The 72089-nt window shown below is 35.8% G+C and overlaps 1 long non-coding RNA gene across 1 annotated transcript; it reads left to right on the top strand.

Annotated features, from left to right (window-relative positions):
- Nucleotides 1-9690: 9690 nt before the first annotated feature.
- On the top strand, nt 9691-53180 carry LOC147575564 (uncharacterized). The gene is made up of 3 exons (XR_015242515.1): nt 9691-9836; nt 39098-39181; nt 53024-53180. It is a non-coding gene; the product is annotated as an uncharacterized LOC147575564 (long non-coding RNA).
- The last annotated feature ends 18909 nt before the right edge of the window (nt 53181-72089 follow it).

Below are 72089 nucleotides of genomic sequence, written 5' to 3' on the forward strand. Positions count from 1 at the left end.
CGATGTTTATAAGACTGACCCAAGTGAGATATGCAATATGAGTGCCAACTAACTTTCAGACTATGCATTATGAAAAAAAAAAAAACAACAGAAATTACTATATAATATACCTCATAGTAACTGAAGTTATTTTTTTTTTGCAACATCAATAGTTTGTACAATGCTTCAGGAAAAAAAATAGTCTAGCAAAAGCAGAAAGACATTGACTACAAAGGACAGTTGAATCCAGTTGAGCATGCTTGCTAGTGGACAAGAAAAACTGGTGAATTAAAACAAAAAGGAAAATCCTGGGGAAGAGTACTGATGTTAACTGTGGGCATAAGATTCCAGAAAGAGGACTAGGTAACTGAGGACATAGGTTCATGGTGAAGGCTTCACATTGGGCAAGAAACTATTATTCTCATATGTCAGTGAACAAAGAACTGGAAATGAATGTGCAGATACACTGAGTTGAGCAAGTGGATAGGAGTGAATGGTAAATGCTACCCTCTGTCATCTCAAGAAGAATGTTAACAGACACAGTTGAATAACAACTACATGCCAGGCTCCATGATTCAACTGCAAAGGCTGAGCCTTCTGCAAAAGCTGTTATGTGTCGAGAAGACAGTCAAGAATAACCTCAAAATAGAACTGTAGAAGAAATTCTATGTGATCAATAATACATAATCCTCCAATATCCAAAAATATATTGTCAGACTAAAGTAAATGCTTAAGGCATGTTTCTCAGGAAAAGGGAAACATAAAAAGAGATAGTATGTAGTGAGAGGTAATATACTCACACATTTCACAGGAAAACATATCAGAAATGTTTATACTCAAGAAAAGCTTGTGAAACTCGAAGTGTTGGCTACGCCTACCACTGAAAGAGCTTCTTTCCAGACAGTTTGAAATTCTGTGATTCTGCCATACTGCCATGTCCTAGAGATCAGTGCCCTAGCTAAAGGTATTATCTGTCAGCTAAATATGCAGATACCCAATGACCTTTGAGATTATCTGAAGACAGCTGCCCAATAAAAATATACCACATAAAATGATCCAGTTAATTTTCTCTCAAATAATTTGATATCAAGAAATAAAGAGAACCGTGGAATAGCTACAATAGTTGAAACAAAATGTTTAGCCGTGGAGAGACAAAAGAAAAAGAAAAAGAAACAGATCCAGGGATAGGCTGAATCATAAGAAAGCAGTGTCACTAAAAGAAGAGGTCACGTCTTTTAAGCTGAAGATCTAATTCCAAGTCACCTGCCAGACCATGGGAGTAGTTAGCACTGCCATTATTTCCAAAATGACAATCTGTGCCATGAGGTGTGTGGGTGAGTGTAAACAATCACATAAGGAGGTTACCAATACAAAACTCCATCACATGGGATAATCTTCAGTACCTTCAGTGTAACTCGATACTATGGTTTATATCAGGAATCAAGGTCTTGATTGATCACCTGAATTACAAAGTTCAAGATGCCCAAGAAAGGCGAGGTTTGGACCCTATGCAAATTCTGGCTGCAGAGCAATTTCTTGCAACACGAAACTGACTAATAAGTTGTTTATACCTTTTGACCCAGTCCTTCCACATTATCTTATAAGAATATGAACAGGCATTTGAAAACCTACAGTCATTTAAAGTTTATTTATATTGGGGTGCCTGGGTGGCTCAGTTGGTTAAATGTCCAACTTGGGCTCAGGTCATGATCTCACAGTTCATGAGTTCGAGCCCTGCATGAAGCTCTGTGCTGACAGCTCAGAGCCTGGAGCCTGCTTCAGACTCTGTGTCTCCCTCTCTCTCTGCCCCTCTCCCACTCATGCTCTCTCTTTCTCTCTTCCTCTCTCTCTCTCTCAAAAATGAATAAACCTTAAAAAATTTCTAAAAATAAATAAAAAAGAAAGTATATTTATATTAATAAAAATGATAAGTTGATTTTCAACAACTATGGGATGGTTAAATAACAATATAATGAAGTGATAAATTTTCCTAATATGTCAAATCAGGTTTCGGAAGCATACTCATTGAAAACGGTATCATGTTCACAATATAATAGTAGATGAAAATAATGAATATAATTTTATTACAATTTTGTAAATATATAGAGATAATAATAGAAAAACATTAATATTAATTAGTGGCGGCAAGTGCTGGAGTGGATAATAGGCAATTTATTTCTTTATTTCTTATGTGTTTCCTTAACATTCTGAAATGTACAGAACAAATTTGATAATTATGAAGTACTACATAGAGTCACTTGGAACTAAAAATTAAAGTAAGAGAAGATCTTGTTTAACGTACATGTTTCCAATGCTGTGGAAATTATGTTCTCAAGTCCAACAGGAATATTAGTTCCTATCTCTCCTCATCTTAGGATAATGTATCTAAACCAAAGGATTGTTTTAGGATCTCCTCCCCAGTTCTGCTAAGTGAACAGCAGTCCATTCAGGGTAATCTTCATTCTTTCTTATGGAAATTTTTAACCGGTAAACAGAGATTTAACATGTAGGGTGTCAAAATACTCCCAAGGCATTAGTATCCATTAAAGGTCAAAATGTTAGTAGACAAAGCACATTTTAACCACTGTTTCCATCAACATGAAGGGGGTAGCACTGTCTTCCATGTCAGCATCATCCCTTACGTGGTTAGTGCAATAACCTCCTACCTGGCTCCCTGCTTTGACATTTGTCACCTTATTGTCTGTCTCAACATGACAACTAGAGTGATTCTTTTCAATTGTAAGGGTTCATTCACTTCTCTACTCCAAACTCTGTCAACGTGTCCCATTTCACTGTCTCTTGAGCGCACTATGTGAATGCCTACATTGAGACCCTTGCCCTGGCTGTTCTCTCTACTGGGAATTCTCTTTAGCCAGGTATCTGCATGGCTGAGGCCTCATGTGCTTCTAGTTTTCTTTAAATTCTGTCTTCTCAATTAGGCCTTCAGTGATAACTATTTTGTAAATTTTAACCAGCCCCCACATTTCCTATACTCCTGATTCCCATTACCCTAATCCACCTTTCATTTTTCTAGAGTTTAATAAATTTTAATATTCAAAATAACTCAATTATTTAGTATGTCTACTGTTGATGGTTTATCTCTACCTACTAGAATATAAATCCACAAAGGCAGTGATTTTTGTATGTTTTAATCACCAATGTATCCCAAGTATGTCAATGTATGCCTGGCACGTAGTAGCACTTAAGAAATATTTGATAAATGAAAGAGTAAATTTGTAAGTATATCTTTTCTTGATGCTCCAAATAAAAGAAAAAAATGTAAATTTATTCAACTAGAAATAATCAGGTATAGGTTTCTCAACAGTATATTTATACCTTTTTAAAAAATGTGTTACCACTTAGGGGTGTCTGGGTGGCTTGGTTGTTTAAGCATCTGACTCTTGATTCCAGCTCAGGTCATGATCTTTGGTTTCCTGAGTTCCAATCCCACATCAAGCTCTGGGCTGGCAGCGCAAAGTCCTCTTGGGATTCTCTCTCTCTCTCCTTCTCTCTTTGCTTCTCCCCCACTTGCACTGTCTCTGTCTCTCTCAAAACAAATAAATAAACATTATAAAAATGTGTTATCACTTAGCATTCAAGATTATCCTAATTAACCTGGAAATTCCATTCCAACTTTTTGGAAGAAATAATTGCTGTGGCAGAATCATCTGGATAACTCCAAAACCCTGTGCTCTCTTTGGTTATGGCTAAGAAAAAACTGTCCTGCCAGTGAATACATTCCTCTGTCATGTTACTAATACCGGTGGGATTTGAGTGAAAGTAATATGTATCACTTCCAAACTAAGATGGCTAAGTGACTACACTTATTTCCAAACCATCTCTTCACATGTTTGTCAGCTAGGAGTGGAGAACCCCAAGACACTAAAAGATAGTATGTGACAAGATAAAAGGTCCTAGATCCCTGAATCAGAGGAAAGCCACCGGTCATTAATACCTGCATTTGGATATCAGATGAATGAGGAATATATATTTATTGTGATAACTCATTGAAAATTGCAGATTTATTGTATAGTAGATGGCATGAACTTAAATGCAAAAAGAATTTAGTTAGGATGTAGAATGGCCATCACAAATTTGTATATGATTACAACTATAGAATTCTTGCTCTTATAGAACTGTGCAATTTAAGTGCCCAATCAGAAAAAATAAAAAAATCCCAGGATGAACCACTGTTGCTCAGTGATATTGTTAGAGTCAAATGCTTAAAAAAGCTGTTCATAAGAACAGACTTTTATATAGAAAGTCTGATTTTACAACCAAATTTATTTGGAATGTAAATATAAGGGAAAGAAATGTAATACATGACTTAAATGAGTGTGGTTCTTTGGAAGTCTGGGTAAAGGCTTCAGCCATGTTTATTACACATGGAGGATTAGTAAAAGATTATATAAAGAAGTTATGTTATAAAAGAAGCTCTCGTTTATGACTTTGAAGATAGAATAGTACCATGTCACTCACAGTATCAGGAGAAAGTGATATGTCATCTCAAAAGTTAGTGACAGCAAAAAGTGAAAAAGATGTAATTTCAGTAAGAAAGTATGTTTTCAATAGAAATGTTGTAATTATTGAGAAGAGGAGAAACTTCTCTTTATGATGAAATAATTTCAAAAGAGTGAAATTGGTGTGGAATGGCAGAAGTTTGTCACAGTGATAACTAGAAAAAAGAATGTGGATTTCAGTGACTTATTTGAGTGGGAAGAAGCAAAAAAAAAGAAAAAAATAAATGAATGGAAATTTGCCTGTAGAACCAGAAGCAATTAAGGTCTTCTCAGTTTCTTCAGCTTAAGGAAGTTAAAATTAAAGTTTTCATGAGGTAAAATATCTTCCATAGTACCCTTGAATTTTAATGAATATAATAAAATAAGTGTATCTTCACAATATATTTTGTTTTCAATATTTGATCGTATCCCCAATGCACTCTGATTTCCTTAACAAATGGAACCTATTATGTCTTACTGTAATTATAAGCTTACTTATGTCTCTCATTCTGAACTGTGACATCCTTCTGTGAACATAATAGATGCTTAGTTTACATTTTAAAAATAAATTAATAAATGAATAGAAGGTCATATGATGGATGAGCATCTTCCAGAACATGTGCAAAAAGAACTTATGGCAGATATTATTCCCAGACAGATACAAAGAGAATTCATAAACTCATTTTTCAGATTCTAATCGGGGTCCCTTCACTTTCTGAGTTTCAAAGTTTCAAAAGAAAGGACAGAGGTCCCCCCACCTACCAAAAGTATGAACGTTTTTTTCTCGACATTATCTTTCTGCTGAAGAGAAGAAACTCCTAACCTTTTGTAGAGGAATGTACTATAAGCAGAGGGATAAATTTGAATAAAGACTTGGAGATGTCACAACTATTTATAATTTAAGAAGTTGGAAAATAGAAAATTACATAGTAACAAAGTACTGCTTTGGAAACATCTATAGATCAAAAATTAGAAAATGTGAGTTCTAGATCATATTGCACCAGGTAATTACAATGACATTTCACCATTTAGAGCTCATATGTTTTTAAAAAAATGAAAAAAGAACCAGCAACCATTCTGCCATAGTAATTTTCAGATAATTAACCTGATAACAATGATAAGTTTGTTTTATGTTCTAGGTCTCATGAAAAACTCTTTACTCCATTATTTAATCTAGCTCTGAATAGTAACTAAGTTTTATCATACCCACTATTTTATAGCTATGGAAACTGAAGCTAACCAAAATAAGTAACTAGCCGAGGGCAATGTTACTAAGCGCTGCTAGTGCTGGACGAAGTTTTGAACTCAGGTCTCTGACAATCAGACCCTGAGTTCTTAACCACTATACAGCACTGCTTCTTTAATGCTAAATAAAAAACACATGTGAAAATGTTCCTTCTCAATATATATGCCCATGATAGCCACATTCAAATCACCATAGATAATTACATGCTATTTAGATACTCATTTTTCTACTTAAACTGTTTCCATGACCTCCATCTGCAATATCTACCTATATAGACAAATGCTATTAATCATTCAAGGCTTATGGCAAATACAATCTCCTTTATGAAGTCATGTCAGTTCACAAAGCCTAAGAAAAACGTATCTTAAACAGTCACTACTAACACTTTAAAAAATAAACCTCTATGAAAGTAGTGCCTCTTTGGCTAAGAGATTTTAGCCAAATAGATTTCTATCCAGTAAGAATGTGATTGCCTTGGGGCGCCTGGGTGCCGCAGTTGGTTAAGCGTCCGACTTCAGCCAGGTCACGATCTCGCGGTCCGTGAGTTCGAGCCCCGCGTCAGGCTCTGGGCTGATGGCTCAGAGCCTGGAGCCTGTTTCCGATGCTGTGTCTCCCTCTCTCTGTGCCCCTCCCCCGTTCATGCTCTGTCACTCTCTGTTCCAAAAAAAATAAATAAACGTTGAAAAAAAAAATTAAAAAAAAAAAATGTGATTGCCTAGAGGTCAGGAAAGGTGTCATGGGCATCTTTTTCTCTTGTTACAGTTTTATTGAGGTATATATAATTGACAAATTAAAATTATATATATTATATTTACAACATGATGTTTTGATATAGGTATACATTGTGAAATGATTACCACTATCAAGCTACTTAACACATCTGTTACCTTAGTTACATCGTGTGTGTGTGTGTGTGTGTGTGTGTGTGTGTGTGATGAGAACAGATAACATCTACTCTTAGTGAATTTCAAGTATACATTATTAACTATAGTCACCAAGCTGTACATTAGACCACCAGAACTTATTCAATCTACATAACTGGAGATTTGTATGCTTGGACCAACATCTCCCCATTTCCCACTCCTCCCAACCCCTGGCAACCAACCACCATTCTACTCTCTGCTTTTATGGACTTGATTGTTTTAGACTAGACATAATAGTGAAATCATGTAGTATTTGTCTTTCAGCGACTGGATTTTATCACTTAGCAAAATGCTCTTTGAGTTCATCCATGTTGTCACAAATAGTAGGATTTCCTTCTTTTTAAAGGCTGAATAATGTTCCATTATGTGCACATGTGTGTATATATATATATATATATACACACACAATGGAACATACACTGTGTAGGTAATTATGTATATTATTATATACACAATGGAATATATATATGTGTGTATATATATATATATATACACACATATATATATGACACTTTTTAAAAGTGTTATTAGTGATTATTTAGGAAGATAAGTTTTTTAGGCTTTGTGAACCAAAATGGCTTCATAAAGGAGATTGTATTTGCCATAAGTCTTGAATGATTAATACTATATATGTATGTTCATCTGTTCACAATGCTTAGGTTGTTTCCATATCTTACCTATTTTGAATAATACTTCAGTGAACAAAGCAGTGCAGATATAGCTTCAAAATACTGGTTTCACTTCATTTGGATATATACCCAAAAGTGAGTTGCTGGATCATGTGGTAGTTCTATTTGTAATTTTTTGAGGAAACTGCATACTATTTCCATAATGGCTGTACCAATTCCCACCAATACTTTACAAAAGTTCTGAATTATCTTTTTCATTATATGGAACTTTGTTCATAGTACATAGGTGGGCAATACATGATTATGGTATTGAATAATTTTGAAAAATCATAATTCCTGAGTAAACAAAAGATTTTTTCCATAGTCATATGTTTGTTGATGATTTAAACTGTTCCTAGAATTAAGAATTTTAAAAATATATTTTGTGTTTATCCTATAAAATGAAGTATGTGTTATTTCCATTTTGCCATGGTGAAAAAGAAATTCTGATGAAAACTTCCTCAATAAGACCATCAATTTACAATCTAAGTATTAGGACAAAAAAAATCACTGCTCCATATCCTAGTTTAGGGTCAATTAAAAGAAAATTCTTAAATTATTGAAGAATTTTTTTTTTAATGCCCAGTCTGCTAAAGCTAGGAAAATTGACTTCACAGCTGGCTGGTTCATTCGGCGAGAAATCGGTCAATTTTCAAAGACCTGAAAAAATACATTTATACAGCGCCAAGAATCATAAAATTGCTTAGCCAACTGGGAGTTAAGGAACGCAGGCAATTAGAGTAACTTGGAGAAACAAGAACAAATCATACCCTCACGGACTCTCTAAACTAATACTATGTTGAACACTTGGACCCATTTTGCTGAATTTTCTATTGTAAACTTTCCTTTTTGTTATAAACATTTAGTCTTAAAACTCTTCATAGTTTATAGCCTTCTCTGCAGTCATCTGTTCTTGATTTCTTTTCCATGTTTTGCCAAGCTAGCTCACCTTTGTGGCATACATGTTTCCTTTGTTTTTTGCCTTCAAGGGAACGGAATGCTTGGTGTTTGTCTAGGATATTATGACTACAATGTAGGATGTGCCTCCAACCAGTTGAGGTGCAACATAAAATGTCTCCTGCTCTGTCTTGCTGAAAAGTTGAGAGGAAGTTTGCCATTTATAGTGTTTAATATATTTCCTGTAAATGTGTAGGAAATGCTTGTTTGAAGTTTTGAAGCAAACTACCTTGATGTTCACAGAGATGAGATAAACTATTTGATGAAAGAAATCATATTCAAGAAAGAATCCTAAGAGAGGAAGGCGGCCTCTTTATTTACATGAAGATCAAAGAAGCTTCACATGAATTGAGACTACATATTTTCCCCCCTGTGTGATTTGGAAAGAATAATGTACGTGGCTGAAAGAAAAAAGTGGTAAGTCTTTAATGACTGTCTTTTGGTTTTATGTATAAAAAAAAATTACTAAGCAAACTAAAGTAGCATACTTGTAAAATTTGGGAGTTTTTCTTCAGAGAATACTCTGTATTTTCCTTACTGATCAGTATTAATTATAAGTTAATTTAATAAACTTAATAAATTAACTAAATTAATTAAATTTAGACAGAGTATGTTAAATAGATTAAAACTATAATTAAATATATTAAAATCACTGATATTATGCTTTTTAGTTTTTATGAAATAACCAACAATTGGGCTTAAATGAACAAAAGAAAGCTATGCTTAACAAATAAATGCTATCAATGATTAAAGACCTTTATAATCAAAGCCAGTAGAGTATGGTGCAGATGCCAGGATAATTTAATACAACAAACAGAATTCCTCTAAATATCCAACACCATAATGATTTGCTGCCTAATATAATATGCTTTTCTCTATAAAAGAATGGATGTTGCCCCCAAATGAGAAACTTAAGAGTGATGTTTCATGTGAGGGAAAACCACACGTTCTTAAATCATTAGCTTTTCCTTCTGTTGTGTAACCTACCTTTTTCTCCCTTATAGGGTTGACTGAGCATTAAAGAATAGGAAGGAAGGCAAAAATGCAATCAACTTCAAAAATCACTTTGGTACAGCACGGCAACGTGCATCCAATTAAAACATAATAATTATGTTTCCTTTAGTGACTTTTCATCAAGGGTTTCAAAGTCAAATTTATAATTCCTCAATTGTACTTTGGACATCTCAAATTCTGATTGCTGGCGAGTCTTTCCTCCTTCCCCCTTCCTAATCTGCACTGAAAGTTCTAACTGAATTTATGGACGATCATTCTGCTTTCAAATCTGTAGGACTTGGGTTCTCCTTCATCTTCTTCTGCCTTTGTTCAGCTAGCTGAGTGACTAAATATGGCTAATTGTGGTTTTATTTCTTGTTGTTTGAGAGACAGAGAGTGCAGGAGATGTGGAGAGAGAGAGAGAGAGAGAGAGAGAGAGAGAGAGAGAGAATCCCAAGCAGGCTCTGCATTGTCAGCATGGAGCTGGATGCGGGACTGGAACTCACAAACTGTGAGATCATGACCTCAGCGGAAATCAAGAGTAAGACACTTAACCAACTGAGTCACCCAGGTACGTCTCTGGGTAGTTTGTAAGCAGAAGTTGGTCAATTTAAAAATGTTAAAAATTTGAGTTATAGGCATTTAAAAATTAATGAACTTTTATGACTTTCAGGCATAAGCTTAGCTTGAAGTGCACTACCAAAATTTTGCCTTCGCAAGCAAATGGTCATAAGCAAGGAGCATAAGTTAAGCATGCAGATTCGTGCTTTTAGGGCTATTATAAATAGTGGTATCTCTGAATAGATTATCTGTAAATATGTGCCAACCCTTCATAGCTCAAGTATTTCTTCAATGTACTTAAAACAAAAACAAAAACAAAAACAAACATGGATGAGGCACCTGGGTGTCTCAGTCGGGTTAAGCATCCAACTCCGGCTCAGGTCATGATCTCAGGGTTCGTTAGTACGAGCCCTGCATCAGGTTCTGTACTGACAGCTCAGAGACTGGAGCCTTTTTCAGATTCTGTGTCTCCCTCTCTCTCTCTGCCTCTCCCCCACTCACACTCTGTCTCTGTCTCTCAAAAATAAAAATAAAAACGTTGAAAAAAAAAACCCATTGATATATGAAGTTGTATTTGGCATAAGCACTGGACACATTATCAAATTACAAATTAATTTAAGCTAAGAAAATTTTACCGAATAATGTAGCCTTCTTCTGTATTGTGCTACCTATGATCTTTAATTTTTCAACAGGCCTTTTCTGGACTTCCATGACTAAATTTATTGCTCTGTCTTTAAAAAGCAACAATTATTCATATATATATATATTTTCTTCCTTTGAAACAGAATGTTTGCCTACTAATTTTGTTATGCCATTTTATTTGTGAGTCTTGATTTTCAATTCTCTGATACTTCTTTTTTTTTTCTTGAAATTCCTTTACATAATTCAAATATTCGAAAACCTTGCCTTGAACTAAATTAGAATCTTTTAAACCATAGTTGTTTTTTTTTTTTTTTAACGTTTGTTTATTATTGAGAGACAGAGAATGAGCAGGGGAGGGACAGAGAGAGGGGGAGACACAGAATCTGAAACAAGCTCCAGGTTCTGAGCTGTCAGCACAGAGCCCTGCGCGGGGCTCAAACCCACAAACCGCGAGATAATGACCTGGGCCGAAGTCGGACGCTTAACCAATTAGGCCACCCAGGCGCCCCTAAACCATAGTTTGGAAAGAACTAAATGCAAAGCCCAAAATTATCTAAAGTCTAATTCCAAACCTATCATTAACTATCCATATATCATTTAGCAATCCAGGTAAATGTAGTCTTTATTTTTAAAACAAAGTGAATGACCTTAATATGCCTTTAAATATTAAATACCATACAGTTGAAAGTTAAAGCTTAATGTCATGTGTCCTGAAGTTCCTGATATCTCAGTAAACAACAACAGTAGTACAGTACACATTGAAGGCCATGAGTTAATAGGAAGAAAACCAAGAAATGCTCCTTTTATTTATTCTTACATTTGTATAGTTTTTACCTGTCCTTTTCTCTATTATTTGATTGCTTATAACAACTTATGAAATAGGAAGGAAAGCTATTATTAGCCCCATTTAGGAGATAAAGGCAAGAAATTTAAAAGAGATCAAGCATTTGTGAGAAAATTCTAGAGCTAGTGAGAGAGGCAGAATGAAATCTACGGAAGATGTTCCTGTTGTTACATATTGATTAGTGTGCGCTATTCTTGAATGACATTCTTTAGGCCTCTCTTCCTAAACCACATAATACTGTCCCACTGTGAAACAGGCATTACAATTTTGTATTTACTTCTAATGTATCTCAAAGGGAACCTTGTTTAATGATATAACATTTGTAAATCTCTTTGAATAAAGAAATCATTTAAATGCAAAGTACTCCTGAACATTATCCCCTTTACACTCCCACTGGGTACATAAAAATCAAATAGGGCTGACTGTGATCTTTGAGGAACATAAAAGTGTCATAAATTGACTCTTTGCACCTTGCTGCACCACCCGCCGGAGAAACCATGCACCTCAGGCAGTTCTCTAAGTGAGGTTATGATACCCAGGCCACAAGCCCTCCATAGAACGTAGCAGGGGAAATTGACAAGCTGCAAAACTGTTCTTAAACTTGCACTTAGTCTCAAATCAGCAGGCATTGGGAATTAGTTTCTCACACAGCTCAGGCAAACTCACGGACAGAGATCAGACTTGCACAGGAGGGGAAAGCACGGTTCTCGGAATCAAAAATGATGCTGCAAGACTGAGAAAAAGAATTCTGCACAATTACACCCCTCCTGCTGCTACTGGCCATTGTATGCCCTTCCTCTTCCTTTTTTTCCTTTACTTTCTCTTGCCACTTTCAACATAGGCCTTTAATATGGCATTCAAATAATCTAATATTGGTGTCCTAACTTTCTTTCCTTAATAAACTAAATTTCCCCCAATCCAACTCCCATTGATACATTCATTGTCTAGAATGTTCCCCCTTAAGTATCCAGTATAACCCCCAAATTTCAGGTTAGGGGATAAGGACATTCACAAGCAGTGAATGACTTTCCTCTTTCACCCCGGCTGTTGTTTTTATTGCCCTTGGCTTATTAATGTTTCTAATGGATTGCTTATGCTTCCTCCGTATTTATCTCCTCTCTGTCTACATACCAAATCTACAATACCCTGCTTAAACACACCCTTCATAGAATTACGAATCTTTAAATTATCGCTGTAAAATGTATGTGCAGTGAAAGGCACAGGTATTGAAAAGCTCAGTGAGTTTTGAAAAATGTATGTATCCTGTAAACAACCCCCAAATAGGATCCAGAGCATTCCACCAACCCAGAAAGTTCTCATTCACTAAATCCCCAGAACCCCTTCGGTTAACACTATTCTGATTTTTATTTCCACAAATAATTTTTTCCTGATAAACAACTTCATAAAAATGAAGTCACATAGCATGAATTGTTTTCTGTTTTTTTTTTTGTTTTTGTTTTTGTTCCTTTGCAATTCCATATAAATTCTAGATATCATTTATAAGGTTATCAGGTTGAGGAAATTTTCATCTATTTTTGGTTGGTGGAGGGCATTTATCATGACTTCACTTTAAATTTTGTTAAATGTTTTTTCTGTGTCTGTGGAGCTGATGACTTGGTTTCCCTCCATTCTTCTGTTAATTTTTTTATCAATTTTTTTTTAATATTAAACCAATTTCACAATTATGGGGCAAGCCCAATTTTATTTCATTGTATTATCCTTCTTATGTATTGTTGGATTTGATTACCTAAAAGTTTTTAAATTCTTATATAAAATCCATAAATGATCCATGTATTTTTTTCTTGCATCGTCTTTCTCCAGTTTGGTATAATGGTGATGCTAGGCTCCTAAAGTCAGTTGGGAAGTGTCTCTTCTGTCTTCCTCGATTTACTAAAAGAGATTGTGTAAGACTGATATAATTTCTTCCTTAAACATTTGATAGAAATCACCAGCACTGTGTCTTATTGGCTTAGAGTTTTCTTTGCGGGAAGGTTTTTAATTATCACTTAATTTTCTTTAAACAGATATAGGACAATCATATATTATTTATTCTTGAGTCAGTTCTGAAAATTTTTTATTTTCAAAATTGTTATAATTGCATCTAAGCTAGTTAATTTATTAGCATAAAGTTGTTTATCACACACATTCCCTCATATTCATTTTGCTGTCTTTATGAACGCTGGAGGGCTGTCTCTTTAATTTTGATATTGGCAATCTGTTTTGTCTCTTTTTATTGATCACTCTAGCTAGACCTTTAACAATTACATTTTTTTAAAAAAAACCCACAATTTTTGATTTTGCTCATTGTTGTCACTGATTTACCACTCTTACCAATATTGTTTCCTTCATATATAAATTTGGGTTTAATTCACACCTCTTTTTTTAGCTTCCTAAATGGAAACTTAGATCTTGATTTTGAACCTTTCTTCTTATCTCATATAAACATTTAAAGTACAATTTTCTTTCTAAAATGTTTTTAAACTGTAATTCACAGGTTATATATACATAATTTATAACTATATGACAACTATATATTATATATATAATACATATAAAATATATTTTGTATTTAATTTACATAAAGTTCAAAATATTTTAAAGTTTTCCCTGTGAGTTCTCATTAGATCTTATAAATAAAATACTTAGATGGTTTTTAAGTATTTTGATGATGTCTAGTTGATCTATGTTTTCTTTTGTTGCTTGTGTTTTTGGGTGTCTTATCCATAATCCATTGCCAATTCTAAAACAATTGTTTCTATGTTTTAATCGGTGGACTTCAAGTAAAGCAGATTGCCCTTTAGTATGTGGGTGGTATTCATCCAATTAGTTCAATATTTGAATATAACAGAAATTCTGGATGACCTTGAGCAAAAGACAGCTTTCCAGAAGACTGTCTCTGAACTTCATCTGCAACATCAGGTCTTCCTGGTTCTCAGAGCAGCCTCCATCCTTCAGACACAAACAGGAACATTAGCTCTTCTGGGTCTCAGCCTACTGGCCCATCCTACAGATTTTGAATTCTTTTTTCAATGTTTATTTATTTTTGAGAGAGAGACAGAGTGTGAGTGGGGGAGGAGCAGAGAGAGAGGGAGACACAGAATGTGAAGCAGTCTCCAGGCTCCGAGCTGTCAGCACAGAGCCCAATGTGGGGCTCGAACTCACGAACTGTGAGATCATGACCTCCATCCTGTAGATTTTGAATTTGCTAGCCTCCATAATCATGCAAGCCAATTCCTTATAATAAACCTCTATACACACACACACACACACACACACACACACACACACACATCCTATTGGTTCTGTTTCTCTGTAGATCCCTGACTAATACAGGTTTTGGTACAGAGGGTTGTTCTAGAAGAACAGAACTTTAGGGATGAGTTTTCTGAATTCATTCTGGGGCTTCCAGAATGGCTGTCTAATTTGATTAGATGTAAAGATACTAATGACTCTATTTCCAGTAGTAAATAGAGCACTGATAGTCCATGGCATGATTTGGCAAAAGAGATAAGCTTTTGCTTATCACAGCTGGACACTCCTAATCAAACACTTACAAGAAGCAAGGATCTGGGTGACAGTGTATTTGACTTTTGAATATTTTTGTCAACCTAACTAATAAAATGAGACTGGCTGGTTACTCCTAATGTTTCTGGGTAAAGTGGGTAAGGAAAAGGATGCACTCAGGAATTAGAATTCCCAGATCAAGCACCCATAAATGACCTAAAATCTTCCATATGTGGCCTGCGAAAGGACTTATAACCTGTAACCACAGGGCCAAGATTGCTGAAAACCAAATCCAAAGTTTCAACCTATAGGTATCTGAGTTACAACCCAATTTGAATTCTCAGCCTCACAGGGTACCTACTTTTATAAAGTGAGGGCACTGATAGGGAAGGAATGGGGTTGTCAAAGTTGAAATTGGGATGTGTAAAAAGAACCTGATGAAGCTAGGGACATTGAGCCCATAAAATGTCGATGAGTCTTTGCCAGTAGAAGTAGGCTCATTGGAGGGAATTAACACTGCATTGCCTGAGGAAACTGTAATGGCTTCCCGTGAAGCAGTTGCCTTGCAAGAGAATGCTGATTCTCCTTAAAACTCATTTCCACTACCTGTCTTTGCTACTGGACCTACAACTGGATTTGAGTCCCAGCAGGGCCCTAGGTGAAGAACAATGTGTGACCTATGAAGAGGTGTGCTACACTTCAAAATGATAACTTGAATTTTCTAATTCATACAAACATAAATTCAGAGAATATGTCTAGGAATGAATATTAAGGGAGGGCAATAATGTTGGAAGAAAAAATTTCAATCAGGCTCAATTTATGGATATGAGCTCACTAAGCAGGGATTCTTTATTTAATGTTACAGCTCAGGGAATTACAAAAGGCTCTAATTGTTCTATAGGTCTGGCTGAAATATGAAACAAAAGATAGCCCACAGTAAATGAGTTAGAAATGCCAGAACTGCCTTGATTTACTGTCAAGAATGGGATTCAAAGATGCAGGGAGATTGGAAAGTCAGAGTAGATTTGTCACTGAAGACCTACCCACCCACCCTGAGAGGATACAGAAGACACACATTTCACCATGACTATAAAAAACAAATGTTAAACATCCCTACAAGGGCTCTTCCCTGTAGGCCAGATCTCAAATGGCAACTGTGTTCATTGAATTCAGAAACTTAAATGCAATGGAAGTAGTAATTGGATCCCAGGGTAGCAGGGGCCAAGTGGTGGCACTCAACAGGTAATGTCATGGTAGGTGTAGCTACTGTAATGGGATAGCAGAGTCAAAGTAGCAATCAAAATATTATGACTCAGGCAGATTTATCACATTGGCTAGTTGATCAGGTTGTTCCCTGAAGTAAAATAGCGAGGGAATCTATTACATTTTTACTTGATCTGTATAAGTGAAAGAGTTCTAGGTTAAGAGAAGTTTAACACGATTCACAAAAACAGAGTCATGGCCTCATTAATTCATTCCCAGACATGAGCCAATTTACAGATGCAGAACACCTTGAATGAAGTGGGGAGATCAGGTCCCCTTGAGGAAGGTCCCTGGTACATTGACAAAAATTTATCCTGTTAATTCTTCTCCCAGCCTTTCCCAAAACAACCTGTGTCCTTTTACCAGGGTAAATGTGTATTGGAAAAAAAGAAATAATTAGACATTACAGGAACTAGTAGACACTGGCTCCGAACTGATACTAATTCCCTGAGATCCCAAATGTCACTAAGGTTCACCAGGCAGAGACGGGGCTTACAGTGGTCAGATGATCAATGGGGTTTCAGCTCAAGTCTGCTTCACAGTGAACTCAGTGGGTGTCCAGCCATACCCTGTGGTTATTGTCCCTATTCCAAAATAAATAACTGGAATAGACACACTCAACAGTTGGCAGAACCCAAATATTTGTTCCTTGACCTGTGGAGTGAGGACCACTTTGTTGAGAAATACCAAGTGGAAGCCATTAAAACTGCCTTTACTTAGGTTACTAGTAAACTAAAAGCAATACCTCATTCCTGGAGGGATTGCAGACAATAGTGCCACCATTAAGGACTTGAAAGATGAGGGAGTAGTAATTTTAACCACATCCCCATTCAACTTGCCTATCTGATGCATGTAGAATATAGATAAATCTTGGAGAATGACAGTGGATTATCATAAGCATAATTAGTTTGTGACTCCATTTGTAGCTGCTATGCCAGATGTGGTTTTGTTTCTTGAGCAAATTAACACGTCCCCTCGTAACTGATACACAGCTATTGATCTGGCAAATGCTTTTTTCTCCATCCTTGTTAATTGAGACCACCAGAAAGAGTTTGCTATTAGATGGCAAGGTCAAGGATATACCTCCACTCTCCTACCTGAGGAGTAAATCAACTGTACTGGTCTGCTAAAGCTGGCATTAAAATATATGTATCTATCTATATCTATATCATCTATATCTATATCTATATCATCTATATCTATATCTATACCTCAGACTGGGTGGCTTAAACAATGGAAGTGTATTTTCTCATGGTTCTGGGGGGTGGGAGCTAAGTTTCCAGAAGGTTTGGTTGCTCTAAAGAACTATCTCCCTGGCTTGCAAATGGCTGCCACCTCACTATGACCTCACATGGCCCTTCTCCAGTGTTTGTGCATCTCCAGTATCTCTCTCTCCATCTTATAAGAATGCCAGTTCTGTTGGCTAAGAACCTCACCCTTAGGACATTGTTTAATCTTAATAACTTCCTTAAAGGCTGTATCTCCAAACACAATCATGTTGGAGGTTAGAACTTCAACATAGGATTTTAGGGGACAGAATTCAGTCTATAACACCAGTTCTTTAGTCCTATGTCAAAATTTAGTTCAGAGGGGTCTTGAATATCTTTCCCTTCCATAAGATATCACTTCGGTCCATAACATTGGACTTAGTATGGGAGAAGTAGCAACTACTCTAAACTTATTGGAAAGATATTTACTTGTTGAGGGTTGGAGGAAAAAAAAAACTTTGGGGCCTTATAGCTCAGTAAAATATCTAGGAGTCCAGTGGTGTGGGGCATGTGAAGATATATATTTTTAAGGTGAAGAATAATTTATTGTGTCTGACCCCTCCTACAATCAAGAGAGGCATAACATTTAATGAACCTCTTTTGATTTTTGAGGCAACATATTCCTTATATGGGTGCGTTACTCGGCCCTATTTACCTAAGTGGCCCATAAAGCTGCTAGTTTTAAGTGGGGCCCAGAAAAATGGAGGGCTCTGTAATAAGTCCTGACTGCAATGTGTGTAGTTCCACCACTTGGGCCATGTAGTCCAGCTGATCCAATGGTGCTTAAAGAGTCAATGACAGATAAGGATGCTGTTTGAAGCCAGGTCCCTGCACATGAATCAGAGTGAAAACCTTCAGAATTTTGAAGCAAAACCCTGCCACTACCTTCCTTTTGAGATTTAGTGTTTGACTTCCTACTGGGCCTTAGTGGAGACTGAATACTTAACCATGGGCCATCAAGTTGACACATGACCTGAGCTTCCCATCATGAACTTAATGCATCTGACCCGTCAATCCATAAAGTTGGACATGTGCGGCAGCCCTCTGTCATCAAGTGGAAGTGGTATATAGGAGATCAGGCACAAACAGAGTAGATTATAACCAGAGTCCTGGAGATAAAAAGACCTGTTAGGATCAACTATTAGTATTCAACAGCCTAAGAGTAAAGAAAGAGACTGATAACAGTTGAGAGTGAAAAAAAGAGATAAGTGTGAGGGTTATGAGTGTATAAATGGTTGCTGAAAATATATGAGCGGAATCAGATTCTCTACAGATATTTAACAGGTAAAAGAAAAAGTCCCAAGGATAAAACCTGGAGAAAAAACAAAATTATTTATAGAGACATTGGGATATAATGGATGAGGAAAAGGGCATAAAATATACAAGAAACAGTTATATGAATAGGTATTTAAAATCACTGGAGATGAGGGGAAAAAACACATTTAAACAATAAACTACTACTCATTATCTATCAGATTTTCAAAAATTATAAAGTTGAATAAGGAATAGTGATGGTTGCCATACAGAAAATCAGGTGCTGTGCTCTTGTGGGCTGATATTAAAAGTATAGACTTTACGGTGCCTGCATGGCTCAGTCGGTTGAGTCAACTTCAGCTCAGGTACTGATCTCAAGGTTCTTGAGTTTGAGTCCCACGTCAGGCCTGCTTGATCAGCGCAGGGCCTGCTTTGGATCCTCTGTCTCCCTCCCTGCCCCTCCCCCACTTGCACTCTCTCCCTGTCTCTCAAAACTAAACAAACATTAAAAAGAAAAGTATAGACTTTTGTGGCCATTTTGCAGAGCAATTTCCATCTTTACTCAGTTCAAGTATGTGTTTATAATTCAGTAATTCCAACCCTGAGTTTACATTCCAGAGGAATGTTTGCCTGATACTTATGGGACAAGTAGAGGATACTTATCATATTGTTCTTTGTAAAAGTGAGGGGTTAGAAACAAACTAAGAGCTAACATTTGAGGTAATGGATAGCATGGGAAGTGCACAGCATGCGTGGCAGATGTATTACTGTTAAAATACTCACGGTACTCATAAGATCCTTCTCACTGGGCCAATCCTGTGAAAATATTATATTTCCTACCCAATCCTTGTCACACTTAGAAACGTAACTCATGAAGTATGAGTGGAAATGACAAGTACCTCCTCTAAGCAGAAGCTTTAGGCCCAGAGTATGAGTCTTCTGTGTCTCTTTGTATTCTGTCATAAGGATGGCTCTATTGTAGATAGGAGCTCTTCCTTTACCAAGATTCTGGTATGAAGAGGATATAGAACAGAGACACAGACAACATGTAATGCAAATAAGAACTAAAGTTTTGTTTTTATAATTCACTAGAATTCAGGTGATTTTTTTCCTTGTAGTGCAACATCTCAAAAGCTGTTACTTTGTGGAATGCCACATAGTAGTTAGAAGAAACTCATGTTTGGATCAGAAATAATTAGCGGCGTTGAAAGAAAGAAATACAGTGTAAGGTCTCTAACACAATACTAATTAAATAAATTTAAAATATAACAAATGATTCAAGCTAATATTTGAAAAGAATACACACAAATTCAAGGAATCATGAAATATATTAGAACATTTGACTATGGAAGCTAAAGAAAATATGAATGGGGAATAGAGATAAAAATATATAAAATAATAAATGAGTACTAACCTACATTTGAGCATGCTCACATGCATTATAGATAAATCCCTCAAAGGAAACAAAAATATTTTAAACGTGGGTAGTGATAAAAGGAATGTAATTAACTCAGCTCTTTGTACCTAAGGACCGAAAAAAGAAACAAACAAAAATATTAAAGAGAGGGAAAGAAAATTGGGAAAAAAAAACACACAAATTTTAGGGACGTTTATAGGGGAGAATGTTTCACCAAGCAGGCAGAAAATTAACAATACTAAATGCCATAGAATGTCAAAAAAGGTAAGAATTCACAAGCACAACTATACTCAAACAAACAAAAAAGTTCACAAGTGACTATTTGTTTTGCTTGTTACAAAGTCACTAATGCAATTGTACGTTTCTATAATTGTAGGTAGTATGAAAGCATGGGGATGACTTAGAATGGAAATTTGAAAGCAGTTTGTCAGAGAACTGTGTAATTGTATCCATCCCTCTCTCCTAAACTTTTGCACCAAAGAGGATTTGACAGCTTTAATTGTATGGTTAAGCTGGAAAAAAAAAATTTCTTCCCATGGTTTTGTGGTGACGGGACCTTAGAAGTCTTGGCCAAAGTCTCTTTGGCATTCCACAAAAATTGTCGGATGACTTTCTGTCTACTCTTCCAGAAATTATGGTTGTCTCATTCCAGAACACATAATACATACTTATTTAAAACCATTTTTTTTTAGTGTTTATTTATTTTTGAGAGAGAGAGAGAGAGAGAGAGAGAGAGAGAGAATCTGAAATGGGCTCCAGGCTCTGAGGTGTCAGCACAGAGCCTTACATGGGCCTTGAACTCTGAATGGCAAGATCATAACCTGAGCGGAAGCCGGACACTTAACTGACTCATCCACGCAGGCACCTCTATATATAGTTACTTTTAAATAAGCTCTTGTACCCTTGCTGTGATTTTTATTTACTGAGCCCATTGGAATAGTCTTTGTGAGCTCAGTGCAGAAGTAGGTGCTTAACAGGTATGGGCTGTCTTCAACTCCATTGTATTCTGCAGGTGTATACTCTGTCCTTGGCAGAATACTGGAGGACATAAGCCTTTGCACAGCAACGCATGTAGCTTTTCTCAAAAGAATCGAATTTGTGGCAAAATAGGATATTGTTCTGTAGCTTATCCTCGTGATCCAAGTATTTGATGCTTACATTATTCTACGATTTTTATGACCTTAGAGTTTCCTGATATGAAACATACTTTTCTCTCCTTCTCATGCTTATTTTATTGAAAAGATGTTGGGGAGTTTGGGATAAGGCAGTAGAATATTAATTTCTCAAAGAAAGCACTTTTAGTTTTAAATTCCCAGTAAGGAAAATGCATGAGAGTATGGAAAGATAAGAAAATAATACAGAAATTAAAGGAGATAATTATTTTTAAAATCAGAATCAGAAAAATTAAAATTTTAAAAAATAAAAGATATTATTGTATGGGTATAGGTTGAAAGATACAGGCATTTAAGTCTTATCCTCAAATCACTTCCACCTCTAACAAGATTCTCCCAAGATGCATTATATTCTATGTAAATTAGTTTGAGTTCATGATAAAATAAAATCTTCCTAAAGTATGATCCAAAGAACAATAGTCCTAAAAGGTGTCCTTTGAAATAAGAAGGGAAAATTCTGCCTACTATATTATCTTGGAGAGTCCCCAGTCACATTAGTATATTAAAAATGCTAAGACTAAGTTAAAGAAACTTGTTTAACTAGACTTAATACATTTTTTCCAAATTTATTTGAGTCCGTAGTTTTTTCCATAGAACTATTAATATGTCCTAGAACTAAACTTTTTGGATCATGCTTTAGTAAATATGGCAAAGGTATTTGAATGTTAAACACTTTAAATTTGATGAATACAGTGCTCAATAGATAATATTCCTTCAGTAAATATTCATTTAAATTTAAAGGCAATGAATGTACATTATTTTAGTTGATTATCTAAATACTACCTTAAGATAATCAGGATGCATGTTATCATTCCTGGTGAACAGAAGAGAAAATGAAACTTAGTAAGATAAGTAAATTCCCAAAAGTCACACATTTGATTGACTAACCAAATTGGAATTAAGGGAGATTTTTTTCTTTTCAATCATCGTTATTTTGGGGGCATTAGAGTCAGTTTATTTATTTGTTTATTTATTTATTTATTTATTTTTAAAGTTTTAGTTATTTATTTTGAGAGGGGGGTCAGGGGCAGAGAGAGAGGGAGAGAAAGAATCTCAAGCAGGTTCTGAGCTGTCTGCACAGAGCTTGACATGGGGATAAATCCCACCAATCATGAGATCATGACCTGAGCTGATATCAATAGTCTGATGAGTAACCGACTGAGCCATCCAGGCACCCCACATTAGTGTCAATTTATTAGACAAATATTTTATTTATTTAATAGCTATCTCTTACTCTACCATAAAAGTCATCCCCTGGAAGAATTTCAAAAGCAAATATTATGCTATATCAATGTATAATAGTAATCAAAGAGAGTTAACAATCAAATTTTGGTCCAACACCCTAATTTCTAGAGGTGGTATCAGAAAGGATTCACCAGATAAGATTAAGGTAATATTCTAAATTAAGAAAAAGGCAAAATATGTTTTAACTGTTGTTTCCTTTTTAACTTAGACTTTCAAAAGAAGCCAAATACTGTAATCATGCCATTCATCTTTGTATAAGACATAATGAGGCCAGAATATACTATTTTGCTTGAGCGGTAAAAATGGCACTCTGAATTCTTTCAAATATTAATAAATATTATAATATATTCTAAAATTCCCAGCAGCCTAAAATGACCTATACATTGACATAAATTCTATAAAATTCTGCAGTCCTTCTGGTTCCTACACCCTGCAGCGACCACACTTTCTAGAAATGAGCTCTAACTCATAAGATTAGCAAATAGGTCGTGAAAGCAGCGGGAACAATCTTCTCAGACATGCGTTCATGACAGTGCTGACGAGCCAGTGCCCAGGAAAGGCAGCATATCTCGCTTCCTGCAGAAAAGCACATGGGTTGGCCATCGCTTTAGGAATTTTTGATCAGTGTAGACCTATTAACCACAATTTAAATCCGTATCTATCTTCATTAACATATCCCAGAGGACTTCAATATTCTAATAAGCTTCCACCCTCCGTTAGGGTCTTCAGCTCACTGTGGAGAAGAAACAACATTAGCTTAATATTATCCATGGGACATGTCTGAGTTTTTCACTTCATGACTCTTTAATATTAGATTACAACGGGGCAAAAATCGCACTGATTTCTTAATATCAATACTAGAATTTTGCCAAAGAAAGCAAAAGCTACAATCAGTTTATTGCCGTGCCATTTTATAAACTTCAAAGAATCTAGTACAATATACATATACCTAGAAGGCATTTAGTCACTGCATTTCCATTGAATGGTAAATGTGTCAGAATGCTGGACACTGTCTGATATCATTTTTTCCTTTCTTTCACTGAAAGGATTTCATCCTCACTGGCAAAGCCAACCCTGAAAACTATATTTTCCAGTATGTTTTATAACTTTCTATGGTACAAGTTTTGCCAATTTTATCAATGGGATATGAACAGAAGTTATATTTAACAGTCTTCAGTTTTACCCTTAAAAAAATTGGTCTCACACACGTAAATTGGTTACATACTCCTCTGATTCCTTTCTCTATTCCCATGGCTAAGACAAAGGGGAACTTGCATCTGAGATGGAGGCTCCATGTTGAGAATGGCAGATTTGTTTCTACGGCCTGGGCTATGTACTTCTGAGCTGTCACATGAGAGAGAAATAAATTAACCTCTTTAGTCACTGGATTTTGGGATCTCTTGTTACAGCAGCTTAGTGGGTGACATGGAGACATTCACAAAAGTAAGTGACATGGGTCTTTCCCCCAAATACAATACCAATCAAGAGTAGAAGGAAGAATAAAGTAATCATAAAAATTCCATTATTTTATGATATAGAAGATTGTTTTAAGTACTTTAATATTTAGTGTCAAGAAGCATCACCTTTTTTTATTTGCTACTGTGACTGTGCTTGCCATTTAAATACTCTGTGCCTAAGTTTCTACGTTTGTTAACTAAGTACCATACCTTCTCCACAGCATTGCTTTGAGGAATAAATGAATATCTGGAAGGTTGTATTAGGTAGACAAATAGTCCCATTTTGCATAGTAAACATTTAAGATTCAGAGTTACCCTGGGATATCTCAGTAATAATTACACCTAGGCTAGAACTCTAGTCTTTTCTAATATATTGCACTGCCTCTATATGCTATAGGGTCTTAGTTTCCCTCAACCTGGGCTATCTAGAAACCTGGGGGTCCAAGGACATATTCTTAGAATTATGCGATTTTTTTTAAGTTTATTCATTTATTTTGAGAGAGTGAGAGAGAGAAAGAGAGAGAGAGAGAGAATGAGTGGGGGAGGTGTAGAGAGAAAGGAAAAGAAAGAATCCCAAGCAGGCTCCATGCTGTCAATGTGGAGCCCCATGTGGGGCTCAAACTCACAAACCATGAGATCACGACCTGACCTGAAACCAAGAGTTGGAGGCTTAACCAATTGAGCCACCCAGGCACCCCGGAAATATTTGATTTTTCAATAAGTGTTCAATTTGGGGTGCCTGAGTGGCTTGAGCTGGTTGAGCATCTGACTTTGGCCCAGGTCATGATCTCATGGTTCCTGGGTTCCAGCCCCGTGTCAGGCTCTGTGCTGACAGCTCAGAGCCTGGAGCCTGCTTCAAATTCTGTGTCTCCCTCTCTCTCTGCCCCTCCCCCACTCACACTCTCTTTCTCTCTCTCTCTCTCTCTCTCTCAAAAATAAGTAAACATTAAAAAAAAGTTTCAATTATTACTCAAGTTTTAAAAGCTTGTTTATTAAGTAAGATTACCAGATGAAAAGATTATACTTTATTTATCTTTGCATCTACCATTTTATCTAATGTTATGATATGCATATAGTTATATAAATGCCTTCAAATTCATATTGCATTACATACATCACCTTTAGAAGCTATGACAATTAGCTAGTACATTGAATTATTTTACCCTGAGGACACTTTATAGTGTTTTTGAGAAGAGATTTGTTACTTAAAAATATGATTTTAGCATTATTGTCTCATAGGCAACTAATTGAGGCAAATAAATAGTCTTAATAATATTATTCAGATAAACTAACTCTGTCTCCAATAGGTTTGGTTTTGGTTTTGGCATTGTTATTTTATTTTGACATGTGGATAAGTCACTTGGTGACTCAAAGATTCTTTAAGTAAATATTCTAGCTGAAGCATATGGAGTTCAGTTTAAGCTATGGGGCAGAGGATAAAAAGAACACTGTTTTAAAATTTATTGTGATTATATTGAATTTTAATAGTTCATTTAACTCAGTATAATTTGTTTCTTAGATTACTAGATAATGGTTTTGAGGATGAAGCAGTATTTTATTCTTTTTTTGTATTCCATCATTTGCATAATGCCTGGTAAATGGAAGAATGAGTAAGTGAATGAATGGATAAGAGAATTATATGCCATTAAAATATTCTTGTGCCTTGAGTTACTAGGTGCTGCTTCCAAAGCTGTATGTATAATGAAAGCACACTCCCCTCTTTTCCTCACCCCACAATTTTCTAGGAGCTATTGAAATGGAGAACTTGCTTTGCTTCTTAAAAAGTCTTAGATCTACCATGCCTGTGCTATGGTCCAGAGTCAGAGACTGCTAGAGAATGAATACCGGAGTCCCTCCCCCCAAATCTGTATGTTGGATCCTAAACTCCAATATAATGGTAGTTGGAAGTGGGGCTGTCACTTGGGAGGTAATTGGGACATGAGTGTGGAGCTCTCATGAATGGGATTAGTGCCCTCATGATAAATACTCCCAAAGAGCTCCTTCATCTCTTTGCTGTGTGAAGTTCCAGTGAGAAGACAGGTGTTTATGAACCAGAAAGCAGGCCCACAGCTGAGGCTGAATCTGCTGGTGACTTGATCTTGAGCTTGCCAATCTCCAGAACTATGAGCAATAAATTTCTGTTGTATAAGCCACCCAGTGTGTGGTATTCGGTTTGAGCAGCCTGAACTGACTAAGACGGAGATCTTACTTTACTGCTGAGGGGAATATATTCCTTTCTCCCATGCACTTATATGAGCACTGGGAACCTTTCCCTTACTGTAATAATTGGGTATTAATATGAACTTTATTCACTGAATGTTAGTGATGGAGCCTAATTGTTCTTGGAGCAGGAAATCTAACAATGGTGTTTTACTTTCCTTAGTCACAAAGAAAAATCAAAGGAAAACTTGAAATAATAGAGCTATTCTTAAATAAAATATCTAACAATTTAAAACAACTTAAAAATAAATGCTTTTATATATTAGCCTACTGTTTGTTTGTTCGTTTGTTTGTTTTGCATTGTGATTGTTTGCAACCTATCAGAGAAGTAAGGGAATTAACTTTTAACTTTTAATTTCAGTCGGCAACCTATCAGGTGAGGTAATTCCTGTTTTCCAGAAAATTTTCTAAAATTTGCTCCATTTAAATGCATTTTAACCAAAAGTTCAGGAAAAGAAGACTTTTAAAAGTATGGAACCCACATATTTTAAGACTATTTGAGGTAATTGCTTAAAGTATACATTTTCACTAACTGATTGGAAACAAAGGACAATCAGGTCCACAGATATGTGCCCAGAGGCCATTCTTACTTCCCTTTTATAAGGCACAGTCTTTTGGAGCAGCCAACCACATAGAACTCTAAGCCATTTCTCCTGGTATAAAGGATGTGCCAGAGAAGCAAGGGAAGTTGAAATGTTCAGGAAACTAACCAGGACCTTACAGTTGGTAAAATATCAAAATTCAATGGCTAGATGAACTTATTTAAGTTTAAAGACTATCTGAAGCTATCACTTAAAGACTTTGGGCCAAAAACTATTTTAAATCACTGAAGTGCTAATGTTAACCTGAAAACTTGAATGTTTTTGTTCTCAAAGTTTTTTTTTTTAATGTTTATTTATTATTTATTTTTGAGGGGGGTGGGACAGACAGAGAGAGAGGGAGACAGAGAATCCCAAGCAGGCTCTGAGCTGTCAGTGCAGAGCTCCAGGCAGGGCTCAAACCCATGAACCATGAGACCATGACCTGAGCTGAAATCAAGAATCAGAGGCTTAACTGACTGAGCCACCCAGGTACCCCTCTTCTCAAAGTTTTAAGAAAGGTTCCTACTCAGATCCTAGAGAGTATAATAGTTAGAAAAATCTTTAAAACTCATTGAAATAAAATCAGAATTGTGTGCATTTGTTCTTACGTATGCATTGCTTCTATGGTAAGAATCTTGCTCTTTTTAAAAGATTTTTTTGCAGCTTATTGAGATATAATTGATATAACATTGTGTGAGTTTAACATATACAGTGTGATAATTTGAGATACATATGTTTTGCAAAATGATTACCACAATATCTTAGTTAACACATCCTTTGCCTCAAAAAGTTACCATATTTCTGTGTATGTGGTAAGAACTTTTTAAAGATTTATCCCCTTAGCTACTATCACGTTTACAATACAGTATTTTAATTATAGTTACCATGCTATACTTTACATCTCCAGAACTTATTCATCTTATAATTGGAAGTGTATCCACTTTGACTACCTAAATCCATTTCCCCTACTCTACCCCACTCCACTCCTGGCAACCACCAATCTCCTCTCTGTTTCTAGGACTTCAGTTTTGTTAGATGACATGTATGAGTGACATAATATATTTGTCCTTCTATGTCTGACTTATTTCACTTAGCACAATGCCCTCAAGCTTTATCCATGCTGTGGTAAATGAAAGGATTTGCTTTGTTTTCATGACTTAATAATATTTCAGTGTGTGTGTGTGTGTGTGTGTGTGGTGTGTGTGTGTGATTACATTGTATTTTACCCATTTATCTGTTGACAGACATTTAGCCATTCTCATGTCCTGGCTTTTGGAAATAATGCTGCAATAAAATGGGAATGCAGGTATGTCTTTAAGACCCTAATTTCATTTCCTTTGTATATGTACTCAGGAGCGACTTGCCATATCATACAGACAGTTTTATTTATTTATTTATTTATTTATTTATTTTTTTAATTTTTTTTTTTCGACGTTTATTTATTTTTGGGACAGAGAGAGACAGAGCATGAACGGGGGAGGGGCAGAGAGAGAGGGAGACACAGAATCGGAAACAGGCTCCAGGCTCTGAGCCATCAGCCCAGAGCCTGACGCGGGGCTGGAACTCACGGACCGCGAGATCGTGACCTGGCTGAAGTCGGACGCTTAACCGACTGCGCCACCCAGGCGCCCCAGACAGTTTTATTTTTAATTTTTTGGTGAATCTCCACATTTGTTTTCTGTAGTTGCTGCACCACTTTACCAATTGTTGTACAACTATGTACAAAGGTTTCTTTTTCTCTACATTTTAATCAGCATTTGTTATCTCTTATTTTTTGATAACAACCATTCTAACAGCAGTGAGATGATATCTCATTGTGGTTATGATTTGCATTTCCCTAATGATTAGTGATGTTGAGCACTTTTTCATGTACCTATTCACCGTTTGAGTATCTTCTTTGGAAAATATTTATTCAGGTCTTCTGCTGATATTTTAATCAGATGGTTTGTTTTGGTTTGTTTGTTTGTTTTTTTGCTACTGAATCATATGAGTTCCTTGTATATTTTCAATATTAACCTCTTATCAGATATATGGCTTGTACATATTTTCTCCCATAGGGTGCCTTTTGGTTTTCTTTTCTGTGCAGAAGCTTTTTAGTTTGATATAGTCCCACTTATTGTTGCTTTTATAGCTTGTGCTTTTGGTGTCATACACACAAAAAATTATTGCCAAGACCAATATGAAGGAGATTTCCCCTGTGTTTTCTTGGAGGGGTTTTATAGTTTCAGGTCTTGCATTCAAATCTTTAATTCATTTTGAGTTCATTTTAGTGAGTAGTGTAAGATAGGGGTCCAGTTTCATTCTTTTGCATGTGGATATCCAGTTTTACAAGGCCATTTATTGACGAAATTATCTTTTCCATAGTAGGCATTCTTGGCCCCATTGCCAAATTTTAGTTGATCATATACACATGAGTTTATTTGTGGGCTTTCGATTCTGTTCCATTGGTTATCTGTCTGTTTTTATTCTAACACCATACTGTTTTGATTACTATATCTTTGTAATATAGTATGAAACAGGAAATATGATGTTCCAGCTTTGTTCTCTCTCAAGGTTGTTTTGGCAATTCTGTGGTTCCCTGCAAATTTTAGGAACATTTGTTCTATTTCCCTAAAAAAATGCTATTGGAATCTTATATTGAATCTATTGATAGTTTTGGGTAGTATGGACAGTTTAAGATATTAATTCGTCTGATCCATGAACATTTTCATTTATTTGGGTCTTCAATTTCTTTGTAATGTCTCAAAGTTTCAGTTATAGATCTTTCCCCTTCTTGGATAAACTTATACTAAGTATTTTATTGTTTGTAATGCTGTTGTAAATGGAATTGTTTTTATTTCTCTTTCAGAGAGTTTGTTGTTAGTGTATAGAAATCCTGATTTTTGTAGGTTGATTTTGAATCCTGCAACTCTACTGAATTTATTAATTCTAACAGTTCTGTGTGTGTGTGTGTGTGTGTGTGTGTGTGTATGGAGTATTTAGGATGTTTTATATACAAGAACATGTCATCTGCAGAGACCATTTTACCTTTTCCTATTCAATTTGGATTTTATTTATTTACTTACTTTATTTAGTTAGTTAGTTACTTATTGCCTGATTGCTCCAGATAGGACTTCCTATGCTATGTTGAATAGAAGTGGTTGAAGTGTGCATCCTGGTCTTATTCCCAATTTTGAAGGAAAATTTTCCAACCTGTAAAAGTTGGTATGATGTTAGCTATAGGCTTGTGATATATGGTCTTTATTATGCTGTGTTATATTCTTTTATACCCAGTTTGTTGGGCGTTTTTATCATTAATGGATGCTTTTTCTGCATCTATTGAAAGAATTGTTACCTTTTATTCTATTAATGTGATGTATCAAATTTATTGATTTACATATATTGACCTATTCTTGCATCCCAGGGATGAGTCCCATTTGACCATGGTGTATGATCCCTTTAATGTAATGTTGAATTTGGTTTGCTAATATCACCAAGGATATTGACCTGTAGTTTTCTCTTTTTTGCAATGTCCTTAGGCTTTGGCTTCAAGGTAATTTTGGCTTTGCAAACTAAATTTGGAGGTGCTCTCTTCAGTTTTCTGTAAGAGTTTCAGAAAGACTGCCATTAATTCATCTTTAAATGTTTGATAGAACTGACCAGTGAAACAATCTAGTTCTTGAATTTTGTTGTTGTTGTTGTTGTTGTCGGAAGGTGTTTATTACTGATTAAATCTCCTTACTTGCATTTGATCTGCTTAGACTTTCTATTTCTTCATGATGAGTCTTGGTAGGTTTTATGCTCCTAAGAATTTGCCCATTTCTTCTACATTATTCATGTTGTTTGCATATAATTATTTATAGTAGTCTCTTATGATCCTTTATATTCTGTGGTATCAATTATAATGTGTACTCCTACATTTATAATTTTACATACTTGAGTCAGTTTTTTCTTGGTCAGTCTAGCTAAAGTTTAGTCAATTGTGCTAATTTTTTCAAAAGGCCAACTCTTAGTTTTGTTAACTTTTCTATTGTGTTCCTATTCTCTATTTCCTTTATCTCTGCTGTAATCTTTACTATTCCCTTTCTTCTGCTAACTTTTGTCTCAGTTCCTTCTTCTTTTTCTAATTCCTTGAGGTATAATGTTAAGTTGTTCATTTGAGATCCTTCTTTTCTCTTAATGTATAAGTTTATAGCAATAAATTTCCTCTTAGAGCTGCTTTTGATGCATTCCATAAATTTTAGTATGTTGTGTTTCCATCTTCTCTTGTTTGAAGTTAATTTTGCTTTGCCTTTTGATCTACTATTTTTTGAGGAGTGTGTTGTTTAATTAGCATGCAATTTGTAAATTTTCTAGGTTTCCTCCTTTTATTGATACTAGATAAGATACTAGATAAGATTCTAACCTTCTTAAATTGGTTAAGACTTTCTTTGTGGCCCAACAGATGATATACCCTGGACAGTGTTTCTTGTACTCTTGAGAAGAATGTATATTCTGGTGTTGTCAGGTGGAAGGTTCTGTCTATAGATGCGCAGTACTGTGTAGTCTGGCCTCAAAGACTATCCGGAGTCACTGTTCAAGATCCCTAGTTATGCAGGGCCAGAGGCTATACTCAACAGTCAGGCAGGGTTGGTGGCTTAGCTTGCTGTCTAAGCAAGTCCATATAATGGGCTCTATGGCTGCCTGGGTTCTCTGACCAGGCTTCCTGGTCAGGTAGGACTGGAGGCAAGGCTTAGCAGTTTTAGGTAGGGCTGCCAATTTGGCTTCTCTGCCCAGCCTTGCCCATAGAATCAGACCAATGGCCAATATGACCCACTGGCTTGGGGCCCAAATCAGACAGAACTGCCGTCCAAGCTCCCTGGCCAGAAGGGGCTACTGGCTAGGTTCTGCAGATGAGCAGAGCCAGTGGCTAGTATCTCTGTGTAGTCACTACTGCTAATAAGAATGCAGTCTGCCAAGATCTGAGACCCAGTTGCTGTGAGCCCAAACCCATCTCTATTTCTGTCTGATCCCCATTTATCAAGCCCCACAGATTCCCCCACTGATGCCAGTGAAAAGAGACTCAAGTGCACCTCTTGGGAAGCATTTGACAATGTTGGGAAAGCTGAATTCCACTGTGGGCTCTCTTTTCCCACTGGAGAAAACCCCTCTCAGTGTGGGCACTGTACTGGCCTAGTGGAGGGTCAGTTGGTTCAGAGTGAAACCACATCTCTTACCTTTTAATGCACTCCTCAGACTCTGTGCCCAAATGGGGTGTTTCAGCCTCGTTCCTGCGTTTCTCAGAATTTCCCAATAGTGCTTGTCTATGGGTAGTTGTAGTTGGTTTTCTTGTGAGGGATGCTGAAGTCAGGAAAGACCTATGTTGTCATCTTGATGATGTCAGTTCAAGAATCGGATTTGGAAGGTCTTCTGTTCTTGGAGTTATGGAGGCTGGGAAGTCCAAGATCATAGTACCAGCATGGTTGCTTCCTGGTGACAATCTTCTTCCTGGTTTATAGCCAGGAGCTTCTCGTTTCTCATGTGGCGAAAACGTTAAAATCTTAGCCTTAATTGTAAAGGTTTTTAACAATATTAAATTAGTTGCCATAAGAGTAAAACTACTTGTGGGGCGCCTGGGTGGCGCAGTCGGTTAAGCGTCCGACTTCAGCCAGGTCAAGATCTCGCGGTCCGTGAGTTCGAGCCCCGCGTCGGGCTCTGGGCTGATGGCTCGGAGCCTGGAGCCTGTTTCCGATTCTGTGTCTCCCTCTCTCTCTGCCCCTCTCCCGTTCATGCTCTGTCTCTCTCTGTCCCAAAAATAAATAAAAAATGTTGAAAAAAATTTTTTTTAAATAAAAAAAAAAAAGAGTAAAACTACTTGTGTAACAAAAAGGGCTACATTGTTTAGATGTTAGGTAGTATTGACCACACTTAGAGCACTTTTTTGATGAGTCTTAATTTCAAAAATACGGTTTGATTTAAGATTCAAAAGGATGCCTAACATGATTACTATCACTTCTTTTTTAATGATCTCTCTCGAAGGAAACTTAGTAGGGTGATCTGGGCTAATCAAACCAGGTTTCATTCTTTGTTTATAGTAGCGGATATACAAACTACAAACATTCTTCCCAGGAGGAATTAGGAAATTCCCCGTGGAGTATTGGCCTTGCAATTTGAGAACCGAAATAACATGCAAATGTCACAAGCGTTAAAGAAAAAAATCCTTGAAATATTTTATTTCTTCCACTTATAACTTAATTTGTCATTGAAAATATGACAATTATTATTACCTTTTTTTTTTGCAAAATGTGATAATGACTTAATAGAAGAAGAAATATTTATCAGTAGTGGATAATAGTACTACCAGCATGTTTTTAATTGTATTGGCAAAAGTTCCAATGTAATTGGGTCCTAGAGCATGTCTACAAAGTCAAACATGTAGCCAACACCAGTTATACAAAGTTACATCACGAGTTATAAAAAGATTAGATCTTCTGTTTGTCATTTTTCATTCTGTGTTTATATTCCGTGTCTCTGTAAACATATAAAAGAACAAATACATTTTTTGTGTTTTCCCAGATAACTTGGGATGAACTCTATTGGGTTGCTGCGGTCCTGGTTACTGCTTAAGTTTTACAGATTGCTTTGTCATACAGCTAGACTACTATAACTATGTTAGGTCAGTTAGTTTTACAACATAGAAAGGCATTTCATGTTCCTCAGTTATGGTTATAAGAAAGCTTGCAACCTAAGGAAAACAGCTTTTATTTATTAAAAAAAAAAGAGCCAACCTTCTCTTATCAACCAACAACCACGCACTATAATTTTAAACAGCTTTTCAGCAGAGTATTTCCTTTCTGTCCAGTGACTGCTTTAAAGTGTCGCTCAGCTTAGGGACCAAAGCCTCCTGATTAGCTGTGTCAGGTGGGTCCGCTCAGAAACCCAGCATACCTGCAGTTCAAGGCATCCATTTGGACATATCCCGTTAAGGGTTACACACCTGAAGAGGTAATGATGAAGGAGGATAAGGAGGAGGAGAGGAAAATGACTGCAGAAAGTTGAAGAATTTAACAGGGAAATGATAGCTTAATGTGGTGGGTCTAATTTTTTGAAAGGGGGCAATAGTGATGGTATTGGACAGCTATTTCTTCAGTTTGGTTGTTATTTTTAATATACTGTGAACTTTAGCTATTTCAGTGGCTGGGTAGTAGATTCTGCTTATGCCTTTCCAGGTGAGAGTTACAAGTGAAGAAAATTATTATTCTTAAGCTACGTATGTATTCAAGGTTTTCCTTATATAAAGAGAAATTGAATCAGAGGATTAATTATACTAAAGAACTGCTGTTTGGGGAACGTCTTTTGATATCCTGCTCATTGCATGAAAAATTGCACTGTGGCAATTTTGCAAGTGAATATTCTTTTCTACTTCAGCTATGCCTGAGAAGTTTTTATTTTACAATTTCTAATTTTCTTCACCTTTATTTGTAAAACCTATTCTGCTTTTCTTTCTGTTATCCTTCTTCCCTTGCCTACCTCTCTCCTTATCTCCCTGTCACTTCCTTCCTCTTTTTTTTCTATCTTTTTTACTCCTTTTTCCTTTTCTTTTTTCCTTTGCATGAAATTAATATTGAATAAAAAAGGTGATTCTTTTTAGGAACTTAGTCATCATGGCTCATGCGACTATAGCTGAGATAGTTTTATTATTTGAATAATTTTCCTTAGATATTTCCAACTACATACACACAAGATAATATCTTGCAGTTTTATTTGAATTATAGATGGATTCCTCAATGATCAGATGAAAAACAAAATTAAATGCCTAAAGCCGTCTGTGACTTTGACATGGCCTTACTGAATGTCTTGAAAGATTAATCAGAACCTAAAGACAAGTACTACCTACTTGCTGGACATTAAAAGTCCTTAATGATTCGGCATCTGCTTACTTGGTTTCAATTTTTGCAATGCTTCCCCATTCGTATTGAACTAGAACCACATTCCTTAGTTTGCAGAATATCAAACAAAAGAACTTCTTCTAAGACACCATGCCACTTTGCACATTGATATTCTTCTCCTACCCACTTTTCTGTCTGAGAAACTTGTATTTATTTGTAAGACTCCATTAAAGGGGAAATTTCACTTCTTTACCTAGGAAGAATAATTTCTGCCTCAGCCCTGGCAGCCTGTGGCATTTGCCTCTACACTAGGAGTTATCACTACACAAGCTCTCATAGAGCACACGTTTGTTTGTCTTGACCATCTTTTTATTCTTCAGCCTCGAATATTACAGTGTCTTGCATGTGGAAAAGGGTTAATAAAGTGAATCTTGAGTCACTCAAATGATAAATAATAACAATTTTTTCCAAAAATGTATACAACACTTAATTCCAGGATGGCTCAGAGCATTTTAAATATTTTAATTCAATATGTACAATTCTCACAATCACCATATATGTTATTTTTCTTATTTAACAGAAGAGAAAACTGAGAAATTTAACAGAGACAGTTAACATCGCTCCTTGGGTCACGCTGCTAGTGGGAAAGATCTAGCATTTGAAGCCAGATTTGTTAACCTTGTCAACCCATTTCCAGGCTTAGGAATATTCGGTATCTCCCTATATTCTGTAGGATAAATTCCATTCTTATTAACAGAGAAAAAAAAGGGGGGGGGGAAGTCCACTTAATTTTATGGCTTCTGCATAAATTTTTAGATAGTTATTTTTCAGGTTCCCAAAGCTCCTCTCATCTTGAAATACTTGTCATTCTGCCAACACACACTGTTTTATCAAGCCACTATATGTATATGTATTTTTCTCTGCTTGGAATGCTGTCCACCCCAAACCCTTCCTTCATCTGACTGGGAAAATCATGGGTAGCTTGTGAGAATCCACAATCATCACTGTGTCTTTGAAGATCTAGAGAGTTCTTCCCTGAGACTCACATTCCTCAGTGCTAAAGTACATGAAGAAATGTTGGTTCGGCAGAGGCAAATTTTAAGACCCACTGCACTTTATTGTTATATAGAGAGATGGAAATATTAAGAGTACAATTTGGAGAGGCAATGCTGGCACTAAGATTCAGTAAAGCAGAACAGAATAAAGACTTGTTTTGTGCAAAACTGCAAGTTTCAGTTAATTCCTTTTGTTGCCTTCTGGCTTAGTTTATTGGAAATACAAATTTTTGTAACAGGCATATTAGAATAGCAATAAAGATCAAGCTGTCAACATAGGGTTTCCTATCTAGATAGTTTGTGAGATTCATGCATCTGCCTATGGGTTATGCATTGCTAACTCCAGCTCCACAGAAATGAAACGTCACGAGCAGCAATGTGTGCTTTATTACTTAATTTGTGGCCTGTCTTTGGATAGGACAGAGAATCAATGTCCTTCTATTAGTTTCCATATTTTGTTTTATGAGTCCCATTCCTGAATCGTCTAGTCATTGATGAATACTTCATGTTAAATAGCTGGTCATCTGATGAAGAGAGCAGGGCACCAGGGATTAGGGAAGTGATGCCAGTGTGAGGGTAATTGAAGGTGCCATGCAGATATTTTGCAACCCACATAAAGAGGAAAGTAAGATGGTAATGTCATTCTTAATGGCAGGGAAAAGGTCAAATGACATAGAAATAAAACAAGACAAAGTAAGCAAAGAATTAGACAAACATCAACTTGCTTTAAAAAGAAGACACAAGTTCTCCCTCTAAAAAATTACCAATATTCAGCTATGTATAGCTCTTCATTGTCAGCTTTTTGTCGCCTCTACAATTCTCTTAGGAATGGAAATTGGTGTTTTACAATGATAGCGTCTCTGGCTAATGAAATCTCCTCTCTCATCAGATTAGGGGAAGAGAAAGAACAATGTTGGGGGTGATGAATGTACAGGGACAGATAGTTTCTGGTGCCAGTCAAGGGTCATAGCATCAGCTGATCACATTCTTCCTGAGTCTCTATGGATTCCAGTGTGGAATTTATCAAATGGCAAGAGACAACTTTGCCACTGCAGTGCCGCTGACCTCTCCCACTATGTTTTGTCTGGAGTACACATAATTGTGCCAGCGTAGTATGGAATAGTGAAAGACTGTGAATTTTGGAGATGACCTGGGTTTCAGTTCTGAAACTGTTGCTACTTAGTTTTAAGAATTTAAGCAAGTTGTATAAACTCTTTGAATAACAGTTCTTACTTATGAAATATAAATTCGAAAGGGACTAATTTGCAGGATAAACAAAAACCTGGCTTATAATATGCATTCAGTTTCATAAATATTTTATTAATATAAGCAAAACAGGAAAATTTATAACTATTTTCTTTAGAAACCAAGGAGATTTGATGAAACTTTCTCACATCATGAGGTCAGCAACCTAAACTATTAGATTAAAAGAAAAACAAAAATTGCTCATAATGTTAATTCAAAGTAAATAGAAACTTAAGAAGCACAATTTCTTATGAAAATAAAAAACAAAAAGAAAAACTATATTTCAGATGAAATTATTATTCTATTAAGAGATATTGATCAAAGATCTACAGAAGTTAAGAAATTTGCATCATTAATGTCAAAAAACACCTTAGATACTAATGCTACTCTGTTTTATTCTATGTCATTTATCATGACAGTGGATCAACTAAATCTAAAAATTAGGACTAAACTAATTCCAAAAACCTTTGCTTTTTGCTGTAGCTTGGTGTTGTCTTTCCTCTATCTCCAACTTTAAATAATTCAATTTCCCATTTGACATTTTGCATTTTAACATTTATTGATTTAATGGGGTTATAGAATACTATCATTTTAATTTATACCATAAGGCAGTGATGGGGACGTCCAGGGAGAATTTTACAAAAGACTATGGTTATTTGAAAAAGGTTGGTATTCTAAGTGATGAGGCTGAAAGGTTAGATTATTAAAACAAAGGTAAGCCTTCTGGTGTTAATAGAGGGGCAGCAGAACAGAAAACAAAGCCCTCCACATTGCTAAAACTAATACAAACCCAGTGGTGGGGCTGGCTTCCTTGCAAAGGTGAACGCTGGATTTGTAAGGTCAGTATCCATTTCTTGTAAATGTACTGATAATAGGCAAATTGAATCCTGTGTTACTACTTTGTAATATACAGAGTGATGGTGATACAGAAGCAATTCAAATTCAACTTGCTAGATGCTTTATACAAAACTAAATTTTCTCCAGATCTTTCACATATAATGACTCTTTAAAAAAGACCCAACGTGGTTTCTACTATAGACAGTGCATACCTCTGGACTCTCAACTCCATTTGGACCCTTTTCGCACTCACCATAATTTTCTTGTTATTTTACTTATATGCCCTATTTCAAATAAATAAATAATAAAGGTATATTTACTGAGAATAACATTATGCCAAATCATGAGCAATAAATTAGTTCTCAAAGAACAAGAGAGAAAAAAATTAACCAAGTGCTAGTTTCGTTATCAACCTACAGTAAAAACTGATTAATGTATACAGCTACAAGGTTTAAAAAGATATGAATTAACTTTATATCAATATGTGTACCTCATGGTATAATATTTTAAAATATTTCTATGAATTGCTCATATATAAAGGGATAGATATGGAAAAAGAAAAAAAGAAAACCCTTTGAAATAAAATTATTTTTAAAAATATCAAAAAAGGGGAAAATCACTGATTTTAAGTGTCCTTTTCTGGTACACATTAGTTCAAAGAAGTGAGGTGTCTTTGTTGCAAATGAGTGAAAGAGAAAGTCTGGGTGTGGTTAATTCACAGTCCAAATATATCTGTGAGAAAAGAGAGAGGAAAAAAAATTGGGAAATACTCACCAATGTTTGAAAATCTGATAGATATAAAATGAAATTCCGTAACATGTAACATCTGATTATTTCATGTAAGTATTTTTATGGTTTACTGGCAATTTGGTTTCATTTTTCTGTGAATTTTCTTCCTCACCACCCCTCCCCTTTTTCTATAGAGTAGTTTACCTTTTTGCTTATTGATGTGTACATTTATCCTGGGTACTAATTTACTGCTTGTCAAGTGAGTATCTATGTCAAGCAGGTACTCATAAAAAGATGGAGTGAAAAATATGCAAGAGATTATGAGATCCTCACTTTAGGGTGGTGAGTAGTTTTAGAAAGGAAGGAAGAGAATGAGTTAAGGGAGGATATAGTTCAACTCTTTAAAATTTTATTTGTTAAAATTTTTGAAGTAAATATGGCAAAATATGTTTAGCCCCACCTGAGAAATGGGACTTACTAGGAGCTCAGATTCCTCAAAGATGAGGGTCTAGGTGGCCCATTGGGTAAACTCAAATTGGCATAGGTTCTAGTCAAGAGTAGGGGAGTCAGGGGAGTGTAGAATGGGATGTAGAAGAGAGAGAAAATAAAAATCACTTCCAAACTTGAGATCAGCTGTGACAGCATGAGCTAAAGTTCATCCTACTGACCATCCTCTTTTTACTTTCCTCAGGACAAGAAACCAGTCAAAATCCTGGAAGAACTGCTCCCAGATGGGGTTAACTTACTATGAAGCATGATACAAGCATCACAAGAGGTAGTTTATAGTTCATTTTGTGGTTTATCATCCAAATCCTTTGGGATTGAAGTACCCTAACCCTTGACTGCTGAGAAAGTTGGCTGTTGATAGATCACAGTCACATGCCATTGTGAAAATTGTTTACTGTCAAAGGAAGCTTCCTCACCCAGACAACATTCCCTCCCCAGGGCAGTTACAGGAATCGAAAGAACTGAGTCCCTTACCCAGATTTGAGATTCTCTGGAGGGTCACCCTAGTTTCAGAGCTCCCTGTGAGAAAGGCAGAATCCATTATTGCTACCATGACACAATTTAACCTAATTCACTCTCAGTCTTGGTTTTCGCTCTCTCTCAAAATTAGTGTTTATGAGAGTACTCTTCAATCAACCAGATTCAGGTCATCAGATTCCATTCCTGGGGAGGCTTATCTATTACTAGACTCTGAGCTTTAAAAGGTAAAAGTAGAGGGAAATTATTTTTAGTTTACATTTAAGCTGTCAGCCTAATTCAGTAGGCAAAAAAGAGGTAAGAAATCAAGATAAAATCTTTCATGAATAAGTCGGTGCTTTGGAACACAGCATGCTTGTATTTGATTTCTGAGAAATCTGGACATAATAGGACAAAGAAGAATTCAGAAACTCTGAGATAGATCTCCATTCATGAAATTCATGAAGAAAGATTGGTCTATTTTCATATAGTCAGAGTTTTAAACAATATACTAGTCCCCTTCTCCCATTTGTTCATTTATGCAACAGGTATTAAGCTATTCTTATATGACATCTACTTTACTAAGCAGAGATAATTCAAATAAAAGGTAGCCCCCGAATGCAAGGAACTAGTGAGAATATTGGTAATAAACCAAAAGTGACAAATAGTGTAATAGATGTTGTAATAGCCATTTACACAGGATCCTTTATGAATAGATGGGGAAAAAATAGATATAATGGGAGGGAGGGTAGAGGAAGTCTTCTTGGAACAAATGAAGATTGACTTCACCATGGTAGCACAAGAAGAAATTACTTAGGCAGGAGATATGGGAAGAAAAATATGAAAGTATTTTACGTGGGAATGGTAATAGGTTCTGAGACACTTAAGGTAGTGAATTTGATATAGTTCAGTAGATCTGACATAAATATATTTCTTTTTTTTTATTTTTTTTTTAAATTTTTTTTTCAACGTTTATTTATTTTTGGGACAGAGAGAGACAGAGCATGAACGGGGGAGGGGCAGAGAGAGAGGGAGACACAGAATCGGAAACAGGCTCCAGGCTCTGAGCCATCAGCCCAGAGCCCGACGCGGGGCTCGAACTCACGGACCGCGAGATCGTGACCTGGCTGAAGTCAGACGCTTAACCGACTGCGCCACCCAGGCGCCCCTAAATATATTTCTTTAAAAATTTTTTAATGTATATTTACTTTTGAGAGAAAGAGAGAGACAGAGCATGAGCGGGGGAGGGGCAGAGAGAGAGGGAGACACAGAATCTGAAGCAGGCTCCAGGCTCTGAGCTGTCAGCACAGAGCCTGATGCAAAGCTCAAACCCACAAACCATGAGACAATGACCTGAGCCAAAGTCGGATACTCAACTGACTGAGCCACCCAGGCATCCTAAATATGTTTCAAAATAAGCCTATAATGGTAGGTAGTGATCAGCCATGGTGGTTCCTGGTATAAAGAAAATTAGTTTGAATGCAATCCTGCCCAAACAGGGATGGATTCTTTAAAGAAGTTAAAATAGAGGAATCTTCTGATCAGACACGTTTTACAAATAGTACTCTGAATGTAGACTACTATACATCCATTCCTAATTTAAAGATCAGAAATATAATCTCACAGAGTCCTGGATAACTATCCAATGGTGTGCAGAATAGTCCTACCCCTTTTCTAAGTCTCACTAACAGGATACAAATAGATAACTCAGATATGTATCAGGATGATACCTAATGATATGTGTGTAGGGTTGAGGGGGGAAATTATCAAGAGATAATGAAGCACCTTGGGACAACAATGGGGGAGAACCCATCACCACAATTCGAATCAAATGATTACTAAAATTCAGTTTCTCATAATTGGAACTGAGACACTAGAAAAAGGAAAATTTAAATTTAAAGTACTTTAAGTTTCCTAGGGGTAGTGAGAGTGTGATCAGGAAAAAAAGTCTAAAATGGCTGAATGGGAAAAGCAGATATCATGAAAAATAAATTAATATGCAATAGTGGCCATGCCTAATGGGAAGCCAGAGTGCAATGGAGTCCACATGAGAGCAACCATAGAACTCAGCCCAGAGTTCAAGCAAACTCATCTTATGGCTTCCATAGAGGTCAAGCCCTAGGGCAAATAGCAGGATGGAGAAGGTTGGAGAGTGCATGGGGATGGAAATGAAGATGATTCAGCATAAGATCTAAATGGCAGGAGAGGAAAAATAATTTTTTTCCAGGCTTTTGAGTTCAGAGCTGAGACCTCTATAATAACAGATAGATTAATAACAGAAAAACAAACAAGTTTATTAACATGTACTTTTCATGTATACATGTGAGACACCCAGGGAAAAATTAGTAACTCCTCAAATTGGCTTAGGATTCAGTATTAGATACCATTTTAACACGGAAAGGAAAGGTGGAATATAGGATACAGCAAGTTCACTCCCAAAGTTTGGCTAAGAAAGCAAATACCTTTATTGTCATAGGTGGTAAGAATGGTGCAGTGGAATGGTGTCTTTGGTTTCCCACAAGAATGTGAGACACCCCCAATCACAGACCTGCTAATCTGTTACACCAGGCAGGTGCTACTGGAATGGAACTTTTCTAGCACTAACAAAACTATGAAGATTAAGATGACAAAGGTCCCATATGGACAGGGAACCCTTATGGCAAGCTTCCCTGACACCTGGCACAGTTGGACAAAGAAAATGCTCTTTCTTAGTTCCAGCCCTTTTGGCTGTCTACCAGGTTCATGCTAGTACATACATGCTCCAGATGGCTGAGACCAGAGAGAATATTCTCACTGGTCACTAAGCCAAGCTCTTAAGACATAGAACAAATTGAAAGGAAAACCTTATCTGACCTGTCATTCTTTTCCTTATGACAAATGACACAAAAGACAGAAATAAAAGAAAACAATGACCATTTCTGGGAGGGAAAATATCACCAGAAAACAAGAGTACTCATAACAATTTTGTACCAGAGTCATTATGCCCAAGGAAATAGTTCATACAAATATTTTCTCCTGCTTATCCAAATTTGAAAAGGAAGGGACAAGAAATTTTTATCTTTCTCCTCAACCAGTCACTACAGATCAAGGACCCCCGACTTTGGTAAAAAATTCTTATCCTTCACCTGTCGGCCAGTTTCCAGGATCCCATACTGAGGCTCCAGAGAGAGTAGGGTTTCTCAGAAAATCCCGTTGAGGTTACCAAACTGTGAGAGAGAAAGAACAGTTTTCCCTCTACTTTTCTAGGTTCTTGGCTGAGACACCCCTGTAATAAAAGACAGATTAACAGGAGAAAAACAAACAGAAGTTTAATAACATGTATACCTCCGGTATACATGGGAGATATCTCTTGTACACATGGGAGATATCTAGGAAAATCGAATAACTTTCCAAAATGGCACAAGCCACCACTTTAAATAGTGTCTCCAGCTAAAGACAAAAGATGTTGGTGGATGATAGAGGGCATAGGGTGATGTGATATGCGCCAGGGGCAAATGCTCAAGAAAGAATTCTTGAGACGTTTCCAGTGGAAAAAGGTGTTTTTATTAAAGCATGGGGATGGGACCTAGGGGCTGGAAGAGCCTCAGTGGGATTGTGAGGAGAAATTGATTATATACTTTGAAGTTGGGGTTGGGGAAAAAGACGAAGTTTCCAAGAGAATTTTCATATGTTAAAGGACGACTTAGAGGATCCTGGTGGTCTGGCTATCATCAAGTTGAGGTTGCTTTTTTGCCTCTAGCAAAGCATTAACATTAAGAAAATTTTGAATTTTTTAAGGAATGTTGTATTCTGTCTGTCTCAAGTATTTATCAATGGGCTGCAGGTTGTAAGCAAATTTAATTTTATCTACATTTCTTTTGCCTTTGTTCTCCTCAACAATTGGAGGCCAGTTATGGGATGTTATGAGGAAAAGCACAATATATAAAGGTAAGGTTGTTATGCAGATTTAAGCCCTTGTCTTTATTGATAAGAGTTTCTAGAGATTTAATCATTCTCTTCCCTGGTACAGAGGGAGACACCCTTACTTACAAAGAGAGATTTCTCCTATACACATAAATGTTTCTTCCATTCAGTTTTTTTTACCATTTCTCCTGTGCCTGCAGTTAAAAAAATAATAATAATAACCAGCTCAAGAAAATCCTTATGCCAAAGAGACATCTTCTGGAACGGCAAACTCTGCTCCCCTTCAGTATAATGGTAAAGGGCATTGGGGTTTACGACATTGTAAGTAAGAGCAGAGGAGATAGGGCCTGATGGATCCTATTCCTGAGTGAATCCTGGAGAAATGGCTAGGTCTGAGAGGATTGGTTGCTAGACCCAAATTACAGGTACAGAAAGGAGGCCCCTTTCATCCATGGTGGTGTTCAAGTACCATATGTAATTTACCATGTGGGTTTTAAAAAAAAAAGGAGATATTACTAAAATTCCAATGATTGGTGGCTTTTTCCTAGTTCTCCCTTACCTAAACAAGCTTCCTCAATTCTTTTGTGACCGTAGGGAAAGAAAGAAAGTAACCACAACTATTGAGATTGGATTTCCTGGCAAATCAGTTTGGATTTCCTGACAAGTAAAGGCATTATCATTGGTTGATGAGGAAGCTGTGGGACAAGCAGAGGGCAAAATACAGGCTGGCACACACACCCTCCCCTGCGAGGATGGAATATGTATGATATTCTTTGGACACTCCTGGCTACCCAAGAACAAGGGAAAGGGGATTAAGTGATTGCCATGGTGATGTGGGAAACTAAGGCAAATGAAAAATTAAATTCCCTTACTGCCTACAGCCATTGACAAGTCCTTGAAACAGAGTGACCTCTCTCTAGGAACTCAGCTAGGTTCCTATGGTGACACATTGCTAGGGGCAAAAAGGAATCTTAGTTTAACATCTCAACCTTGATGATCCTATAATTCTACTTCCTTTATGTCAACTGCCCCAAAATATATGCTGGCAATCATACTCCCAGTTTATGGCCCCCCAATATACATCTCATGTATATCTCATGACTGAGGTTTTATTAAATGGTAATAAATGGCATTTCCCTAGCAACAGCTAACGCCTCAAGGTTCTGGAAACCTTGCTTCCAAAGTACCCTAGAGACTTATTGTATCCTTGACCCCCTCCCCACCTGAGGGTATATAATGAGTAACCTGTCACAATTCCAGTACAGCTCTTTCTGCCCATGGGTCCTGTCCCCGTGCTTTAACATAATCACCTTTTTGTACCAAAGATGTCCTTAAGAATTCTTTCTTGACCATCAACTCTGGACCACCCCACCATCACCCCAAAACTTCATCATTGGTTATATACTTGGGACTCTAAATCAAGTTCTGTTACCAAGAAAATTGCAAAAAAGAAAAGCCACAATTCTGAACCACACATTAATCTGCTCGGATTTAAACCTTTTGAGTATTTTATGTGTGTACACATAGTTAATGAAGTCTCACTGAATTCTTTAAGTACTTTGTAATGATAACTGTAGGAATTATAAACAAGAGTTTCAATAATTGGCCTAGCAAAATGCTGAGAGACAGGAACTTGGTTAACTCTGTTGTACAATGAAAAGACAATGTAAGACATAAATGTCTTACTGAAACATCATTCACAGGCCCTTTAAGTGAAGGAAAGACCTTGTGCTTCTCACACCAGGATTCCTCCTGGTGAATGCCATACTTTAATTCAAAATTTATATTTTACTCAGTGGAATGGCAGTTCTTGAATAGTTAATATTTTGAAAGAAAAAAATGAAAAACGAGAGGGTTTCTTATAGAAATTATTTGCAAATATAAGTCCCATTGTAAAATGTAAGGATTAATGTATTAATCAGAGCTTTGTGAACTCTCACATTAAGCAGCTTTGTTATGCTAATTCACTTGTAAATGAAGAATGGAGTGATTCCCATTATTGAAAATCATTCCTAAAGGCCTGATTAGAACAATAAAGATGTCCTTTATGCTTGTAAATTTTGCTAAGTTTTAGATCAGTAGTCTATTTTAGTGAAAAAGTCACCTTATTTTTTTCAAGTTGCTACATATCCATTAGGCTTCATATTTAGTTTTATCCAGCCCATGAAATTAACAAAAGAAATATCTGCTCGGGAAGGAAATAATACAAGACAACCTTGGGAATTTATTTCTTCCCAATGTGCCATTAAAAGGCCAATAATGCATAAAAAGTCAAATGATGCATCTACACCAGAGCTCAACACTACTGACTTGAAGGTTACATAGTCAAAAAAACTGTGTGGTTCTGGTTCCCTCTTTAAAGCTTTATTTTTTAAAATTTCAATTGTTGTGGATAGTTAAAAATTGAGAGATTACATAAAAAATCCTGATATCTGGATTTTTGGGCAAAATTAGAAGACACGATAACAGCAGCAATGGCAATAATTAATCTTTCCAGTTCATGCCTCCAAACACTAAAGCTCATCTAATTGGAGGGATAGCTGAGGATTGACAGAACAATATGTGAGAAGAAATAAAATCATTCGATCGCAGTTAATTAGAAAGCAAATATTAAAAATACCACAAACTTATCCTTATATCTCCTGTTGTACTGAAAAGTAGTCAATATTTTGGGCATGGAGCTATGAGATGCACAGTATCAAGCCTTTGATGACTTGCCTTGCATTTTGTCTGTTGAGAATTCTTCAATCATTAATTGGTTAAGGCAAGGAAGGAAGAATACAAATGCTCTTCTAATAGTTATAACAGATTTGATATGAAACCTAATACCAAGGTGGTAATATTTTTCTCAAGACTATGGTGTTTAAGTCAGTTTATTACTTTCTGAAATTCCTTTAAGATAAACAATTAACATGGGCTATATTAGCACTTGACAATTAGTAATATAAATCGAACAATAAACCATTTACTATCCTTAATGAATTGCACAATAGAATAGTTTACAGTGCTACCTAGAGTTTAGGTAACTTGGTCTTGACCCTATCAAAGAAATTGATTCACACATGCCATCCAAGGGAAAATCTCCACCTTTTCATCAAAAAATTGGCTCAAAGATTTGGACATTTTGGTTAATAGAACCAATCTGCTTTTTAATAAATTTTAATCCAATTATTCACATATTAGTAGTACAACTATATGATTAGAGTCATCAAGTCCTGGTTAATTTGTGTCTTTAAGAAATTCATTTGGTAAGAAATAATAGCAAACTTCTTCCCCCTGAAATCAGTTTTCAGAAATAGCAATGATAAGCCAAGTATATTCTAATACTCTGTATCTCAAGACTGAAATCCAATGAAAGTCTTCTCATTTATGACTTTGTGAAAATTAATGTATGCTGTTTAATTATCTTTTCATAATTAACATTCATAGTTGGTAGTATAAATAAAGAACTAGAAATTGAAGTTATTAATATGCAATGTGATGAAACTAAGTATGACATGACTTATTATGACTAAATATGACAATATTAAAATAATAGATTTCAAAGATCTTTGAAGTAGTCACCCTAAATACACACACGCACACACACACACACACACACACACACCCCTACACACACACACTCATACATGTCACTCTGAGCGATTGAAAAATGGTCTTGGGCCCAGTCAAGATATAAAGTTGGAACAGAAGACCTGTGTGACTGGTTTTTAAAAGATCTACCGACTCTATGGCAGGGTAGAAAAGAAACACGGCCCTTGGCAGAAGCAATCTCAACATCTCTCTAGAGGTATTCATACTAACGTTAAAAAATTTTCCACATATAAAACCTTACAAACATAAGTCCACAAAACAAAATTCAGAAAGCATGACAAAAATAAACCACCATGAACAAGGATAAGCAGAAAAAAAATCAAAATATTACCTCTCGATAATTAAACTCTCAGAATATTAATAGAACATTCAGATGTAAACTTAAAAAAATTTTTTTTGATGTTTATTTATTTTTTAGACAGAGAAAGACAGAGCATGAACAGGAGAGGTTCAGAGAGAGAAACACAGGATCTGAAGCAGGCTCCAGGCTCTGAGCTGTCAGCACAGAGCCTGACATGGGGCTCGAACTCATGGACAGTGAGATCATGACCTGAGCTGAAGTCGGAGCTTAACTGACTGAGTCACCCAGGTGCCCCCAGATGTAAACTTTTAAAACCTGTTATGGGTGAACAAAGAATGGAAGAAAGAATAATCATGATTAAAGTGAGGAAATAACAGAAGAATTCAAATCTATTTAAAAATAATAAATTACGGGGCACGTGGGTGGCTCAGTTAGTTGAGCGTTCAACTGTTGATTTCAGCTCAGATCCCAGTCTCACTGTGGGTGAGATCAGCTCATGTTTGATCCTTTGATCATGTGGGATCCTTTCTCTGCCTCTTTCTCTGCCCCTCCCCAACTGTGTGTACTTTCTCTTTCTCTCTCTCAAAATAAATAAATAAACATTTACTTAAAAAGTAAAAAATAAAAAATAAATAAATTGAAATTCTTAAAGTTAAACCACATGTAATTCTTGAAACAAAAAATGTGCCTAAAAACAGGCTAAATATGTTGAACATTGAATTAATGAGCTGGAATAAAGCCTTGAAGGGCCACTACATGTCTGCACCAAATTGGAAAACAATAACTTACTTGAACCAGATTCTGATAGAGTATTAAAAATTTATTGAAATGTGTATTGCCTGCATCTCTATCTTTTATAAAGGTTTTAATAAAATATTTCTTATAAATTTTGTTCAAATCCATTTCTTAATGGGTCTTAGAGAAGAGTATTATCCAAAGACAGGTTACATAATATGACCTGTATTTCATAAAATGCTCAGAGTTTCTTTGCCCATTCAATATATAAAACATTGTTATTGTGCAACAGTTACCCTATCCTCAAATTTCAGTTTTCTGGCAACAGGAGCCTTAATCCAAATCACACACATTCCATTGCCCTAGCCGACAGTTTCTAGACATGCCCATGTCTTCCTCAACCCCAGTGCCAGAGCTCAATCTAGTATTTTTGTATTCAAAAGTAACTGATAAAGTAAACCTATTTGTATTTTTAATGATTAAATATTTAGAATAGCTTTATAAAGCTTATATAATACCTTTATAGAATCCTTAATTCTATATAAGGATCTTTCTTGCTTGCTTGCTTGCTTGCTTTTTTCTTCCTTTTTTTCTTAATGTCCCTGCAAATCTTATTAACTCTGGCTTTATATAAATTAACCGAGAAAACATCAACAGTCATTACATTGAATACTGTTCTTCAGTTTAGTCATTACAGAAATGATTTCTGTCTTTTCTCCATTTGAAAAACTCTCTAAAGAATGTCTATATCTGTGAGTTTAACCAGAAAGTGGTCAGGAGCACAGACTCTGACATCAATGTGTTTCAGTTAGAATCCTCACTATGCCATTTAAAAGTTGTATGACCTTGGGCAAATCACTTTACCCCTTCTTGGCTAAGTTGCTTCATTCAAAAGAGAGGATAACTATTGTATCTGACTTACTGTTGTCAGGATAAATTTAATTTATATACGTGAGGCAATTATGTCTATTCATAAAAATAGTAAATACTGCATAAATATTATGATTAATATCAAATTTTCACCCACTAAATTCATATTGTGTTAATTTTCATAACCTTTATGACTGCATCTGTAGCATGCATTCTTCATGTATTAAGTGACTATGGACAAAATAGAAATTCTATCCATTCATTCATTTATCCATATATTTATGCCTTTAGTAACAAAATAAATCACACTTTTCCAGTCTCCTTTCTAAGTCAAAATAAACACACAATTTAGTGGAAGAGTAAAGTCATGAAAATGAACAATAAGAACAGATTTTCATTTAACTCTATGGTAACAATACTTACGTTTGCCTGGGGGAGTTAGGAAAGGTTTAGCAGACTAAATAACTTTTGAATTGAAACATGAAGTAAAATATGTCAGGCCACTAAAGGAGTATGGGGGGAAAGAAGAAAGAAAACTGGAAAATCAGCCCTCCCTTAAACAGTTAACAGAAGATCAGAGGGAAATTTGAACTCTGTGGCACATTGAAGGTGCTGGTTCAATCCCTGCCTAGATTAATTCAAATTCCAACATTAATGTCTAGTAGAAGGAAAAAAATTTCCAGGCATAGCAATAACTTACCTGAGTCATTACTGACTTACTGAAGCTGTCTAGCTTTTAACACATATCTATGAGGCATGTAAGAAGGAAGAAAGAAAAAAACAACCCACTGCCAAGCCACCAACCAACCAACAGAAGAAGACTTAAAATATGAGGCAGATGTTGGACCATCTGCCAAGAAACTTAAAATAACTATGATTAATATGTTAAAGGGCCTAATGGAAAAGGTAAACAGCATGTGAGATCAGATAGATAATTTCAACAAGGAGATGGAAACTATAAGAAAGAATGATCAGAAATACTAAATACACAAATACTCACATGCTCACACACACACAAACACAAATGTAACAGAGAAGAAGCATGCTTCCAATAGGCTCATCAATACACTGAACAGAGCCAAATAAGGAATTAATAAACTTGATAGATGAATACAAAATTATAATTGGAGACCTCAACACCCTTTTTCAACAATTGATAGAATAGACACAAAGTCGGTAAGAGCATAAAAGACATGAACAAAACTACCAACTGATTTTACCTAATTGATATTTATAGAACTGTTTACCCAACAAATACAGAGCACACGTTATTTTTTTAAGTGCACATATAACACTCTTTAAGATGGGCCATGTTCTCTGGGCACCTGTGTGGCTCAGTCAGTTAAGCATCTGATTTGGTTTCAGTTCTTTAGTAATGATCTCATGGTTTGTGAGATCAAGCCCCACATCAGGCTCTGCACTCATGCGAGCCTGCTTGAAATTCTCTCTCTTCCTCTCTCTGCCTTTCCCCCACATGCTCTCTCTCTCTCTCTCAAAATAAATAAATAAATATTTTAAAAAAGATGTATCACATTCTCAACTATAAAACAAACTTTAACAAATTTAAAACAATAGAAATCACATAAATAATGTTCTTGAATGATAACAGAATTAATTAAGAAAACATTAGTAAAATGCCTGGAAATCCCCAAATATTTAGAAACTACACAATATATTTCTGAATAACCTATGAGTCAGAGAAGTCTCCAGGGAAATTAAAAATATTTTAAGCTGAATGAAAATGAAAATACAGCAGATCAAATCGTTGGTACATAGCTAAAACATTGCTTAGAGGGGAGTTTATAGTAATAAATATTTATATTATAAAATAGGTCTCAAATTAGAATTCTAAGCTTTTACCTTTAAGGGTAAATTGAATGTAAAGCAAGCAGAAGGAAGAAAATAATAAAGTTAAAAGCAAAAATCAATGAAATTGCAAACAGGAAAATAGTACAGAAAATCAATGTAACTAAAAGCTGGGTTTATTTTTTTTAAAAAGTCAATTAAATGGATAAGCCTTTACACAGACTGAATTTTAGATAAGAGAGAAGATGCAAATTATTAATAAGAATGAAAGCATGGACATTACTATAGTCTATAGACATTAAAAGGATAATAAATAAATACTACAAAGAATTCAGTGCCCATAAATTGGACAACTTGGATGAAAGGGATCAATCTATTCCTTAAAAGACACAATTTACTAAAACCTATTCAAAAAGAAAATAAGGTGACTCATCCTACTTCAATGAGGGAAATTGAAGTACCACTTTCAAATATTCCAATAAAAAAATTCCATACCAAGATTATTTTACTGATGAATTATAGAATTTATAGAAGAAATATCAGTTCTTCAAATTGTGTTAACCTTTAGGGAAAATATGTGAAGAGTATTCAGGAACTACCTTACTAATTTTGGCTACTTTTCTTTAGTTGCAATATTATCTCAAAACCAGAAACATACAAAAAGTAGAGGGAAGGAATAAGAGAGACTTCTAAAAGGGTTGCATTTTATAGAAAGAAGCAGCATATTGATTATTTGAACTATTGAAATTTCAGAGAATTCTTGAGCCTTCCAATTTTAATTTTCTTCAGGATGTTCTTTCCAGGACTATTTTGACTAATCAAAACTTATTATGAATGTATGCTAATTTAGAGAGTAAGGTATGACCACTGAGATAGACTTACAGATCAATAAACAAGATAGAGGCTAGGAATAGAGCAACACAGTTGATTTTTAACAAACCTATCACTATAATTCATTGAGGATCCATAGTAATGTTAGGGCAACTGGATGTCTACATGGGGAAGGAAAATAAGACTTGATCCTCACTTCACAGCATACACAGACATGAAATCAAAGTGTGTTATATAGACTCATGTGAACACTAAAATAATATTATTTTAGAATAAAACAGAATGTTTTTAAGACTTTTGGATAAGTAAATATTTCTAAAATGGAAATAAAGCAAGGGCTCTAATTCATTATAAAACTAACACAACTTGATTTCATCAAAGTAAAATGGTTATGTATTGGAAACTATAAAATTAAGAAAGTTAAAAGGCAAGCCACAGACTGACAGAAAATATGCTATACATGTATCTATCAGACTTGTGTCCAGAATATATAAAAATTTCAAGATAAGACAAACCAATTCATTTAAAAATGGGCAAAGTCTTTTTAAAAAATTTTTTTTAATGTTTATTTATTTTTGAGACAGAGAGAGACAGAGCATGAACAGGGGAGGGGCAGAGAGAGAGGGAGACAGAGAATCTGAAACAGGCTCCAGGCTCTGAGCTGTCAGCACAGAGCCCGACGCGGGGCTCGAACTCACGGACGGTGAGATCATGACCTGAGCCGAAGTCAGACGCTTAACCGACCAAGCCACCCAGGCGCCTCAAAAAAATGGGCAAAGTCTTGAAGAGAAATTTTACAATAAGAAGATATTCAAGTGGCCAATGAATACATCAAAGCATTTTTTAAGACGTGAGCCATTAGAGAAATGCAAATTAAAACTACAAGTAGATACAACACACTTATTAAACTGTCTAAAAGTAAAAAGATGGAAAACACTAGATGATGGTGGATATTTGAAACGTGGCTCATACTTTGCTGATGGGAGTGTAAAATGGGAGAATCATTTTGGAAAACATCTGGCAATTTCTTTTAAAGTTAAACATACACCCCCCTCTATAACCCAACAGTTCTATTGCTTTCAATCCTGAAATTCCTGAGATGAATAAAAACATACGTCCATAAACATATGCCCATTACTTTCATAATGTGAAAGCAACCTAAAAGTCCAGCAAGATAAGAAATGGCTCAACAAATGTGATATATTACCTAATAGAATATTACATAGAAATGGTAGGGACTAGAGCCAGGTATATTGTGTTAAGAAATAAATGAAAGAGCAAAGTGTAAACTATACCTCTTATGTAATTTGTTCTCAGTTGGACATTACTGCTCTCCAGGTGGAACTTTCAGTGCACATGTGTGCTTCTGTGGTTTCCCATTAATGTGAATGTACTTCTGATATTTAGTACAGAGGTGAGCAGGGAAGCTAGACATCTGGCAATTCATAGGACATAACAAAGATTTTTCCTACATTCTGATCAGCTTTTGAAATATCTCTGACATATTCATATAGTCTAAAATAATGTTAAGAACTCTCTTTCCCTAAAACCTCAATTCATATAACATACACAAAAATGGTTTTATGTAGTTTTAATGCACACCGTATTTTTCAGGAAAGCAGCTATCATGTAAATCAACAGAAGTTTTACTTTGTGAAAACTTGTTCCCACCTTTAGAAAATACAACACTAACAGCAATGTTAATGTTTGGCATTCCAGAACAACACATTCATATCAATCTGTTTTCGTAGCTGTTGAATTAACAAATATTCTACAAACCAGAGTAAGTAGCTTATTTCATTATGTCTTCTATATGAGGTCATACCCAAACATTTTCAAACTGAAATGTATATTGTTATAAGATATTTTTATCTATTTAGTTTATATTTAGAGTTTTGTACTGATAATAACCTAATTGGTAGGTTATTATCTATGTGTTTCATTTTAGGATAGAAATAGGGTGTTAAAATATTTATAATACAACGTTTTAAGTCTAATGGAGTCTAGAATCACTGTTTTACAAACTTGTGAAAAGAAGAAGAATGTAATGGTAATTAAAGGTATATTTTTAAGTTAATTTAATTTAATGTAAAATTGGGAAATTGAGAAGATCTTAGGTCTATAGACACAGGCAGAAGTGGCAATGAAGAAGAGGCTAGATAGACAGAAGGACAATGTGGGTAGTATTAACTTAAAGAGATTAAATGGGATGGTTAGAAATATAGTTTGTCTTAATACACCCACTAAGATACACCTGATAAGTCCTACACCAGTTATCACCTATCTCAAAGTCTTTATATGTATTTCTGAGTAATTTTTTACTGTTTCCCATTACCATTGTCTTCCCCAATTGACTCATAAGTTCCTTAAGTAAAGGGGCCAGGAACTTCAATCATGTACATTGCCAAGCACTTAAGTTAACATGTGTTAAATGCTCTCGTAGTTAATTACCCATTTGAGAATGGAACCTGACATAGATGCTGGGTGTGGAATATTGATGGGACAGAGAAGGGCCTGGAAGAGACAGAATGCACACCCAGCTTTGTTGCCAATGATGCAGCCATCCTCTCCTCTACCTACATCTTTTATCTCTGACTTTAAAATATCAAATAATGGATGAGAGTGGGATCCCAGCCAAACATAACAGATGACTTGACTTTGACCTTTGAAAAAGTCAAGCTTTAAGTAATAGTTGTGACTTGTGGGATAAATTACTTCGGCAATGGAGGGCAAGTGCCCCATGGGCCAGATCAGGTTAAAGTTGCAGTATTTTGTTATACTGTCTTACCTTGGCCTGATTCTTCTGTATAATAAGGCTTTAGAGCTACTCACATTTCGATCCTAACAGTAACAGCAAGAAACTATTCTTATCTCTGTTTTTCAGATGAGGAAACTCAAGCAGGGGGTTATATGACTTGGGTAAGATCAGTCAAGAAATCAGCAGGTTGAAAATAAACATCAATTCTCCTGAGGTCAGAACTTGTGTTCCAAAAAGACATGTTACCTAATCATGCAGAAATGTAATAATTGAAAGAAAATATCTCTGAATTTATTCTTCCAGATTTTGATCGCTTGAAGTCAGGTTAAATGAAATAGCAGACCCTGTAGAAACATATAACTTGGAAAATATTTACTTTATAATAGTAAATGACATGGTAGCACTCAGAAAGCACCTTCTCAGGTATGTTCAAGTTGTGCTTGGCCCAGTTACTGAAATTAAAGATATGAATTCTATATCTAGATTTAACACTAACTTATTTGATGTTGCTTTAATCATTTTAATTGTTTAGGTTTTAAATGTTTGATCCATTATATATACATATATGTGTGTGTGTTTGTGTGTGTGAATTTTGTATACATAAAATTTATATAAATATGTAAAATTATATATGTATACATATATATACATACATTGTATCTATATACACACATATGGATATATGTATACATATAATATGTTAGACACATCACAGTACCTGTTTCATAGGATTCATCCATCCAGGAGTAGCTATGGGTCATCTATTACTCACCATGATTTTAAGGGTAGAGATTAAAAGAGAAGTCACGTAAACAATCTCAGGAAAATAGATTGCAGCCCTTTATGATGGAAAAGTGCTCAAAATTTCACAGAGTCTGTTGGATACTCATTCATATTGTAAGATCTTACAGCATCAATTTTTGAAAAACATCATCATTGTCATCCTCTGGCACTGTATTGTTCCTTCCCAGATTTATTTTTTACACATAGCACTTGTCATAATCTGATATTTATATTTTAGAATTATAAGCTCCACAAGAGAGGAGAGTTACGTTTATTTTTCCTTTTTATGGCCCCTGCACTTAGAAAACTGGTTTGCATAGAATGCACTTTTAAAACATTGACTGTATGAGGTGAATATGAGAAATTCTGATAGATTAGTTTAATCAAGACTTTTCTGGGCTTATATCTTTAAGAGAACTCCCCGTAAATTATCTATGTGCACAGCTACATAATGATCGCTTATGCTATCCTTAGGAGCTATGCCTGCCAAATTGGTCAATGTTTTGCCCTGTCTTTGCTCTATGTGGTCTTTGCCCTGTCCTAGAGGAGCTGCGATTCTGTGCATGCAACAAGGAAACAACTGGACCAGAAATACAGCTGTTAAAACTTGTCAGCCCAACAGGAATGATGAATCTATGTTGAGAAATAAATGGGTATTTTATTGGAGTAAGAGTTAACTTCCATGGAAGGAAAAAAAAAAGGTAGAAGGAAATAAAAAGCTCTGCCACATACACTTTTGGAGATAACATGTTTAGAGCTCTATCCTATTTAGTGTTTCCACATAACCAGCTCACAGACAGCTGCATTAGTATTTGGACATAATCTTTCCAATATAGAAAGTAGTATTTCAAGTCATTCCAGCAAGAATTGAATTGATGCGGCCATACATCGTTTTTAATAAAGAAAGCCTATTATGCCATTTTTCCCTAAAATCCCTAAAATTCTCTTACTCTCTTATTCTTAGGGGCATATCCTAGAAAGAAGCACAGCATATGATTACTAGGTGTACAATAAATCCTTCCCACATAAATGAATTTTAAAAAGCTAGAGAAAGGAAAAATTCAAGATATTTCCCAAATATTACACACGAATGCAATTGCATGATTATATTTTATTTTTACTGCTATTGTGTCTACATTGTTTCAATCCATACAGTTATTATAATTATAGGCATCAATTACACTCTATATGTTATACTAAAAGAATTATGCTCTGCCATTCAGGCTATAACACAGGGAGGAAGAAGTCAGGCCCCCTCACTTGAAATGAAGGGGCTGATGTTCTGGACAGAACAATCCAGAAGTAACTGAAGAGCAGAACACTGAAGAGGAGACAGAAGCTCAGAGAGAGAACCCTGGAGACCTACAGAGGATCCCTGCAAGTGTTCAGCTGAGTACTGAACTGTTATGTAAAAGGAAGTGATCTGTATGTAACCAGGGAAAGGGTTCTCTGAAAGGATTAGGTGTAATAGTGCCCTGTGCTCATACAAGACTGAGAATAGTGTCAGTTCCCACGATCCACATGGGAAAACCTCAAGGTTTATAGGGAAGTGAGTACACAGAGTGTCTTGGGTTTTACTTAACTAATGAAGAGGAATTAGCGTTAGATCGAGCTTTGCTCCAGTCCTCCTTAGCAAACCTGTCAACAAGAACCAAAAGAGAGCCATTTCTTTCTTTTTTTAAATTTTTTTTTAATGTTTATTTCTGATACAGAGAGAGACAGATCATGAGTGGGGGAGGGACAGAGAGAGAGGGAGACACAGAATCAGAAGCAGGCTCCAGGCTCTGAGCTGTCAGCACAGAGCCGGATGCAGGGCTCAAACTCACAAACCGTGAGATCATGACTTGAGCCGAAGTCGGACACATAACCGACTGAGCCACCCAGGCGCCCCAAAAGAGAGCCATTTCTAAGTAATAAAGCCATTTCTTAGATCTAAGTCTAAGAATGTTTATAGTAAGACAAAAATACCTAGCATCCAAAAAAGGTAAAATTCACACTGTGGGGTATCAAATAAAAAATTAACAGGAATGAAAGGAGGTAGGAAAATAAGACTCGTGATGTAGAACAAAATTAATCCACGCTGACTCAGAACTGACTTGGATGTTAAAATTAGCAGACAAGGACATTAAAACAGTTATCATAACTGTATTCCACATGTTTAAAAAGTTAAGTAGAGATAGGAAAGATATAAAAAAGACAAAAACCAAACTCCTAAAAATGAAAACTAAAATACCTGAGATAAAAAATACACTCAATGAATTTAACAACAGATTACACACTGCAGAAGAAAATATCAGTGAACAGGAGAAACCATCCAAAATGAAGCACAGAGAGAAAAGGGAATTTAAAAACAAAATGAAAGAGCACTAGTGAGACGTGGGATAACTTCAAATGCCCCAATATACGTGTAATTGGCATTCCTGAAAGGATTAAGGGGAGCAGAAAATGTTTCAAGAAATAATGGCTGAAAATTTTCTAAGTTTGGTAAAAACTAAAAAACCCACAGATCCACAAATCTCAATGAATCCTGTGCCTTAAATACTTTTTCTCTGAAACAAACAAACAAAAAAAGCTAGACCAAGTTCCATCATTATCAAATTTCTCAAAACCAATGATACAGAGGAAACTTACATTTTTTAATGTTTATTTATTTACTTATTTTTGAGAGAGAGAGTGCACATGAGCACACAAGCAGGGGAGGGGCAGAGAGACAGGAAGACACAATCTGAAGCAGGCTTCAGGCTCTGAGCTGTCAGCACAGACAGGGTGTGAACCCATGAACCATGAGATCATGACCTGAGCTGAAGTCAGATATTTCACTGACTGAGCCACTCAAGTGCCCCATACAGAGGACACTTAAAAACAGCCACAGTAAACAGACATGCTATACACAAAGAAACAAATATCGGGATGACAGTAGATTTACTATCAAAAGCAATGTTCTTTGTTAATTACCAATATAATAATTATCAATTAGCAATACTGATAATTATCTTTTAAGTCAAGAAGGTAACTATTAGAGATTTTGGAGTTAAAAAAGAACAAAGCAAATAAGTAAGGCATTTATTAACTCCAGTGAAAACAGAAGGTTACAGAAGAAATGATTATTATGATCATAATATACAGCATTGCTCAGTTGTAAATAAGATTTAAAGTGATAATATGAACACTGATTATTATATACCACATTTTTTATATGTGGTATTATATACCACAGTTTTTAAAAATGTGGTATAATTATATTGGGAGGACATGATTATGCATGTGCATTATAAGAAAGCAAAGCCCTTGCATTTTATATGGGTGTAATTAATGACATTTAATAGTGATAAAATGAGTGAGCTTATGACACATTACTCAGATATTTCAGAAAAGACCGCTCAGATGGATGAAAATGGTTGCTTTTGTGTCAGTGCTGGCTTCCCATGAAGCCATGTGATTCCCATGTGACTACACAGGACCCCAGACTCTGAGGGGTCCTATGCTTGATTTAATGCTCTGCTGTTGCAGTCTTGAAGTCTTTAATAATTTTATCTTTGAACTTACGTCTTGTGAGTGAGGTCCAATGGGACTGTAGAGCATATATGGAAGCAGTAGATACATACAATGTGTGTCCCCACTGTTCCTTGTTCGTTCATGTATATATAACATTTGAGATGCCTCATTAGCTCAGACTTCTGGTGGACCCATAACTGGTGGTAGCTCAGCAAGTCAAATGGTGGAAAGTATGCATGTTACCTCTATAACTGAGTTAGTGGTAGTGGAACTTCCCTGAATTAGCCAACCACTTACACTGAAAATGATAACATAGAAGGAAAGGGAAGGATGAGCCAGAGGTAGAGGGTGTTAATAAAATGTGTATGCATGTAGAAGTAAAATAAAAACAATCAAGTCATTTTGTGCAGTATGTCCACTGTTCTGGTAAAACTAAATAAATATTCATATACAAGCTATGGAATATGAATTGTGTAATTTTGGTGATTCCATATACAAGTTAAATGCTTTTATATTTACATTTTAATACTGTCATCGCCTAATATAAAGATGAATGGCAAGACTCGTTAAATAATTTTTTTACTTAAAATGACATTAAATAAAAATAAAACACCATTACAAGTTGCAAGGCAATGGAATAAAGGAAGAAAAACGTTTACACTTTAGTACCTTTAACAGTATTTTTTCTTGTTTTTAGAACAAAAGTTCCCATATTTTCATTTTGCACTGGATACCACCAATTTTGTAGCTGGCTGTGCTTCAAGAATCAAGATCTCAAAGGTAGGGAAAGGGGGAAATTTGGTTTTCCATATAATCCCATTGGATTTTTTTAAAAATTTTTTTTCAACGTTTATTTATTTTTAGGACAGAGAGAGACAGAGCATGAACGGGGGAGGGGGAGAGAGAGAGGGAGACACAGAATCGGAAACAGGCTCCAGGCTCTGAGCCATCAGCCCAGAGCCTGACGCGGGGCTCGAACTCCCGGACCGCGAGATCGTGACCTGGCTGAAGTCGGATGCTTAACCGTCTGCGCCACCCAGGCGCCCCCCATTGGATTTTTTAATGACAAATATGCATTGTTTTGCTGGAAACAAAAATTGAAATTAAAATGCTAACAGTAATAGGTACAATTAGCCAGCTAAAGAGAGGGGAAATAATTCATCTGACCAAGGAACCACATGTGAAAATGAGGTGAATTATTGGTGAGTTCTAAGGATCAAAATCCTGGAGGCAGGCCAGAACATCAAGAACCTTAATGGTGAGTAGACTGGGAAAGAGTATGAGACAGATCAGGAAGAGTCTTAGGATCCATGTGAAGGAGTTTGGATTGGATTCTTCAAGTGATAGAAGACACTGAAGTTGTTAAACAGGACAGATTTTACTTACAGCAGGCTCAATGGTGCAGCAATGAAGGTAATTACACTTTTTGAGGCCACGCCCTCTCTAGAAATTATAATACATGATGATGATTAGAAAATGAGACGTTTGAGTGAATCATCCAACTAAACTTGCAAATCAATGTATCAGATCTAATTTAAAGTAATGTGGGCGAGTTTATCAAAGTGATTAAAATTTACCACAATGCTTTCAGGATCAAAATAAAAGAACACTCTAGCGTTCTTTTGAAGAGATATATTTTTCATGAATAATTATTTTCAATTTTCCTACACAGAGTATTACTTTATTCTAGTTACTACTTAGTAGCAAAATGGCCAGAAGAAGCCTTCTGATCTTCCTGTCATATCATTATCACTATTTTATTTTACCTTCACCTACAGAGGAGGGATTTTATTTCAACTGCATAAATGTCTTCAGATTTTCCTAAATCGACTGATTCCAACCTAAATGCAATGGTACCTTTGTTTAAGGTGGGAAAGGGCCAGGCAGAGAATTATTCATCTCTGCTGAGTAAATCATTCAGAGCCAGGTAATTTAAATTTCTAGAGATGATGAATAGCTACATGGGCAAAGGTAAAGGCAACATTTCCTTTGGGGCAATGGAGGATGATGAAAATCATCAATGAGCTGCTAAAGAACAAAAAAAAAAAGTAATGCAAATGTCCTTAATATTCCTCAATGATGCACCAAAAATGCATTAAAATGTTAAAACTATTGTTATAATTTGAAAGCATGAAAATTGTATATGCCTCAAACAGAAAATGGAAAAGATAATACAGAATCACAAAATTGTGGATTGATCAAGTGGATTCTGTTGACAACTTTTTTTGCAGCAGATGGAACCTATTATCGTAAAGCTATGAGACAGAAAAACTTCATAAAGATCACTTTGAATGTCAGTTTCCCTGTGTTATATAAATTTAGGGATTTGAGACATACAAAAATGTGTGAGATAAAAGATACAATGCAGGATGTATTCTAATACACCGTAATTTATTGCTATTTTTACATTAAATAGCACATTCTTATAGCGAACATTATTCCCTATTCAGAAGTTATGACACTGGTTCCAAGCTAGTTTTTCTAATAAAGAACATTGTGTACAATATGAATTTCTCTTAAAACAGCACATGTAACTAGTTTAACCTAGTAGCTGTGCCTACTAATTTAGTCATAGTTCTTGAAAGCCACACACATTTGGTTCTATACCAATAGACTGGATGAAAAGAAGGTAGAAGGAAAGAAATGTTTTTTATGGTTAAAAAAAGAAAAAGACCTAGGGGAAACTGTTTATAGTTTGTTAAAATTCATGCATCTTCAGGAAAAACTAATGATATCAGATTTTAACTATGTTTTGGAAAGTGGACATTTCTCCTGCATTCGTTAATTTAATTGGCACAGTAGAAGTTTTAAGTGTCCTTTCACCTTTGGATACGGAGCTGTAGTTTTAGCAACAGTCTTTCTAAAACAGTAAAATTATTTAATAGAAGCTCAAGATTCCAAAGGTTGTTTTAGAAAAAAAAAAAAAAAGATCCTTTGAGTAAAAGGAGTCTTCATAATTTGCTGAAGGGAAGCTTTTAAGAACCAGTCAACACATACTTTATAATCAGCTGCTTTGGGGCAGGGAGTGTCTCGGGGCATCAGCGACTGTGATCATTTGGGGGGGAATGAATCCTTTAGCAGGATCATTTTCCTCTTCCCTAGGATATGTAGCACTGGTCTTAACAATGTCCTGCTGGGAAAGCAAGGGGTTAAGAATGATATATTGAGGCCCTAGCACTATGCTGCAAATGCAACATTTAAATGGCTATTCATTGGTGCATCTGGGTGGCTCACTCAGTTAAGCATCAGACTTTTGATTTTAGCTCAGGCCATGACCCCAGGGCCTTGGGATCTAGCCCCACATCAGTCTCCCTACTGGGCATGGAGCCTGCTTAAGATTCTCTCTCTCTCTCTCTCTCTCTCTCTCTCTCTCTGTGTGTGTGTGTGTCTGTCTCTCTCCCCTTCTCCTTTTGCCCCTCTCCACGGCTTGCACAATATTTCTCTCTCTTTGAAATACAGAAATCTTTAAATTAAAGAAAAAAAAAAAAAAAGAATGTTTGGGGCGCCTGGGTGGCTCAGTTGAAATCAATCAACTCTTGATTTCAGCTCAGGTCATGATCCCCAGGGTGGTGGGATCAAGCCCCATGTAGATCTCTGCACTCAGCATGAAGCCTGCTTAAGATTCTCTCTCTCCCTCTGCCCCTTTGCCCCACTTGTGTGTGCTCTCTATCTAAAATAAAAGAAAAAAAGAAATCTTTAAATAAATGGTTATTCATAAAAATTCTAATGAGGATGAACAGTTAATACACTATGTTAGTGAAGATATATATACATGGATTATTGGACACTTATGTACTATTTGTAAAATCTTTGAGCTTTTCTGTCTTTTTTTCATAAAAAACTCAACACTAGAAAATCCTCAGAGACATAAAAAGGAATATTTGAAGAAATTAGAAGCTCCTGAAGTTTTCCTGATTCTCCAAGGGCAGAGGGAGCAGGGCTTTATGGGACAGAAGTTCTTGGGGGTTGGGGGTGGGAGGGCGCCTGGGTGGCTCAGTGGTTAAGTACCTGACTTCTTCTCAGGTCACGATCTTGCGGTTCTTGGGTTGGAGCCCTGCATCTGGCTCTGTGCTGACAGCTCAGAGCCTGGATTCTGCTTGGGATTCTGTGTCTCCCTCTCTCTCTGCTCCTCCCCCACTCATTCTTTCTCTCTCTTTCTCTCTTAAAAATAAACATTAAAAATAGAATGACTCAGGAATATCTTGAGATCTTCCACCTCTATTTCCCTTCATGATCTTGAGACATCTTTTCTTCTTTCATTCATCAGGATTTAGTGGTGAGGTCAGCTGAGGTTTAAAAATGCTACTCTTTAACTACCATAGGGAACCTTTAATTATAGAATGGAATTAATGTGATAATGATTTGAATTTAACTATTTGAAGACAGTGAGTAGCAAATATCGATCAATCCCTTGGTCACTAGGTCTTTGTGGGGAAAATCCATGGTGAGGAAATCAGACAGGGAGCACTCTGTACATTCCCTCTTTCTCGCTGGCTATGGCTTTATTTCTTTTCTTTAAAGCTTGTCTTTAAAGCTTCCATTTCTCTTTAGCTTATGATTAAATCTCTTTTTGAAAGCCATTTATTTTCCTTTGGATGATAGATTACTTGTGGAAAGAAATTGGACTGCATTAATATATCTACTGTTCCATTCATTGGGAGAATCTTGTAATCTACAATAAGATGTCACAAATATCAAAGAACATTAGAATATCTGTTTTGAAAACATTTCTATACCTAAAGTTTAGTATGAGAAAAGACCTTAAAATATCAATATTTCATTTTATTGATAAGCTTACAAAAATTTGAAAATATACGGTAATATTGCTCTAGTATGTACATTAGTTGACATTTCCTTAGGTAAGTACAGACTTTTTTTAAATGGTGACAGTCACATGTAACAGTTTGGTGGGATAGTGGAACCTCTCATTAAAGATGTGCTAATTATACAAGAGATTATATGTACATTTGCATGCTGTATTAAGAGAACTTGAGAAAGTTCTGCCTTTGCTTTCCACACTATTACAAGTCACTATTAGAGCTTTTTTTTTTTTTTTTTGTGCCAAATTATTCCAGGAAAGCATCAGCTGTTTTAACAATCCAAATCTGCCATTTGTAACCAGGGTTACAAATTCCTAGGATGTGCCATTGTCATAATAAAAGCTAACCTTAGTAGAATGTTTACTACTCATTAGGAGCTTTCATTATGTAAACTCATTTAATATTCACAATATCCTAGAAACACTATTTTCACCTCCTTCACAGAGGTGAGAAACTGAGGCATAAAGAACTTTGGCAAGTGTTCCAAGATGGGCACTAGAATTCAAGCCAGACAATCTGAGGGTACAGCCTATGCTCTCAACCACTTTGTTTTACTCTACCCTCTGCTCAATCTCGTGATGCTATCTCATTGCTGGCTCATTCAAATGATATCCATGAGTTAATGAGAAGCTATTGAAGTTATTTTATTTAATTTGTGGCTAGTATAACAAAACTATTTATGGCTAGTATAACAAAACCACAGAAAGAATAGCTTATAGACCACAGAAATTTATTTCTCACTCTTCTGGAGCCTGGGAGGTCCAAGATCAAGGCACCAGTGGTAACTTTGTGGTAAGAGCCCTTTTCCTGATTTCATGCTGGTGCCTCTCACTGTGTCCTCACGTGATGGAAGGGGTGAGGTTATCTTGGGAGTATGTTTTTTATAAGAGCTCTAGTTCCATTTATGAGGATTCCACCCTCATGAGTTAAGAACCTCTCCAAAGTCCCACCTACTGCTGTCACCCTTGGGGGTTAGGAATTTACTATATTAATTTGGGGGGAACACAAACATTCAGACCATAGCATTACTATTTATTTTATCAGGGCTCTTTCTGAGCTAATATATCGTGTTTTTGACATCTGTTCTACTAGACTTTTTTTGTGGGAATGTATAAAATTGGAAGACATAAACAGTTAAGTGTTTCAAATCATTCTCTTTCTCCCTTTCTCTCTCTGTCTCTCTCTCTCTGTCTCTCTCTCTCACACACACACAGTAATCCTTTAAAATACATTCTTTAGTAATTTATGTGAAATTACAGAGAAAATGTATTGAAAGACTTATTAAACAGGGTAGAGTGATCTCAATTTATATGTAGATTTTCACAAATAATTTTGAAACAAGAATTTCACAACAATAATATCTTGATAAAATCAGAGGATGACAAATGCTTTCTCAGGTAGAACCTTATACAGATGCAGTACCTGGTTGGAATAACAACAGTCCAAGACATGATCATCACTTTTCCGGTCCAGAAACTCGATTGTGTCAATGTGTTCAAGGAACATTATTCTGTGGCTTCCAAAAACACCAGAGACTATTTTATGAGTGAAGATGTGAGTGAACTAATTTATAATGAGAATTCTAGTTACCGAATAAACTCTGTCTTTCATGTTAGCAGCCAGAGCATTATTTCTGTGTTGACCAATTTATGTTTGAAGAAAATTATAAACTGAGGGTTGCTCACTGAACGAAAAGGAGATCAGGAGAGTTAGAAAGGACCTCTGAAATGGATGTGACTTTGTTGTCACATTTTGGTGACTATTCAAGCCCATTCCTTTCAGGAATGAACCCAGGTTATAAAGAACAAGTTTTCTTGTAATATTTTGTGATCTTAAACTCCTCTTATTAATTAAAATATGACTTAAAAAACTAAGCAATATATATTTTCATCAATTTTATGAATATCTGAAAATTTATGAACATACATACCTACATAGGTATGATTCAAAAATTATTATTCATAGTAGCTGTGCCAAATTTAAGTCCTTCACAGGGGACATCATGGAAAACCTCTCCAAACAGATTTGTGGGAAAACCCTTTCTGTGCATGGAGAATGTTTCATTAAATTCTAGTATGAAGCTAGGCAATAAAAATGATATGGATCAGAAATAATATCCAAGTCTCCTTTTTATTTTCCTATCACTTTCGTTTTTGTCTTTCTACATTTCAATTTTGTTAAAATTGTCATTCAATGACCATTTAAAAATTATTAGAGACTTCAAAGCTTTATTGGATGTGGGGCTACACACACATCCCCCCCCCCCCACACACACACACACATTGATGCCAAGAAAGTGACTGACAATTGCTGGGAGTGTTTATTTCTCTCTTGATTCACAGACAGTCCAATTCATTCTCACCTTGTGAGCCCCAGCCATCATGAGTCACCTTGGTCTATCAAAACAGTAAATCTACATCATAGGAAAATATAAAAACCCCAGGGTCGGAAAAGAGCTCTTGCGACTTAAAAACTACAGAATATTATATTAATGTATCATAGTGATTTCAACTGTGCATTCAACATTAAGTTGAAGAAATATTTGGCTTTTTTTGTGCTCTACTTTTCCTCCTAAATGAGGTGAAAAATAGAGTTTTTGAGGGTACAAATCTTCCTTTAAAGTTAAGTTTCCCACTATCTCAACTTTTTAAATCTATAACATGAGCATGTTTTTTAAGTCTCTTCTTGGTAAAGGGCAAAATAACATAACCATATACTTAAGTATTTATTGTACTTCAGTCTTCACATAAGTATCGAAAACAAAATGTTAGTAAATATTTGGCAAATAGATAATAAGGCTCTTTTAATTCATTTATGCTTACCAACGGTTATGAAGACATAGAATTGGTTTGTCTTTCAAAGTTTCTTTTTGTGTTTCTTTTGAGAGTAATTTCTAGCAAGTAGCCCCGATTTTAAAATAAGCAAGTTGTTTGAGAGTCTGAAGAGGGAAAAACTACAGAGGAAAAAGATCTTAATCTAATTGAGTTTCAGGTTTTAAGGAAGAAAATCATAAATCAGCAAAAATAAAGGCATCCAATTTTAAAAAAAGATGTTAGTGCACTTAACACAGCAGGGTTCATAAGTGCTCTGAAAGAATTTGTATACATTGACTCATGCATGATAATTATTAAATAGATAAGGTTTTCATATTACCCTCAATATTTCATGTCAAAATAAATCTCATGTTTTGACACTAATTTGGAGTCATTTATAATTTTCTTATAATAGCTTATCAAGGTCTTTTGACTTAAAAAGCACAAACTCAGTATGGTTAAGTCATCAGAACAAAATCAAGTTGAAATATAGTAAAACTGTGTGAGGAAGAGAGTTTCAGTTTGGGAGTCATAGTCCACTGGAGGACATTTAATAAAATTGCAACCAAGAAGCAAAAGAAGAAGTATGGCACAGATGTCTTCGTGAGAAAGGTAAGTTTAGACTCATCTTTTAATAGCCTATAGAAAAAATGGTACAAAATCTTAATGATACTGTTTCACAGCAAGAGCAGCGAGTAAAGAGTTGGAGGAAAGCTGAAAACCAACCCACAGTTCTAAAAGGAGTTCAGTGTGCAACATTTTTGAAGAGCTTTATAAGTATTCGAGATCTCTTTTTAAGGATAATTTAAAGGAAGAAACTTCTTGAAAGTAGAAGAAATGTGCTAAGTGACATCAAATATAAAAGCACAGATCTCTAGTGCCCAGTGAAATAGAGCTGAGACAAGCTCAGCACCCCTCAGAGGTCCTGGCGAAGTGTTTGCGTTCTTCCCAAGAAAGTATTTCTTTTCTCCTTTTAGGTTTCCTCTCCTCTTTCTCTTTCAATTTAGCTGTCTGTGGCTTTTCGTGGTCCAGTCATTCAAATATTTATGGCACCCCAACTGGGTGCTGGTTGTCAATGCTAAAAGATGTGGAAGACACAGTCTCTGACATTGAAGAACATATACACTGAATACCCTGCAAACAAAACAAATTAACCAAACCTTAAATCCCAATTGCAGATCCATTTTAACTGATGGTTTATGATGCTAGACACTTGTTCATGTGTACATTGGCTGTCCATATAGTTTGTTTTGTGAAGTGACTATTTTGCTACTTTTTATATGTTTGCCATTTTATTGAATTTTAGGGGTTTTTATATATTGTGACTACAAGTCCTATTGTCAGTTTTTTGCATCACAAATATTTTCTTCCAGTCTACCACTTGCTTCCTTCTTTCATTAATGGTGCCCTTTGACATTTTTTTTTTCTGTTTTTCCCATCTGTCTTTTGTTCTCTTTCTCTGTTCTTTGCAGTGTTCATCAAAAATATTTTCATACTTCATCTAATATCTGTTATTGCCACTTAAATTGTTTTTAATATTTATTCATTTTTGAGAGAGAGAGAGAGAGAGAGAGAGAGAGAGAGGGAAAGAGAGAGAGGGAGATACAGAATCCAGGTTCTGAGCTGTCAGCAGAGCCTGATGCAGGGCTCGAACCCACGGCTTGAAACATCATGACCTGAGCTGAAGTCGGACGCTCAACTGACTCAGCCACCCAAGCTCCCCTGATATCTGTTATTGCCATTTAGTTATGCCTCTTTGTATTATTTTTAGTGGTTGCTAAATATGCAATTTTAACCCATCTAACTTACCTTCTTCCAAAATGATTCTACTGTTTCACAATGTTATGAACTTTGCAGTTGTATATTACCAATATATCTTCTCATTACCGTATAGTATTTATTTATTTATGTTATATACCCTACATTACATCATTATTTTTTACTTTAAACAGTCAATACTTTTTGAAGAGATTTAAAGATACATACACATATATATATATATATATACACACACACATACATGTATATATAAGTACATGTATACAATAATTTGTATAAGGTCCTTATGTTTACAATGTCTCATGTTCTTTGATCCATCCTCCATAATTAGATTTCTATCTGGTGTCACATTCCTTTGATCTTAAAAATTTTAACTTGAGTTGCAGGTTTAAAGGAGAGAATTTGTTTTTCAGATTCTATCTAGCTGAAAGTCTTGTATTTCACCATTTTTTAAATCAAGGTATAACTTACGTATAATAAATTTCACCTCTGTTAGTATATAAAATTGGTCAGTCTTCCATTTATTTATTTATTTATTTATTTATTTATTTATTTTGAGGGGGAAGGGGCAGAGAGAGACTGAGAGAGAATCCCAAGCAGGCTTCACACTGTCAGCAGCACAGAGCCCAGCTTGGGGCTGAAACTCATGAACCACGAGATCATGACCTGAGTCCAAAACAGGAGTCAGATGCTTAACCAACTGAACCACCCAGGTACCCCAAGTTAGTCCTCCTTGTTAGCTGTGCCTTCAATGTAGGAGTCGAGTCAATCTTTGCAAAAGTTGAGCTGGATTTGGGTTTTGTGACTGCTTTGATTGAATTTAGATTATCACAGGTTTTAACTGTACCCAGTACTAACTTGAGTGGGGCTGGTTTGTCAGGTAGTTTCTCTTCATGTTAGTTCTGCTCTCAGCCTCTGCTGTCCCATTGTACCTATGCCTCGAAAAAAGTTCTCCCCACATTCTTTATTACTTTAGTAGAATAGTGTCATTCATCGACTCAACACTTGTAAGCCCGGTGGTAGTGATGGTGGATGTATTCTGTTGTTCTCTTTAAGCTTTAGCCTTAAGTAGGAATTAGGTCCCCGGGTCTCAAGGACGAAGCCTTCTTGGAAGGGATTCTGACCTTCCTTCAGGTGTAGACCTCTAATGGTATAGGCCAGCAAGGGGAATTTGATTATTCTTCCTAAAGTGATATCCGACACTATTCTGCCAGTTTTGCTATGTCAATATCCTATATGTCTCATTCACAGTGCTTTTTAGAATTTCTATTTTATGTATTTGTTTGCTTTTGTCTGTATAACCCATCAGATAATAACTTTTTTTTTTTATTAATTTTTTTTTCAACGTTTATTTATTTTTGGGACAGAGAGAGACTGAGCATGAACGGGGGAGGGGCAGAGAGAGAGGGAGACACAGAATCGGAAACAGGCTCCAGACTCTGAGCCATCAGCCCAGAGCCCGATGCGGGGCTCGAACTCACGGACCGCGAGATCGTGACCTGGCTGAAGTTGGACGCCTAACCGACTGCGCCACCCAGGCGCCCCTCAGATAATAACTTTATTAGGAAAGAAAGTGAGACTACCTTTTTGAATTTCTTATCCATAATAATAAAGAACATAGATCATAGCTGTAACTCAAAAAAACATATTTGAATGAATTAATGAATGTTTGTTTTTGGTTTTGCTCTGTTCTGTTTTTTGGGGGGGTGGGGTGGGGTGGGGATTAATTTTACATTTTCTGTAATATTTTATTTTTACTTAATTTCAAATATACAGAGCAGTTGCAAGAATAGTGAAAAAATATCCTAGATGCCCTGCTGAGAGTTTAACTAATCTACTCCATGGTATCGCTGCCTTGGCATCCATTTTGTTTGGCCAAGTGGCCTGAAGGGACCTTGAACTGACACTAGCCCCTCGTGCAACTGCATGCCCTAGATAGCAGTCTGCAGACTCACATGCAAATGCAAGTTCCTGTTGTGACTTCCTCAACAGCCCCTGGGGTCAAGTCTCCCTCACCTCTCAGGGCCTTTCCCTTGTGTACCCCTAACATAAGACTTTTAAGGAGTTTACCAAAACCCTGCTCTTTTTGGTTTGAATCCATCAACCGGGTCAGCCTAGGAACCCCAAAGCATTCTACCCACAGACCCTAATAAAGACGTGCCCTCCTGTAGCCCCTCAACTGTGCCACGTACTTCCTCCAGGACCTGTGAATAATAAACTTCACTATTTTAATTTTTCTTGTAGTCTTTTGTTGAATGGATGATGACTCTCTGGCATGCTGGGCTCTATTTAACGAATGTTAATTTAACAAAGTCATAACATACCCATTACCCAAAACCAGTAATTATTTATATGTTACCCTTGGTTTTATCATCTCTTTTTGTCTCTTTCTCTGTTTATGTGTGTGTCTGTAATCATATCATCTTTGGCCATACATTTGACATACATATAAACATACAGTATACATACAAACATGCATATAATTTTTGGTTATAAAGTCGACAGTTTAGATAAAATGGGAAAATTCCCAGAAGAGAAAAACTTACCCAAACTGAGTCACAAAGAAGTAGAAAATAAAAATATTCTTTAACTATTAAGGAAATTGAATCTGTAATTGAAAGAAGTCCAGCAATAAAATCTCTAGACTAGATAATGGCTGCAGTGATGAGATTTCCAAACATTTATGGAATATATAAAACAATATTACGCAAACTTGTCCAGAGAGTTAAAAAAGACAAAACGCTGTTCACCTTGTTTTATAAGGTTGCTCCAACTTTCATAGCAAATGACAAATTTAGGGTAATTATTTTTATGAACATAAAGGAAAATATTAAGTAAATTAGTAAATTGACTTCTTAGGAAATATAAATAGCAATATACAAAAGATTATATATAAGACTGAGATGAGATTATTTCAAAAATGCAAGCTTTTATTTTATTTTTTTAAAATTTTATCTCATTTAATTCACTAGAGCAAAATGGAAGTCCTGAAACAAAATCCCTCTCCTTCTGGTTAGAAGGCAAACTTTATTTAGTTTTACTTTTTTTTAAGTTTGCATTTCTTTTTCTAATGTTTATTTAATTATTTTTGAGAGAGAGAAAGGGAGAGAGAGAGAGAGAGGGAGAGGGGCAGAGAGATGGGGAGACAGAATCCCAAGCAGGCTCCATACTGTCAGCACAGAGCCCAATGTTGGGCTCAAACTCAGAACTGTGAGATGATGGCCTGAGCAGAAATCAACAGTAGGACATTTAACTGACTGAGCCTCCCAGGTGCCCCTAAGCTTTATTTTTTTATTGAATGTAACATACATATAGAGAAGAGCACAAATTGACTCGTGCATTTTCACGAAGTGAACACATGTGCACCTAGCACCGAAATCAGGAACCAGGACAGTACCAGTACCATGGAAGCTCCCCAATGTCTTCTCTCCCGGTAACTATCTTGTCTGAAGGTAAACACAATCCCCCTCATTTATTTTCCCCTAGCCTCACTGAGATATTATTGACATATGTAACTATTGACATACGATCGTTTTTTAAATTGAGATATAATTGACATATAACATTGTATTACTTTAGGTAATCAAATTGATTACCACCACATTAGTTAACATCCATCACTACTTATAGTTACATATTTTTTCCTTGAGATTAGGAATTTTGAGATCTCTTTTCAACATTCGAATGTATAATACAGTATTGTTAACTATAGTCACAGTGTTGTACATTACATCCCTGGGACTTATTTGCCTTACAACTAGGAGTCTGTACCTATTGACTCTGTACAATTGTGGATTGTACCACATCCAACCATTTCTCCCACTTCACTTCCCATCCCTTCACCTCTGGCAACAACCAGTGTGTTCTCTGTTCTCAGTCTGTTGTCATTTTGTGTTTGCTTATTTGTTTAGATTCCATATATAAATGAGATCATGAGGGGTTGTCTTTCTCTGGCTTATTTCACTTAACATAATGCCCTCAAAGTCTATTCAATTTTTTACAAATGACTGGGTTTTTTTTATTTTTTATGGATGAATATATATACAATCACATTTTTTCCTATCCATTCATTGTCAATGTACACTTCAGTTATTTCCAGGTTTGGGCTACTGTAAACAATGCTGCAATGAACATGAGGTAGAGATATCTTTTTGAGAGAGTGATTTTTTTATCCATCAGATAAATATCCAGAGGAAGAATTGCTGAATCATATGATGGGTTTATTTTTAATT

This window comes from Puma concolor, chromosome D3, assembly GCF_028749965.1.
Source record: "Puma concolor isolate L17-30 chromosome D3, mPumCon1.1.hap2, whole genome shotgun sequence".
In the NCBI taxonomy this organism is placed as follows: domain Eukaryota; kingdom Metazoa; phylum Chordata; class Mammalia; order Carnivora; family Felidae; genus Puma; species Puma concolor.